General features: G+C 44.0%; 3 protein-coding genes across 4 annotated transcripts in view; all 3 read right to left on the reverse strand.

The window, feature by feature from the left end:
• Positions 1-676: 676 nt before the first annotated feature.
• Positions 677-34,477, reverse strand: ENDOD1 (endonuclease domain containing 1). 2 transcript variants are annotated; one of them, XR_014297131.1, is made up of 3 exons: positions 34,130-34,477; positions 6,622-8,025; positions 677-754 (listed from the first exon to the last, which is right to left on the reverse strand). XR_014297131.1 is itself a non-coding variant. In XM_082661032.1 (2 exons), exons 1-2 carry the CDS (start codon positions 34,427-34,429, stop codon positions 6,823-6,825), a joined length of 1,503 nt encoding a protein of 500 aa, XP_082517158.1. In that variant the 5' UTR covers positions 34,430-34,477; the 3' UTR covers positions 5,727-6,822. The 2 variants fall into 2 exon arrangements, 1 of the variants encoding a protein (XP_082517158.1); XM_082661032.1 differs by lacking the exon at positions 677-754 and having other exon boundaries at positions 5,727-8,025.
• A 3,404-nt stretch (positions 34,478-37,881) lies between these two features.
• Positions 37,882-39,438, reverse strand: LOC309826723 (lysine-specific demethylase 4D-like; the record flags this gene model as incomplete). Its single annotated transcript, XM_082661035.1, has 1 exon — positions 37,882-39,438. The coding sequence occupies one exon, from the start codon at positions 39,436-39,438 to the stop codon at positions 37,882-37,884; it is 1,557 nt and encodes a 518-aa protein (XP_082517161.1).
• A 27,800-nt stretch (positions 39,439-67,238) lies between these two features.
• Positions 67,239-72,089, reverse strand: part of LOC309826077 (lysine-specific demethylase 4D-like) — a gene marked incomplete at both ends in the record, with an annotated part of 7,692 nt that continues 2,841 nt past the window's right edge. Inside the window, one exon of the mRNA XM_082660063.1 lies at positions 67,239-68,106. Coding sequence (XP_082516189.1) covers positions 67,239-68,106 — 868 coding nt within the window. The remainder of the gene's footprint in view (positions 68,107-72,089) is intronic.

Genomic DNA, 72,089 nt, shown 5'->3' on the forward strand with positions numbered 1-72,089 from the left:
TGCTTACCGTCAAAAACCCAATTTTTGGCTAAGCCATGTACACTTTCTAGATAACTGCTTTAATTTTCATTTGTGTCTACTCACCTTTTTTAAAAAAGAACTATGCACTGATTTTTCAGAAAAAAGAACCAAACCTGGAGCCTTCTATAATAATAAATCTTTATATTTCTGTGATCCTTTATAGTTTACAAAGCATATTATCTCATTTGATTCTTCTGATTTTTTTTTTTTTTTTGGCCTCGCCTCGCGGCTTGCAAGGATCTTAGTTCCTGGACCAGGGATTAAATCCCGGCCCTCGGCAGTGAAAGCGCCGAGTCCTAACCCCTGGACCACCAGGGAATTCCCCTCATTTGGTTCTTACATAAACCTTTTGAGGTTGATACTTTTATTATCCACATTTTACAGATAAGGAATTAAATTTCACAGAAGTTTGGAGACTTTCCCAAAAGTGTCGTAGGAGAACTAAAAGTTGAACCCGGGTCTACAGAATCCAGAGTGCAGGCTTACAAACAAACAACAAACAAAACCAACCCCAAGCCCTATACCGTAACTCTTTGTAGAAGCATTGAAGTACAGAATTCAGGGCAAATTTGATCTTGAGCTCCTTGTTTTTCTTCCAAAGATGCCTGAAATCCTGGAAGCTCTTGTTAGGACATGGCCTCTCCTATAACATGGAGTCTTCGGGATGGTTCTAGATAGTGATGTTCCAAATCAGAGTAGCACTGATCCATACAGTACTGGATGGAACTTCTCTCTGCACCCATAAAGTAAAAAGTAAATAAATAAATAAACCTAAAAAACTTTTTTTTTAAACTGAATATTGTTCCATCTTAGCAAGTGTGCCCTTTCCTATCCAAAAGAGAAATACTCCCTAAGGAACTCTAGACTCCTGCTGTCAAAGTCTAGACGACTGTGGGTACACCTGTCAATACTCCAGTGTATGCAATGTTTGGGAATATCAGACGAATCCCTGCAGATGAAAGTACTTCTGAAAACTCTAGGGTTCTATGTAGGTGAGTCTGCCACCTTCACATGAAAAGAAAACCAATAAACTTGTTTAGATGGGCAAGGAGTGTCCAAACTTATACTTGTATTTAGGAAGGACTTATAGACATACATGAGAATCTTAATGAGAGCTGGTTTGAAACATCTCTAGGTATCACCTTATCCCAACCACCACCAAATTATTTTACTCTCAAAGCCCTTTTCATTAAGCATGAATTACATTTTTCTATACTTTTTTTTATTTCTCAAAGCTATTATTTATTCTGTACAAGGTTCCACTATACATCACACATTCTTCTCCTCTTGCTTACAGAGTAAACAAGTGTACACCAGCCCTTTGGATCAGGTTCACAGGTCTTCCCTGGAGAAGGGTGTCAGGCCAGTTCGACTCATGTAAGTTTAGCTCTGGGTTGTTGCATGAGCCAAAGCCCTTTTGTTACCCTCATGAACCTCTCCCACTGCTCAGGAGCCTTCAGGTTGTGTAAGTGCCCATGAGGCAGGACCCCTCCTGGCTAGGGCTGCCCAACTGTCCATCGGAAGGCGCTCTGGTTGGAAAAGTGATCTCTCTGGGGATGTAACTAGATCAAGATCAAATGAAGGAAGACTGGTCCTGAAGGGTCAAATCTTAGAAACTCGGAAGGTACCTAATACGTGCATCAGTTACAGCAGGAGGCGGAGGGATGAAAAGATACCTGGCAAAGTGGTCAAGAAGAGGGGTGGAACTTGCCAGTGAAAAGGGTGGTTCAGGAGCTAAGTCCACAAGCTCTGGGCATCTGCCAGCATGACCCTTCTAATTTTAATGTTTGAACCAGAGTGATCCATTAAGTGGGCCAAGTTAGGACACAGAGAATAAGTAGACCTCTTATAATTTCTTAATTATTTATCAAAATTATCTTTTGGTTCATTTAATTAGTATGGATTCTTCTTTATAAAAATAATCTCAGTTTTGAAAGGTATGCCATCTTCAGAGAGAGCATGCAGTTTTATATCATACTCAAGCCTCCAAAGTACGAACGTGTTGTCAGCATCTGCTTTGGATGGGATGAGATCACCCAAGGATGGCACTGAGGCTGATAGGCAGGGCCTCTTGGAGGCTGTACCTGGCGAGAGCGAGTTGGTGGAGGAAGGAGGGTGGTCATTCTAGTGCAAGGTCTAAGGATGAACTATGAGGGCCCAGAAATTCTATCCAATCAATACTCCAGGATCTACTACTCCAGGATTAGTCTTCAGGCACTAATTCATAATGTCGTAACTCATAAGAGGCTGAAGAATTAGTATTGACTATTTACAGGGAGGGTCATCATCCTTTTCAGCCGCGAATGTGTACATGCTCTCTGTCTAGTTAACTCTCTTCCAAGTAATAGGGTTCTTGGGAAGCTGAGTCTGTCATAAAACTATGGACTTAGCAAGGAAGGGTCTGGAGGGGAAATGCTTCTCTACTCCAGAGACAGACCAGAAATGCTCATGCCTCCCTTCCTGAATAGGTGCTAAAAAACATGCAGAGTTCCTGTTCTCAGAATCTCCTTTCTCTAGACTCTAGGTCCAGCCGTCACCTGTCTCTTCAGGTATCTTGACACCACTGAGGCTCTGGATTCCTTCATTTGCATTCATAACCTCAACTCCCAGACCGTACTTTAACCCTTCCAGCTCTGATCTAGAAACATCCTGAGGTCTAAGGCAATTTCATCATTTCATCCAAGGTGTATGGATATTATGACCAATAGCTGTATCGACAACAGTTAACATTTACTGGGCACTCGCCATGTGACAGGCATGGGGATAAATGTTTTATCTTCATTAACTCATTGAATTTTCATAACAACTCTCTGAGGTAGGTACTAATAATTAGCCCCATTGCATAGACGAGGAAGCTAAAGCTTTGGGTGGTAACTTGCCCAATATCACATGGTTGTTGAGCAGGGAAGCCAGGATTCAAGCCTAAGTCATTTGGACTCCAGAGCCTGCGCTCTTAACCATTAGGCAACACGGCCTCCAGGAGTGACCTTGATCCCCTCCTGAGAGCATCTCTCTGTGAATTCCTAGTCACTGCATACAATCAATGAAGACAAGTGGTCATGAGTGCTTTCTTTGTTGAAATTTAAGCTTAAAAGCAATAGGTTTGGAGTGTAATTATTAGAAATCAAGCCATAATCTGGGAGCAAATAACAACAGAAAGAGACAATGAGAATTCTGTCTTGAGAACCCATTTATAAAGGTCAAGGAGTCCACACTATATGGTTCATAGTGTAACATTTTGAAAAGCTCGTACTGTGATGAGTTTAGGTGAAATGCTGAACAAGACACAGAATCACACATAAGACCCTGCCCACACTGGGAAGGCAGCCAAGAATTCCTGCCACCTCCACCCCAAGGTTGGGTGCCCTAATAAAGGCCACAGAGAGGACCACCTCCCTCCAGAGACTGCTTGTCATTTCTCACACTGGTGGGGCGGGGGGGGGGGGGGTGTTTCCTAATGAATAAACAAATCAGAGTGTTTCTATAACTTGCTATGTGATTCAGAGTCAGTGAAGCAATAAGCCCCGGGTGCTTCAAATATTTCATGTTCCAGATAGTTTTTCAGAGAAACAACATGGAAAAGAAGTTCTAGGGCTTGTTTCACTGATCTAACCTTCTCTGTTTTCTCACATATGATTCAAAATTTAAAAAAAAATCCAGATGGGAGTGGAAACAGCTTGAGTTAATGTTGATCAAGAAGAAAATGGGAAAAAAATTAAAATCACAGATAACCCCCCAAACCTCATTACAGCCATCAGGATTCTCCCCCTTTAGATATCTTCCAGAATGGTTGATGCATGGTCAACAATTACTTTATTGAGCATTGTAAGGTGCACAGCATTGTACATAGCTTTAAAATGTCAAAGTGACTTTTGTCACACCCTCTGTAAAGGATTCCCCAGTGTCCACGGTTTCGTGGTCTTTCCTGCTGTGCTTCAGGTTCATGCTGTTAGTACCATTGCAGGCTTCCCATGATGTGGTACATGGATCAGCTGCACCATGTCCTCACCACTAGATGTGTGAACTCCTCAAACATGGGGTCCATGTATCGTCGACCTCTGCAACTTTGCTGTCCCAATACACGTTTGATGGATGAATGACTGAACGAATGACCAGGGTTTCACTCTAGTTCCTTCTCCTGACACCGTCGTCTGCATTTAGGGGCAAGTGCTGATGCTGAGAAGCAAACGCTCAAAAGGCACAATGGAAAAGAAAAGTGTCCAAAGACATGTCTGATCCAGACTAGAAAATCAGCTCCATAGTGATGAAGAGTTGGCTGACGTCCCCAAAGGCCTGAGAATATAACGGAGCCACAGAAAAATCTTCAAGCCAGAGATGGGGCTCATCAACCCAAACTCCCACCCCAAAGCCCAAAGTAGATCACTGGGAACAGGCCAGCAGTCCAGCCACCTGCTGGAGCCAGTGAACCAGAGGCACAGCCAATACCAGTGGTCCAGAGCAAAGGGTCTCAGCCACCTAAACTTAGGGATATTTTTTCCTTTCCAGATTTCAAAAAAGGCCACACCATAATAAATAAATAAGACGCTAAACAACTGGAACTGAAAAGGAAGACATTTTCAAATGGTTCTCAAGCAGCAGTTCAAATACCTTGCTCCTTCCATGGTGCCAAGGGACTCAAGCTACCATGGATGCCCTCTTTGGGTCTTTCAGTATGCAAATAAGAACTCTGAGGGGATATCGAGTCCATGGGAGGCAGTAAGCATGACGTTATGCATGGATGGCTAGCTGTTTCATCATATAGGCCAAACCCATTTGATCCATCAGAGCCTAGTCTGTTTGACGGATGATGGAGAAAACTCTGCCCTGGCCCAGGCAGGCAGCTGGACCACAGATCTGACAACCCAGGTGTGATGGGACATATGCAGAAGACCTTGGCTCCTGATATGCCATCAGCTAGCATCAGGCCTCAGCTTCCTCATCAAATGAGGCTTTGCTCAGACCATCTCGCTGGTCCCTTCTGAAATTCCCTTTCTTTCATCCAGCAGGATTCCTGACCCATCAGTACCAAGGCAAACCCTTGCTCCTCGTGTACTTTCACGCTGCTAAAACGAAGGAAAGTCCGACTACAGATTTTTATGCTAACAGAAGTGTTGGTAAAATACTGCTTCAGAGTCTTAGGCAATCTGGTGCATAGCTCCCTACGACACGTTCGCAGTCTGGTGTCATACTACCTTACCTTGCATCACAAATTGATCAGGATGGCAGCTTGCTCTTCCACTCTGGGTCCAATTCAATTATTTTTCTACAAAATGTAACTCTCACTGCACTCACATTTCTTGTCCACCGACTTGATGCAAATGGTTGACCCACCCTTCTCTCCTTGTTGCCTTTCTGGACCCCAAGTTTCTGCATCAAACTTTCAGATGCATGGTGGCCTGCAATCCCCAAATCAGTAGTTTACCCTTGGTCCTTTTCTATTATACCCCACGGCAATTCTTTAGAAAACTCAGAAAAATCCAGGTGATTCCATCTCAGCTGTGGAAGGCAGAGCAAAGTCTGGGCGCTTCAGTTTCTTCCCGTCAATCATTTTCAGTGCAAGATTTAAAATGACAAGTGCTTAATCAAAAAATTGGGGATTAGCTCTCACATAGAACTTGAATTAATGGGAGAGATACGTTTTCTAGCCTCAAACACACTAAAAAATAATTTCCTGAGATAATGATTCTGAATCAAGGTTATCCATATGTAAACTTATATATATGTATATGGATTTTTTTTTTCCGAGATGGCCAGAAGAGTTTTTAGTCGGGGGCTCTTTTTTATACCTTTATACCAAAGCAATCATTTAAGGACAGAAGTCAGAGTGTTTTACTACTTTCTACTTCTGGTATTGGGTACTCGTTTGAAGTGTAAGAAAGAATGATCTAGTATGTTGCAGAATACGAATTTTCATATTAGCTTAACATGTAGGTCTTTGAGCTCTGTCTTCTCAGCCAGAGATTTAATATACGTCAAGCTAATCCAAGCTTGGCTAAGGATATCCTCGGACCTACAGCACCTACTCAGAGCAGGGGTCTGACCTATGCACTCCCTTTTTTTTTTACCTGGGAGGGCTGTACTAAAGCATTCAAGGGGCAAACAACCTCAGTCCTTGCATTCAGAATTTGTTATGCCACGTTTGCCATAAAATGCTTATCATTACCTAAAAGAAAAAGTGCAGTGAAATTCAACTTTGAAGGAAAAAAACAAAACAACCTTACAGGTCCTTGGGAGCCATGGAAAGCTAAGAGATATAGCAGATTCTATGTCCTAAGAAAGTTATTTCAACAGGGAAGCATGTCTTTACCTCACCAGGTCAGCTGAGTTGGGGAGAAAAAGAAGCAAAATGATAACAAATTGGCCAGGAATATTTATATCAGTTTTGCCTTAAGTCTCAGAGATTAATAGGAGGAACAAGACTCCTTTCTACTTTTCTTGGAAAGCCTTTGGTTTAAAGTTGTCCTCCTTTCCTGTAATTTTTAATTATCACAGATGAACACCTGAGTCTCTCACATGGTCACCTGTATCAGAGTGAATAACTGAAGGTGATGGCTTAGAAGTTCACCCACATCACAGCAGGTGACCTACACATAATCTCACCTTGAACACTTCTCTTGGGTGAAGTCAAAATTGTATCATCTTCCTTTGCAAAAACAGGCAGACACCCCCCACCAAAGGCCAAAATATTACAATAATTGACAGTGAACAGAAACCCATTATATAGGCAAAATATTCCAGCTTTCTCTATTAAAAAAACAAATCAAATTCACTGTGACTGGGCACTCAGTTTTTTTTTTTTTTCTATAATTCCCCAGGATTGTCAAAAGTAATCTTGTAGCCAATCTGCTTGCCGACAGTAAAAATGACCTGAAATAGGCCACCCATGGTGCCAAAAGCAGTGTCAAAGAACAGAGAGATGATGCCACCAAGGCCCATTGCAATGTCCCTGCACACAATTGGAACTGCGCCTATGGTGTACACAGGAAAAGTGGCCACGTCCACAAGGACTCGGACAGGGATGCCCACGATACGGCAAACAACCTTCAGCAGGCAACAAAGGATCCGGAGAATGGCCCTGGTGATCCTGACCATGACTTTGAGTACCTTCCAGGGAATGCTGGCCAGCTCCTCCCCAATGGTCAAGAAGTAGGAGACGGTGGCTGACCCCAGGCGGTAAAGACAACTTTCTAGACTACAAGTCACCTGTTTGGTGACATACCACAGGAAATACACAAGGTACTTCAGGATTCTGACTGCAAGGAAATAAATTAATTGGCAAAGCTTGATGAATGGGGTGGCAGCGAAGCCCAAGAGTTTTCTCAAAAGGCTACTCCTTTCCCCAGATGCCTCTGGAGGCAGCAGAGTGGAGCTGGTACTCCTCGTGCTGGAGAGGGTCCCAGAGTCCCCTTCAGAGTCTACCCTTCGCTCCTCATCCTGGACTTGGTTGACCATTTCCAGGATTTTTTTCATCTTCTCTGTGTCTTGTTCACTTTCCCCACAGTTGTTCTGGAACAGCTGAGGCGTGAATGGAAGCAGTTTCTCAAGTTCTTTCACCATCACATCTTCTATGACCTCCCGGTCCCCAGTGTGCTTGACAAAGCCCATGGCCCAGCCTCCTCCAGGGACAGCACAACAGGCTGCCAGCCAAACAAACTCTGGGATGGTCACTTTGTCTTTGACCTTGAGGTCTGAAGGCACGGCACCTGCGATGATGTAGAGCTCTTCCCCATCGCCACACTGTGGGCTCAGGGCCCGGTCCATTAGGCTGTTGAGATTCACGTACCACCGTTTCTGGAAGGATGGGGTCATTGGAGCTGCATTTGTGAGAGTGAACGTGGCCGTGTCGGGGTCACTGCTGAGGGAGAACGGGTACAGCTGTCCTGTCTGGTATTCAGAACCCAGGTAATCTGCATGCAAGGCTTGCTTGCTTCCCAGATTGTTCACAGAGCTGATGGCATCAGCCTCGTCCATTACCTCCTCAAGGCTGCTGTTGGGGTCATCAATCTGAAAGAAGAAAGAGAGGTTGAGATGCGTTCCCTGTTCACAGCAGACAGGGTGTCCTTGGATCATTCTGCCAAGACGCGAGCAAAGTTCCTATCACACCAACACTTGCAAGGCTTAGGTTTGGAAGGGTACACACACTTCATTCTAATATCCCACGATCCTGGTGTCTGAAAACATCTTTCAAATGGGCTGTTTCCTATTTCACTCTCTGTGTACACTCCACTCCTGCCCTGCAGTAATACCCCATCACACACTCACAAATACACCATCAGGACATTGGTTTTCAGTCTGCTGTGGTTTTATAAATTTCATAGCCCTTTTTGGGAATATTTTTCCATGAGATTCAAATCGATTTTAAAAATGAAAACAAGGGAAAAAGTAAATCTCAGCAGGCCCATAAAAATCATAACTGTAATTCAGATAGTCAACCACCAATGTTAGCTGCAATTTAAAGAACATATTCTTAAATGAAATTTACATACTTTGAGATATACGAAAAGCATTCAACTCTAATCAGAGCATTTAAATCAAATGCGGTGGTGGTGGGGGGGCTTCCCTGGTGGCGCAGTGGTTAAGAATCTGCCTGCCAATGCAGGGGACACAGGTTCAAGCCTTGGTCCGGAAAGATCCCACATGCTGCGGAGCAGCTAAGCCCGTGCGCCATAACTACTGAGCCTGCGCACTAGAGCCCGTGAGCCACAACTACTGAGCCTGCACACCTAAAGCCTGTGCTCTGGAACAAGAGAAGCCACTGCAATGAGAAGCCCATGTACCGCAATAAAGAGTAGCCCCCGCCCGCCCCGACTAGCGAAAGCCCGCACGCAGCAACAAAGACCCAATGCAGCCAAAAATAAATAAATTTAAAATAAATAAATTTTAAAAATAAATAAATAAATCAAACAGGGAAAAATGTATAGATTATTGTCAGTTATTAGATACTTCCCAGGCCAAGCTAAAATTAGACCAAGTTCTCTTTGAATTTCATCTCCTCATAATATTTGCTATCATTAATGCATTTTCTGTCCAGGCCAATCTAGCTATGTGTTATATATCAATAATGATCAATATATACATCCCTCTTGGTTCTGGTTTGTTTTTCTTTTCTTTTTAAATTCAGCAGTATAATACATACTTTCACTTTGCCAATCTGAAAAGATGAAAGGAAGGAGCTCAGGATTAACCTAGAATTCTGTTTTCTGCTCCCAAACTAGACTGTAAATTCCTTGACACCAGGGACCCTGTATATAGGACGCAGTCAAGGACTGACACCTACTAGAATCTCAAGGCACTCTTGTTCATCCGAGATGGTCATCACAGCAGTATTTATAATAGCAGGAAGTTGAATCAACCTACATTTTCAGAAACTGGGAACAGTTAAATAAATGGTGTTATATCCATTAAAGAAATATCTCAAAGCCATTAAAAAGCACTTGTAATAATGGGGAAATATGTGCTATACTGTTGAAAGGAAAAGGCAGATTATAAAATTAAATGATAACAATTTTTTTAATTCTAAAAATAGGCATGAAAAAACTTTGGAAGGAAACACATGAAAATGTCCACAATGGTTGTTTGACTCCTGAGGGTGAAAGTGATACTTTTTTTTCCCCCTATTTTCTTGTTTCTCTCCCTGTACCTCTCCTACCCACATCAACCCACAAATTATTTATATGTTATTTTCAAAAGGAAAAAAAACAAAAAAAGAAGCTAATTAAAATAAGTGAATTCTTACTAATTGATTCCCTAGGTTTAGACTCGCTAAACCTGTCTCTAAACCTAAGGGAGTCAAGGTCATGTGATCGTTGCACCTCCTGTCAGGAGGGCAACCAACTCTGCATTTCTCCAGCTCTGCAGTGGCAAAGGTAGGCATGCTCATGCATGTCTGTGTAGGGTTAGCAGGGCAACAGATGAGCAAGTTGGTATAAAAGCAGGAATATTCACTGAAGTCTAATGATGAAGTAAGCCAGAGCCTCACCCTTCAAGGTTGTTCTGTCCCTTCCCCCAGTCTTAGAATTAGAAACGCTCCTGGACGGTCTCCACTCCTACCACATCCTCTCAGGACAGAAATAAGAAGCACATTCATTTTGCAGCGCGGCTGCCGCTGCTCTTCTATAGCTGAAAGATACACCCCATGGAAAGATCAACTTCATTCCTGAATCATGAGATCGAGATATGGCAGAGCCAAGATTATGGAGTCTTGGGTGGAAGGTCAGGAATTTTAGGATGCATGCTTCTCCATGGTTACTAGGGAACTGTGTCTGCATTTAGCCTGGGGTAGCTGCTTTATTCCATCTAGCGGAAGTCTGGAGCTGGTTTTTTCATTGGTAGCTGTGTGACAGAGCACAGGTCAACACAGTGGTTCGCCTTCTGCCCGAGAGCCACCCAGGGATGAAATAATGCCTACAAGGACAGAAGCCAGGCTGGAACACGAGAAAAGAGAGATTCTTGGATGAGCAAGGGGAAGGAACAAAAGAGAGTCAGGCAGGAAGAGAAAAGGGGAGGGAAAAAAGACAGGGGGAAGACAAAAAGAAAGAGAGAGAGACTCGTGTGTGTGTGTGTGTGTGTGTGTGTGTGTGTGTGTGTGTAAGAGACAACACAATATCCTGCTCTTAGGCAGAAACCAGGACTGTGGGTTGATTTACTCCCAAACTTCAGAGCACGGTCTCCCAGCTGCCAAGGTCAGAGGAGACTGAGCTGGTTGCTTCTGCGTCTTCTCATGCCACTTGAGTTCAAGGGGCTGCCGTGGTTAAGCCTTTTCTGCCCACAGTTCGCAGGTACACGGGAAATGGGCCAGTATGAACTGAAGTGGTTAGGAAGGCCAGGGCCCAATTCCACAACGGGCCCTGTGCACCTCCCTGCCCTGGGCCTCCCTAGGCAAAGCAGAAACTAAACAATAAGCTCTGGATGTGCAGGCAGAAAAGAGCACATCTCCCCTCCCCTTCCCCTTGCTTTCTTCAGAACCCCGTATCCATGGTCACTGTATTCTTATGAACCCCAAATTTGGCCCTATGGTTTGATGACAAGGTAGACTATAGTGTTTGAAATCAAGACAGAATGCCTGAATTCTGTACCTACATAGTGATATAACAGGAGGTCAAGAACTAATTTTTTTTTTTAACTGCCAAGTAAATGCTTTCAATATAACATTCTACAGAAGGTATTTTTTAGCTGATTCTACAAACGGGGAAACTAAAACACGGAAAGATGAAGTAACTTTTCAAAAGATATCCAATAATTAGCAGGACAGGATCTGAACAGAGGTCAGTCTTTTTATTCCTAAGGTACATGTTCTTTATTACTAAGCCATATTTTCACCCATCTTAAAGAACACTGCTGTACCAGTTTTCTCCACCAGAGAGTAAAAAATAACCACTGAAGTCTCCTTTTCTCTCTGTGTCACAGAATAAATGAAGTTCCTTAAGGTTGCAGGGAGATAAGCTGATGTGTGAGCCCCTGGAATTGCAGTCCCCAGAATGGAGAGAGAGTGGAAAGGAGAAGGTAAAAGGGTACATGTACAGGCTGGCCCTCATGCTTCCTTTCTGCCTTTGCCCAGAGCACATGGAAGCTGAGCCTCTAGCTTCACAGTCTAAGAAATGTGGCAGCACAGGCAGCAGGCAACTGGCCAGAGTAGTTTCCAGAGTACTACTACCCTTAGAGACTGGTCAGCTGGCTGGTTCCCCCAGAAGCACTGTTCCTGTTAGCACCTCACTTGGCTACTTGCTGTTTTTCTCTACATCAGCAGCTGTAACAGAGAACAGTAAACACAGCAAAAGTTCATGGAGGAAGACTGTGTCAGGCATTCTAGGCTTGTCTTGTCTGGCCATAGTTCAATACACTAATGTATATAATGTATATAAATTAGTATGGATGCTACCAGTCAAAATTAAAACATAAAATAAATAATAGAGAAACTTCCCAAGGCTTGCCTAATACAGTCTTAAATCTCTGACAAAAATACCAAAGAAGGTTTTATGAGACCACATATTGATCTTCAATGAACCCTCTATTCTCTCCTTTGAGGATCCAATTACATCAAAGCCTCTCCTTCTATCCTTTTTTGTGATTTATGTTCTTTTTCATACTTTATACCTTACTAACTTTGTATATTGCATTCCAGGTGAGTCCCTAGATCTATCTTCCAATTCACTAAATCTCTCTTTAGCTATGTTTAGTTTACTGCCTACTTTGTTGAGGTGTTTTTGTTTTTCATTTCAATGAATCTTATTTTCTTTTCTAGCATTTCTATTTGGTTCTATTTCATAGTCTCCTTTTTTATTTATTTTTCCTCTCTTGAGGAATTCTTTTTTATCTTTCAATAGTTTAGACATTCTTAAAGTCCCTTTAAGATCTGTCTATTTTATTTGGTTTTTCAGTTTATTTTGTTGCTTCTATTGGTTGACTTCAAGGTGGTATGTATACTTAAGTGCTTAGCAGTTTTTGCTCATAAGCTTGTCTTCATAAGAGGTCCATGATGTTTTGTTGAAAAAAAAAAAGGCAAAAATGAAAACAAAAACAAATCTAATAGGATTGCTTTCACAGTTGCCTCTGCCAGAGCCCTAAAGAGTTCAATGATTCTGGACTAGTTTCTGAGTTATTTTCTCAGTTCAGGGTTTCCACATGGAGAAAACAGTGCACATTTGGACCCATACAAAAGAAAGATGATGGCTTTAAGCTTATTTCTGGAGGGTGACTATTTCCACTAATGACATGATGTGGGCAGCTACTCCCTATAACAACTTGCAGGTAGTTTTCATGCCTGGTTCACCAGTGCAGCAACAGTTTGCCAGCCCCCAGCTTTACCTGGTGAGCCTAGTTCCAGACCCATGTCATGAAGAGGTTATGTAATCTTGATTCCTGTCCCCAGGCAGGTTAGCGCCCTAGTCCCTACCATCCCTGTGGCTTCCCACATATAGCTTTGGCTATTGATTTCTTATATATTTCTGGCACCTGAAAATTCTTCTTACTTTTTTGCTGAAATATGAATTTAATTTAAATACATACATATAATATTTTTTAATACAACATTTCTATGTGTTTGTAGTGGAAGGAGAGGCATTCCACATCTGCCCAGAAACTTGGTTTTTCCCCATCTAAGGTTTATAAAGTTTCTCCTAAAGTATGCCTTGTTTCCTTGTATAACTTATTATGGATTTATCATACCCAAATTTACTTACTTCGCTTAAATCTCCTTTTTTCTATTTAGACCACCTACTGGATACCTGTTTGGTGTAAGTAGAACAGTATCTTCCAACACGTTTACTGATGTGTCAAGAACTTTACAGGCTGAAATCTCTCACTAAGAATAGGATATAGGGACTCCCAGATCTTTGCCAAATCACATCAGCCAGCGTACAAACAATCTGATTCTGTCTGGTTTTTCTTTGTTTATTTTTACCAATTCCTTTGCATTATCTATCACCTATAATTCTCTTGTCTGTTCATGTAGGCATTTCTGTCTTACTGAAATTTATTTCCATTGATTTTGTATTTGCAACTTACAGTCATTAAAAAAATGGATATTCCATTATGAAATCACTTTACCATATAATTTATAAAACATATTAAATCCCAGGCCCTTATAATAGTCTGCTAACTGATCTCCACTGAGAGAAATGCCCATGATGATTTCCACTTCCACCAGTTTTTTAACTTATGACAAAACTTCCTTTTGATCTCAAGATGACTAATGTTCTAATGTCATTTGTTAAAGAGTCATCTGAAAATCTAAATAAAATTGGTATAACAGCTCCCCCTCATCATCATGCTTCCTAACTCTACAAAACAACCATTATGTCTTGGTAGGCTCTCACTTTCTGAAGGAATGGCAAAGTGTGTCTGTAACTAAAATACCTGATTCGTATATGGAACACTGTACTAAAAATAATAAGAATATTTGATTTAAAAGTCTAATATATTCTTTGAGACACTGTCACATAAAGGGCAGGTGTTTTTTTTCCATGCTCTCTGCAGACATAGTTTAAGGATCTGGTTATAGTAATTACAGTAAGTTACCGACAACACTGCTCCCTAAAGACAAAAATACAACTATGATGTAAGATGTAATTTCAGATTACAATTTCTGGGTTGCACTTGCCCTTTTGCAAGCACCACTAATCTTTCTCTTTGGTTTCCCAGCGGAATCGCTGGATGAAGGGACAGGCACAAAGCTCTCTGTGTAATCCACCTCCCTGTGGACCTAGTCCTCCGGGGCTGCCGATATAATCTGATACAGTTCCTGGGTTTAATGGAAAATTTTTTTCCTAATCACAGCATGCTAGGTAGGTTTTAGAAGAATGTGTGCTCCCCAGCCACCAGCATCCTGCCCCATAAATAATCTTATAAAAAAATTCTTCTTCAAATTTAGTACCAAAAAACAAAACAAAACAAAACAAAACTGTTTCTCTCTCTCAACGAGTTGGTCTGTTTCCTTTAACCAGACAGCCAAAGCTATTTAAACCCATGGGATTTCTTTTTTGCTTTGGAATTAAATGAAAGGAGACTTTCAATTTTCCTGCTAATATGCATGTAAGAAAAGTGGACTAATAGAAAATTAAGGAGAGCTGGAGGGAAAGTAGGCATCCATTCAACAATATGTATTAAGCATATTTATGTGTGCTCACTACTGTAGGAGAAAGCAGTAGGACTGGTAATAATAACACCACCAACACTTATCAGGTACTATATGCCAGGCCCTATTCTAAGAATTTCACTTGTACTAAATCAGTAAGTGGCTGCACTAAGTATTCACTCATCTAAACTCATGAAAACTAGGTACTTTTATTATCACATTTGGACAGGTGGAGAAACTGAGGCACGTGAAGATGAAGTAGCTTACTCAAGGTCACACAGTTAGTGAGTGGTGATGTCATGGCATGAACTCAGGAAGTCCATCCCCACAGCTGCTGCTCTTAATCACTGCTTCACATGCCTCAAAATAGGCCTCCACATCAAGAAACTCATGCTCAACTTAAGGAAACAAGATACGGATACATACAAAGTTAAGTAGGAAACCGAGAAAAAACAACAGTGCAACGCAGATAAAGTTAAGTGCCAAATAAACGCGATGAAGAAAAAGAGCAAAATCGGATCCAGAGGAAGGAAGGGCACAATAAATGAGGTCAGAGAAGATATCTTACTTTTTGGAGAAAACAAAAGCTGAGGCAGGGTTAGAAGGATGTGCAAGATTTTGATAAACTTAGAAAAATAGAAAGGTTAGTAAGGCTTCACGAGACGTCTACACAAAGGCTTGAGGGCAGAGATGAGCAGCCTGTGAAAATGCGACTCTGAGTAAGGAAAAGTGAAAGGTTTAATTGGAAGGGATAGCCGGGGGCCAGACTATAAATGATCTGACATAACAGATAACTAATCATAGGATAATTATAACTGCGACTCATAGAGCGCTCTCTATGTAGCAGGCACCATGGTAAGTGTTTTACAGAACATACCTTTTTAAATCCTAACAGGAGCCCTATGACCTCCTTTGTAGAAGATGTAACTGAGGCTCAGTCGTTGAGTAGCGTGAGGATGTCACACTTTCGGTGAGGGAGGGTGAGGTCGCAAACCCACACGGTGTGACCTCAGCGACCTTAACGCACTACTGCTCCATTCTGCTTTCTGTGTGCTTTCAACGCTATGCTTTCAAGTCTAAACTTGACCTGTACACAGGGGACATTCCCTGATGGCTTCTGAGGCTGGAGCGTCATTAGGGATGTATAATTCCAGGGAGATATACACCTGCCGGCACTGGCCAGGAAAGCCTGGACCACAAGGCAGCTGAGGGAATGGATAGGGAAGGACATGTGCGAGATTCTGGAAGGAAGGAGCGTCGGGATGTGAAGGCTGATGCAGGAGAGTCCGTGGAAGGTAAAAGATGATGTCCAAGGCTGGATCCAAGGTCACCCGGAAATGAGGGGCAGTGGAGGGAAACTGGACAGGCTGATCTTTAGAGGAGACTACATTGACAGGCAGAAATATTTGATAGCAGCTGGAGATACAGAACTGGAGCTTGGGCACAAAGGTGAGATTGGCCACAGAGGAGTTACAAAGGCTCAACCTGATGCACACGCTTTCTGGGGTCCAGGCACTGTGGTGTGACTCACATAAGATTTGCACTGTAGGGGACTTCCCTGGTGGTCCAGTGGGTAAGACATGCTCCCAATGCAGGGGGCCTGGGTTCGATCCCTGGTTGGGGAACTAGATCCCACATGACACAACTAAGAGTCCACGTGCCACAACTAAGAAGTCTGCATGCTGCAACTAAAAGATCCCACGTGGGACTTCCCTGGTGGCACAGTGGTTAAGAATCCGCCTGCCCATGCAGGGGACACGGATTCGAACCCAGGTCTGGGAAGATCCCACATGTCGCGGAGCAACCAAGCCCAAGAGCCACAACTACTGAGCCCGTGTGCCACAACTACTGAAGCCCACATGCCTAGAGCCCGAGCATCGCAATGAAGAGTAGCCCCTGCTCACCACAACTAGAGAAAGCCTGCATGTAGCAACGAAGACCCAATGCGGCCAAAAAAAAAAAAAAATCCCGTGTGCCTCAACAAAGATCCCCAACAAAGATCCCGCATGCCACAACTAAGACCTGGCACAGCCAAAATAAATAAATAGATAAAAATAAATAAATCTTAAAAAAAAAAAAAAAGACTTGCACTGCAGTGCATGTAACCCCATGGTGCCTTGTGGACAATGAGAAGTGAACCAATGGATGTTTCTATTGATATTTTAATAGTTATGCATTTATGTTTAACGTGTTCTGGGAAAGATATAACCAGCATTTCCTACACATGACTTCATGGATATGATTATTTAGGATAAGACTAAATTTATTTTCCAATGAGTTGATTTAAAGTCAATGCAAAGACCAAATTTCAAGTAAATGCTAGTATAGGACGACTCTTGTGAAGCAGGTCTGCAAATGACTATCATTTAGAAAACACTGCACTGCTGCATCCCATTGGCTCTTCATACAACCCTACCACGTAAGTATTATCATCATCTCCATTTTACACACGGGAAAATTAAAACTCAGGTAAGTGACAGCTACAAGCTCACCCAATTCATAAGTGGCAGAGCCAAGCCTATGCCCAGCATCATCGCAGAATCAAAAGCTCCTAGCCCTGCCCATGCCTCTAGGTGAAGAAGAGAGGCCAAAAGCCACAGGGAAGCCAGGCTAGAGGATGGGGGGGAGGGGAGGGAGGGGATGAAGGGGCAACTGGGAAACTGATGGAGCCTAGGAGAATTAATCTTCTAGTGTCACATGAAAGTCAAGGGAGGACAAAGCTTCTCCGAGAGGAGGATCAATGTGTGGCACCTGCTCGGAGAGGAAAGGGAAGGATGGAGACAAAGCCTGGGGGCCCTGATGATTAAAGTGTCATTAGTGAGGCTTCAAAGGGCGATTTCCACAGGGGGCTCAGGAAGGAAGACAGGTGGTGGAAGTGACTGGATATGGGCAAGAGGAGGCTGCAGACAGACCTCCGTTTGAGAAGTTTTTACGTGAAGGCAGGAGAGGAACACAGCCTTAGCTGGAGAAGCAGGGCTTACAGGTTTAAGCGAAGATTGTCCTCCAGCCCCCCACCTGCATCCAAGGAAGAGGGGGCATCGGGAGGGTGGGGCTACCTAGGTCTCCGTACAAGGGAGCATCTTGGGGCTTGAGAGCATCTCACAGGGACGATGACAAGGTGACGGGCTGGAGGGGCAGGGGGCCAGTGAACAGAAGCCCCTGTCCCTGAGGGTTCCTGGGCTGCAAAATCCACACACACCTCAGGGACCAATGTCACCTGGTCCAGATTTGCAATGGGGGAATTTGTCACTGGTTGGGGCGGGGGGAAAGGAAGCTGCTGTGGACAGGGGCAGTGCTCTGCAGGACACAAACATGAAGCTTCAGCACTCGTCGGTGTCCGGATGGGACGGGGCCAAGGGTTGCAGGTGACAGCTAATGGCCCTGCTGATGTGAGGGGACCAAGCAAGTGCAGTGAGAAGCAAGTCTGGCTCGGGGAGAAGACTGGGTGCGTTGTGTCAGCAGCTGGCAGGTGCAGGGGTCGAGGGGGGCCCTGCTGCTGATGAGTGGCTGCCAGGAGTGCGAACAGTGCTGAGGAGTGTGGAACATGAGGGAACCATCCTGTTGGGCAGGCTGATCTCCAAAGACAAAGTGGGGAAGGGTCTGCCCTTTATACCAGTGAGCTAATTGCGACACATTGAAAGAATTATCTCCCTTGAGCTCCACAATAACCTACACATGCACATATGATTTCCTCCAATTTGCAGACAAGAAAAGAGGGGCTCCAGAGAAAATGGACTGTCCTCTAGTTCTGCTCCAGGATTTCTCCCTGGGAAAGTTGGTCCTCAAGAAGGATGATCAAAATGGTGGTGAGGGACTTCCCTGGTGGCGCAGTGGTTGAGGGTCTTCCTGCTGATGCAGGGGACATGGGTTCGTGTCCCGGTCCGGGAAGATCCCACATGCCTTGGAGAGGCTGGGCCCGTGAGCCATGGCCGCTGAGCCTGCCCGTCCAGAGCCTGTGCTCCACAACGGGAGAGGCCACAACAGTGAGAGGCCTGCGTACCGCAAAAAAAAAAAAAAAAAAAAATGGTGGTGAAACTTTGCACTGATTCGCCCTGGGAAGGGTGGAGTTTCCTTCCTCAGCAGAATCTTAGGCTGAAGCTAGATAAGCACATGCTGGGAATGATTCAGACAAGACCCTGTGATGGGGGAGACCTAGTGAGCTCCCATCTAACTCTGTGGGGACAGAGAGGCTATTTCCTTTGGGGTCTGTTTTATTTTTCAACCAGAGTTAAATCATTAGACGAGTGGAACAGCGGGTGCTCCAATTTTGTTTCTGCTGTGTGAAACGTGATACACACACACACACAGACATTAAGGAGTTGCTGTCACCCTGTTGCCCATCACCAGGTGGGTCAGAGGGCCCCCCCTTACAAGGAACTAAAACTGCAGCTGAAATCGGAACATCAGATAATCTTATCAGAGCTGGAGCTGGACGCTGCAGACAGGCCCTCTGCACACTCCCACAAGTAAGAATGAACTAGATCTGAGGACCCACCACGAAAAATACCCAGCTTGGGAAAGAGCTGCCTTTCAGAAAAGAAACAAGAGGCCAGAGGGGCCACAAGAGCCGCGGAAGGACGTTTGGGGAGGAATAAACCACCAGGCCTGTCAGCTCTCAGGAAAGAAGTAAGCAGAGTTCCGACCCACCCATTTCAGAAAAAAAAAAAAAAAAAAAAAAATCCTCCCTGCTTGGCATCTAAAATATTCTTTATCCTCTTGGGAACAGAAACAGCTTTAGAAGAATTAGAAGGATGCTTTTTCCTCTTTTTTTTTTTTTAATAAGGAATGAGAAATGCGGGGCTTTCCATTTCCTGAACAGCCTTCCTCCCCCTGAATCACCCTTCCTCTGGGCTCCCCAAGCTGCCCACACACCTCCCTGCCTTTGGGGAGGAGGAAGCGTCTCCAGCTGTCCTTGTGCTGCGCACATCGTAGGCGCGTGGCGCATGTCTGTGTGGGGTGAACCATGCAGAAGGGAGACAAATGGCCTAAGAGTTCTCTCCTCCTAAGTCGGAAGGTGGTGTAACAGAGGAGGGAATGAAAGGATGCTGCACTTCCATTTCAGACCTTCCTCTGTCTTCAGAATTTGAAAAAATAAAAATGAAAGGGGGGAGGTTCAAAAAAAATGCCCCAATCCTAAACTGGCACTGGGTACAGGCAAGGGAGGCCTGAGAAGAGGCCAGGGGGCGGCCTCGAGAGCAAACAAATTCCCGCGGAGCACCTCCAGTTGCTCCTCCCGGGAGCCTGAGAAAGTGCGCGGGCGCCTTTAAGACCTCTCCAGACCTCCGGTACCTTCTCAAGTTACAACACCCCTGGTCATCTTCCTCTTCACTCACTGAAGCCAGTTTTCCATTCTGTGCTCTTGTTTTCTTTTCCAGAGCAATTATTCTTAGCATTTGACAATGTGTTACAGAATTCAAACAAGTCAGTTAAACTGAGACATCTCCACTTCTAATTTTTTCCACCTTCTGTGTTCAGAGATCAGAGGTTCTTAGAATCACCTGGAAGCTTTAAAAAGCTTAAGGTGGGGGGGTAGTGCTTGGAGATCAGCACGATGTGGTTTTTTTTGTTTTTGTTTTTGTTTTTGCGGTACGCAAGCCTCTCACTGTTGTGGCCTCTCCCGTTGCAGAGCACAGGCTCCGGACGCGCAGGCTCAGCGGCCATGGCTCACGGGCCCAGCCGCTCCGCGGCATGTGGGATCTTCCCGGCATGTGGGATCTTCCTGGACCGGGGCAGGAACCCGTGTCCCCTGCATCGGCAGGCGGACTCTCAACCACTGCGCCACCAGGGAAGCCCCACGATGTTTTTTTAAAAGTTTTCCAGGTGATTCTAAATGGAGAACCCCTGGTCTGGATCCCTATCAGATTCTCCTTTGTGTCTGGTGGAATTAAGCCCCTGCCTGGACAGCTATTACAACAAATTAGTGATATTTCCTTAAATCTAGAGTTCTCCAAATTCAATCTGTATTAGAAGCAACTTGGTCCCTGGTCGGAGAACTAAGATCCCTCATGCTGCGCAGCGTGGCCAAAAAATAAAAAATAAATCATTTAAAAACGTAGATTTGTGTACTTCACACCAGAGGTGTATTCTGTAGGCCTGGGGTGGGGCTCAAAAGTGCATTTAAAAAATTTTTTTATTTTTATTTATTTTATTTTTGGCTGTGTTGGGTCTTTGTTGGTGCGCAAGGGCTTTTCTCTGATTGCGGCGAGCGGGGGCTACTCTTCGTTGCGGTGCACGGGCTTCTCACTGCGGTGGCTTCTCTTGTTTCGGAGCACGGGCTCTAGGTACGCAGGCTTCAGTAGTTGTGGCACACAGGCTCAGTAGTTGTGGCTTGCGGGTTCTAGACTGCAGGCTCAGTAGTTGTGGTGCACGGGCTTAGTTGCTACGCGGCATGTGGGATCTTCCCGGACCAGGGCTCGAACCCGTGTCCCCTGCATTGGCACGTGGATTCTTAACCACTGTGCCACCAGGGAAGCCCCAAAAGTGCATTTTTAACCACCACCCCAAGTGATGCTGATGCAGGGGGTCCATGGACAGCAGTGAAACACAATTGCTTACTACATCCTTTCTGGTAGTGGCCCAGCTGGGCTTAATTTATTCACAGGCTATTAATACTTTCCAAGAGGTATTATCCACAAAGCACAAGAGCTGGGATGATAATGCCAAGAAAGAGAATAAAGTACTACAGGGCCATTTGGATCCTCCACCCATCAGAGCAGCTAATATTCTGATCCCCAAGATGGATAACCATGAATTTCCTGCCTTATTCCTATGTGAAGTGAGAAGTCTCTTTTTGCTTATTTATACTTTTCGGGTCATACCTCACTGCTCTTTCTAACATCTTCAGTAGCATCCTATACTTCCGGGTTAAATGACAAACTAGCATAGTCATGACTCCCCCCACCCCCAATGTCTCCAACCTCCTCTCTCAAGTCTTCCCTTACATTCAACCAGAAAAGGACAATCCCTGTCCCCCAGCCGAGTCAGTTACATGGTTGTGATGTAAATGCTGCCCTGCTTCCCTCTGTACTGCTGCCCCTGTCAACGCTGGTGGAGGGGGGCCTTCACCATTCCACTCCGCTACTTATATGCTAGCTGGGTGCCCGGGCCCAGCTCCAACCTCACTGCTCCTGTGTTGGGTGGTCTCCTTTGGCCCCCCAGATCCACTCTCCACTCTCCTGTGCTCTGCTCTGTGTCCCAGGAGGCTGATTTCTCGGGACCACATCATCTGAGCTCTCTGGCCCTCTGGCTTCTGACTGGGGCAGCCCGTGGGAGCGGGGAAGAGAGAGGATGTATTCCCTTGCTCCCTTCCCACCTGGTTGCTGTGGTCCTGGCTCTGGCTGAGTTCCTCTGCAGTCACAGCTCTCCCCAGCTCCCCGCTGACCCCACAGGCCTGGGATGGTGACAGCTTCCCGCGATGGCTAGGCCCTGGGTACTTCACCATATCTTGTCGCCTCCCTTAATTCTCGGCAAATAGTTTCTTCATTCAATTCTGTCAGTTAAACTACTTTGAGAGTTCCACCTGTTTCCTTCCCAGACCCTGGCTGATATAGCCTCAGTAAGAGCCTTCCCAAAACCCCAGCTCACCCAGTCCTAGGAGATCACACCCACCCCGGGGCCTTTCGTAGCATGAATTACACACATGGTTGGTATGCAGAATGGGTTCTGTTGAGTAGTGAGGGTCCCTTGAGTAGTCTAATCTGGCTGCCCACTCTGGGCTCTCCCAGCCAACCACCAGGTATGCCTACCCTGTCAACCAATGCACCACATTCAACCCCTACTTCTAAATTAACCAAGTACTTCTGACACTATCTCTAAAAGAGTGGTATTTCTTAGCACATGACCCTCTCCTACCCACCTCCTTGCCAGGCATAACCAAGGGACAGCCAGCCTGGTAGGGACAGCAGCCTACCAGATGGCTCTCTTGGGTTCTCGATACAAGAAGCTCAAAGCCTGACAACAGTCAGGGTGTGAAGGTTGCTAGATGGACGTTAGGACTGGCAGCCAGCCTGACCCATGGGAAAGCAGAAGAACTCGTTAAGAGAGAAAAGACAGAGGAGGGTGGGAGAAAGATCCTGAAGACTCTGTGGGGCTGTTTGATTTCTAGAAGCTTCCCTGTTCTGGATCCTTTGAGGCCTGTTCCTGTGCCTGTGAATTTACCAGTGATCTCGTACAACGGTCCTGCCCTTCACCCGGATAAGCCTGGGTAAGCTTATGATTCATGGATCAAAAAGCCTGACGGGCTTCCCTGGTGGCGCAGTGGTTGAGAGTCCGCCTGCCGATGCAGGGGACGCGGGTTCGTGCCCCGGTCCAGGAAGATCCCACATGCCGCGGAGCGGCTGGGCCCGTGAGCCATGGCCGCTGAGCCTGCGCGTCCGGAGCCTGTGATCCGCAACGGGAGAGGCCACAACAGTGAGGGGCCCACGTACCGCAAAAAAAAAAAAAAAAAAAAAAAAAAAGCCTGAAACCTCAGGAGTCTTACTCTTATGAGAACCCAAGTGAATCGGGGCAGGGACTTTGCAGGCCAGGAACCGAACCATCTAGACACCTGGATTAAATCTCGGGCACAAAGGAAGAGACACGTGTGCCTTGGTTGCAGAAGATCTGGAACAGATCAGAGGGGCACCCGGGGACTGAGAGAAGGCACTTCTACTAAATTCTTCAACAGAGAGTATCAATGGGAAAAGGAACACAGATGATAGTGCAGGAACAGCTGAACTCAGAAAAAGTGGAGACCTGTCACAGGCAAGGCAGCAATGAAGCAGGAGTACGGGGGAAGTAAGGGCATTTCAGCAATAACACTGGGTCAGACCTAAGGGCACGGTAACCCTCATCCTGGTTGTCTCCAAGGCAGGCGCTGGCTGGGAAGCAAAGGTTACTTATTCATTCCACATGCTTAACATACACGTATTGAGAGTGTAGACACAGCGCAATCATACTGAACCGCCCTAACTCATCCACAGGGTAGGAATGATTTATGAGCTCCAGGCCACAGATGAGGACTGAATCCATGAGATTCAGTAACATTTCCAAGGTCAACCAGCTGGTAACTGACAGAGCTGGGACTCAACCCAGTTTTGTCTCACTATAAAACCAATCTTCTTAACAACTCCATATGCCCAATCCTCGCCCCTTCAGGCCTAAGAGTCTGGTGGGAGAGAGTTCAGTAAACCACTTCTTATGCCTGGTCTGCCTTCCCGACTACGTTAACAAGACACCTGAGGGCAGGGCACATCGTGGGTTCCTATTTCTGGGCTTAGACCCAAGAACTCAATAAATGGTTGTGATGCTGACGACAATAACAACACTGATAAAAGGATCAACAAGCAGCCGAGGTCTGGGGACTCAGCCTTTGCAACGCTAACATTCTCCCCCAGCTGCCCCGGAATGAATAAAGGGATGAACAGATAATAAACAGGGTGAGCTTGTTTCTGCCCCTGAAGATCCCTCTAATTGCATGCCTGCCTCTTAAACCCCAATTCATTGACAGAGAAGAGAACAAATTGATGATGAACTCTTGTTGCTGATTGGCTGTGACCACATTTATGATGTAAATAAGTGAAAGGAAACTCCTAGGCTCTGACTGGCCTGGGGCAGGAAGCCCCAGGAGCAGAAGGGCATCCGATATGGAAGCAGAAAAGCAAGGGCAGTGACAAGCCTGGTCAAAGAGCTCCCTGGGTGCAGAACGGCAGCCTATGAGGTACCACTCACTATCAACTCAGTTATGCATCACCCTCATCTGAAAACTGGGGAAGGCGCATAGCTAATCTCCACACAAGATAGTAACTAACTATAAGACATGGCCCTTCTCCAAAGCCAACAGGCAAAACGTACCCTTCATCTTAAAGATCATTAGAGAAGGGGACTTGATAGCCCTTGGACCCTTTTCCACAGCATCATAGCTCTCATGTCAGGAAATGATTCATTTGCATCCAACCTCAACCCTCCTCAAGCTGTTGCAGCTTAAGACCTCTTGTCTTTAGCACAAAAGAGACAGCATCTGCTTCTCAATGTTGTGTCACATATATCCTCAGAGGCTAGTAAATCTGCCCCCAGGCAAAATCATTTCCATTTCTTTGACCTCTTCTCTTGGGTTTCGTGAGCTTTTCAAGTTCCTCTACAGGTGAGACTACTTGGCAGCAGGGTTTAGTGACCGAACAGAATACCAGATTAGAAATGAGGAGCTCTGTCAGCTCTGTCACTTACTGGCCTTGTGACCTCGGGCAGACCAGTGACTCCCCGGGCCCCTGTCTCTTCTATAAGAGGAGAAGGATAACACCTCCTGTGCTCAGGAATGAGGAGAGGGGGAAGAAAGCAGGATTATTTCAGGCCATCAGTCAGTTGTACATGATACAGACTTGAGAGAAAAAGGTGATGAAATAGACTTTGCATTTCAAGTCCCCAGGCCTTCTATTTCTAGCGAAAGTGCTTAATGAGACAAATTGTTTGTTTCTGTGCAGACTTGCTCATCAAAAAGTGTGCTGTTTGAGAGGCTCATTAGATGTGGCTTCACAGAGTCCAAAAGGGTGCTAAGCCTTGACTAGAATAAAGGATGTGAGAGTGCACGTCTCTCTATATGTAATGGAAATTTCTGGAATGTTACACACACACATACACCCAAACACACAAACTGTGAAGATTGGCTATCTGTGAAAAGCGGATCTTTTTCTTTATATACTTCCAAAATGCTCAGAAGAATCTTTTTACCATAAGCACATATTGCTTTTATAATCCTAAAAAACCCCCTAAATATGATAAAGAACGAGCACCCCAATAAAAAGGTTCAAGGAAACTGTCTGTAGGTCTAGATCTAAGGCTGCCATGCCATGATAGGAATAAGACTGCAAAGCTTTCAAATTTCACCGCTGGTGTTCAACCCATATCTGCTGGATGCTCACAACTCAACAACATTTATTAAGCACTTACTCAGTGCTGGCATCATGCTAGACCAGGAGTTGGCAAACTACAGCCTGTGCACCAAATCCGACTCACCACCTGTTTCATAAATAAAGTTTTCTTGGAACATAGCCACACCTACTCATTTATGCATTGTCTGCAGCTGCTTTTGTGCTAGAACAGCTGGGTTGAATAGTTGCAGAAGAGACCATACGGCCCAAAAGTCTAAACTATTTACTATTTGGCCCTTTACAGAAAAGGTTGCTGGCCAGTGTGTTAAGCAATGAGGATGCGATGGTGAGTATGACAGGCCTGAGCCCTGCACTCATGGAACTTACAGTCTAATCGGGGGCACTCAATCAGTCACGCAACAAATGTATTATCGTACCACACTAGCAAAGAAACGTGTGTTTGGTGCCACTAGAGAGTATTATGGGCAGTTGACCTAGGTGGGAATATCACGGAAGACAAAAAAGCCCAGCGGGTACAAGGGTCCTATGATGGGAGAGAACATAGAAATAAAAAACAACAAAAACAAAATAGAAAGAAGCCAAAGTGGCAGGAGGTTAAGGCCTGGCAAAGTGTGACGCCAGATAAGGCCAGGAGGGGAATGGGAGACCAACCACGCAGGACTCTGGAGACCCTGATAAGGACTTGTCTTTATCTGAAGAGAAATGGGGAGCCCTGAAGCGTTTCCAGTGAGGCCACTGGAGATACAATGAGATGAACGTTTTGAATTTCTCTGGCTTCCAGGTGGAGACCTAGGTGGGATGGGTTAGCCAGTCAGGAAGCTGTTTTGCAGAGGCCTGGATGAAGATGGTCGCAGCTTGGATCTCAGGGTGTAGATGGTAGGGATTAGAGGGGTGAAGTCTGTCCACTGAGGTGCAGAAGCAAGACCATCAACCATCCCGAACGGTCCACTTGGCTGTGAAGGAGGTGTCCAATGTTATCATGGGTTCCATGGTTCCAGATACAACACAAATATCCAAGAATGACAAAAGACCTTTTTCTGGTTCATAAACCCAGCTTTCCTTTCCCTGTGTTTCCGTGTGTCCTGAGACTATGATGGATGCCCAGTCTTTCAGATACATAAACAGTGGCCATTTCCTTACATGGTCCCTGTTCAATCATGCATCCTGGGCAATTCAACCACCGCTGAAATGAAGGTGCAAGTCAACTGGAACATGTAATCTAATTTATGTTTTCAAATCCTATTTCATCCAACTATTTACTCTGCAAAAGGTGAAGTACTCATATTTTCAGTTTTGATTAAAAATATTAAATGCCCTCATTTGACCTCCTTTGAATGAGCCACACGTCTGTCAGGCACTGGGTAAATAAAAGCATGACTGGTATACTAAATGGTGCTTCTATTTTGGGTTCACCCATGAGTTGGTTTCTTTTTTATTTCTCCTTCCTTTCAGTGGCCAAATAGATATGTCAGCAGGCAAGGAATTATTGCTTCCATAGATGTCAAGTTCTACTAACCAAAAGGGTACGTGACCACTCAGGAGACATGATACACAACATGAAGGAAAAACATTTTTGAACTAACAGGAATTCTAGGAGCGAGATCAGATCACTGGCAGTGAAAGCTACTGGCAAACGGGAGGACTTATTTTCTCATATTTCCGCTTGTACAGCTGACAGTTTAAAAGGAAGAGGAATTAAAGCCCAACAAATAAAATCTTTATTCCTCAAGGAATGCTCCATTCAATCACCATGAGTTATAACTGAGATTTCCAGGATGGTGTGTTAGAAGCCAAGCCAGACATCATCCAAAGAACTGGATCAGTTCAGTAAAATAAAAATAAAATAACAGGGCTTCCCTGGTGGCGCAGTGGTTGAGAGTCCGCCTGCCGATGCAGGGGACACGGGTTCGTGCCCGGCTCCGGGAGGATCCCACATGCCACGGAGCGGCTAGGCCCGTGAGCCATGGCCGCTGAGCCTGCGTGTCCGGAGCCTGTGCTCTGCAACGGCAGAGGCCACAACAGTGAGAGGCCCGTGTACCGCAATAAAAAAAAAATAATAATAAAATAAAATAAAATAACAAATCAGTCAATTTGGAATCCGGAGAGAAAATACTGACATTGTCAGTGGAAAGCAGCATGGTAGAGCAGAAAGAGAGCTAAGAGCTCTGGAGTGGGACAGCCATAAGCTCCAATCCAGACTTTGCCATCTAGCAGCTTTGTGACCTTGGATAAGTTATTTAACGACGCTGAACCTCAGTTTCCTAAACTATAAACCATGGGTCATAGGACCTAGAGTTGTTCTGTGAATGAGTTAATTTGTGAAGATCCTTGCACACAGTAAGGGATCAGTAAATGATAGTTCCTTTCCTGGATTGTCCAAATTTAAGTCTGGGCTGAAAGAATGGTGCACAGCTCCATCACCACTAGACTGTTCCAGGACAAAACATCACTAAAATGTTCTGCCGATACAGCGCAAGTACCCTAACTCGCTTCTGAGAATGACCACGAATCAGATGGAAACACTAAATTCAAAGATGAAGAAAAAGCCAGAAAAGGAGAAAAATGGAGTGAAGGGTAGCATGTATGACTGCTGTTTTTACTATCTGCACTCCAGTAAGGAAGAAATTGTGAGCAATTGATTTTGGAACCATCCTTGTGAGCCCGGCGCTTCCTGGCCCTCCTCGGGCTTAGCAGAGTAGGCTGGAATGCAATTGCTCACTGTTCGTCTTATGACAACACACCTCTTGGTTGCTCAGGTCTAGGAGGGTGGAGGTGCCTCTGGCACCTGTTTTGTTTTTGTTTTTCCAATCACCTAAATCCATCTACCCATCCACCTGTCCATTCCATCGTCCATTCATTCAATCTCTCACCATGTACCTTCTGAGCACCTATCATGTGACTGTGGGACATATACCGAGCATTTGAGAAGATACACAGTTGGATGTTTTAGGTTGTTGGCGAGATTTGTGGAATTGCAGGAGTTGCCTATCTAATCCAACATTCCATTCATGTGTGCGTGTTTAACATCTATTAGAGTAAGACCTTAATAGTGTACACATTACTATTTATTAAGACCTCACCATATTACAGGTTCTATGCTGCGTGCTTATATGTGTTATCTCGTTTATGTGTCACGACCACTCTGTGAAGTCAACACTGTTATTATCTTTAATGAACAGATCAGAAAAATAGGACTGGAAGAATTTGATCACACAGATTGTAAGTGGCAGAGCAGGGATCTGAAGTCATGGTTTTTTTCTTTGTTTGTTTTTGTTTTTGTTTTTGTTTTTTTTGCGGTACGCGGGCCTCTCACTGTTGTGGCTTCTCCCGTTGCGGAGCACAGGCTCCGGACGCGCAGGCTCAGCGGCCATGGCTCATGGACCCAGGCGCTACGTGGCATGTGGGATCTTCCCGGAGCCGGGCACGAACCCGTGTTCCCTGCATCGGCAGGTGGACTCTCAACCATTGCGCCACTAGGGAAGCCCCTAAAGTCACGTTTCTTAACGAGGAAGGAAGAATCAGAATTGTCCTGTTTGCTGTGTCCCTTACCCAGAGATGTGTATGATATCTTCTTTATATCTGTTCTCTGACACAATTAAAAGAGGGCTGATGTTAGAACAAATGAAACAGTGTGTCAAACAGTTTCGGGAAGTGCAAGCAAGAAGCCACTGATGGAAATTAAAAATTAAGGACTTAATCGAGGTTCTAGCTGTGACAACTGTTCACATACATTTACTAAGATTTGAAATATGACTTCATTGGGCCCTTTAGGAAAATACTTTTGCCGTTAGCAGGACTATCTGCTTCTCTCCGGAGCCACTGACACCTAAGCAACATTCACGTGGCCAGATATGTGCTCTGACTTGTCCTACGACTGTTGGGAAAGAGAAATGGAGTAGAAATTAAGATTTCCATATAAAAGATGAGAATTGAAGTCCTATGACCATTAATGCAGTGGATCCATGGGAAGTCGAAGATCTCCATGGTTCATCAAAGGAGCTCCGGACTAGGAGCAACTAGTCATGAGTTCAAATCCAAGCTGTGTGGCCTTGGGCACAACAATTAACCTCTCTGAGCCAGTTTCCTCATTTCTACAATGAAGAGAATAAGATCTACCTCACAGTATTTTTGTAAGATTAAAGAAGTATAAGCAGAATATAAAACCAGTTCCTTCCAATATTCACGTTTACAAAATGACAGGGTCTTGAGGACTTCCCTGGCGGTCCAGTGGTTAAGACTCTGCACTCCCCCGGCAGGGGGCACGGGTTTGATCCCTGGTCGGGATACTAAGATCCCACATGCCACATGGCATGGCCCCCCCAAAAAAAAACTTTTTTAAAAATGACAGGGTCTTATACGTTCGCTTCTAGCGTGAACTGACAACATCCTTTGCAAAGGCATCACTAGTACCTTATCCAAAAATTCTTCCATTAAACAGAAATGAGCTGAGCAACTAAAAGGTTTGAGGCTCCCTGTACTAAACCAGAACCCAGTTCTCAATTTTGACTGCAAACCCTCCGGACCATCTCTGTCCTGCTAATAGGGACACACTGTCTCATCTCTTTCTTGCCTTCTCCCCATTCTCAATTTAAAGGTGACCACATTCCACATAAAACCCACAACAGCCCTCTGTCTCCTCTGTTTTCTTTTTTAAAAATTTTTTTTGATGTGGACCATTTTTAAAGTCTTTATTGAATTTGTTACAACAGTGCTTCTGTTTTATGTTTTGGTTTTTTGGTCAGGAGGCATGTGGGATCTCGGCTCCCCGACCAGGGATTGAACCTGCACCCCCCTGCACTGGAAGGCAAAGTCTTAACCACTGGACCTCCAGGGAAGTCCCTCCGCTTCCTTTTAAAGTTCTCATTATGTCCTTCAGAAGGCCCCTCAGATGCGGGATCCTGTCATCTGATGCTAAAGAGATCGAAATCATCTGGGGTAGTTCCAAAGGCTGGAGCTAGAACAGGTGGGGTGGATTTAGAGGAAGGTTCCAGCTCTGCATATGGAATATGTTTGGAACAGTGGCTGCTGGTTAGCTGGGAGGCAAGCTTTTAAAGCAGGCAGCTCTCCACCAAGGAAGCCCAAGCAGAATATCTCACCCACTGCTGCCTGACTGAACCTCCGAACATCAAATGATTTTATTCAACACTTACTGAGTGCTTTCTATGTCCTAGGCACTAGAAATGCAAGCCCTCAGTCTCTCCGCTGGAGAGACGGACCCACAAGCAGGTAGGTATAAAACAGTGTGGTAAGTAAAAAACTAGAGAAATTACAGGGAGCACTGTGGGGTGGACCTAACTCAGGAAGTGGACCTCACTCAGGTGGGCTCTTCCTTCTGGAGGAGGTGACACCTCGGCAGTCTTAAAGGATGGAGTAGGGAGGCAGTGAGGGGCAAGATGGGGGCAGTGTAGAAATGGCATTTGGGGCAAAAGGAATCAGCATGAGCAAAGGAACAAATGTGACCAACAGAATGGTTTATGAGAGGCACTCCAGGCAGCTAGATAATGCTAGAACAGTACATGAGGGTGGGGAGGGGTAGGAGACAGGCTGGAACTACAGACAGGAGCCAGGGCATGGGGCCCCTGTAAACTACATTCTGCAGGGTGGAAGTCTGGGTCCCTGTGTTTTTAAGCACAAGAGTGCTTACAACACCCTAAAGGTTTTACGCACGAGTGACTTCAGTTTCTATCATCTTCGATTCAGGAGGTTTTCGGTTGTTGTTGTTTTTCTCTCCCCAAAGGGAAACTGCAGGACAGCCTTGCAAGCTGCCTTAATTGAGCCTCAGGAGCTTCAGGGTCAGAACAGCCCTACCTGACTAACTACGGAAGGCAAGCACCCAGCTCCTTTGGTCCCCTGCCTCTTCCTCTATCTGCTGGGCCTCTTGGTAACACTAACTTCCTAAAGAGGTGATGTGGGCACAAGGTGACTCAGCATTACAGAGTGCTTGGAAGCAGCCAGAAGTCCACGTTGAGCCCTGAGCATCTTTCTGCAGTGGGCACACTGGCTGGGAGGCAGGCCTCGGGGGGGGGGGGGGGGCAGGTTTGCTGCAGTGTGCTCCAGAGCCTGCCAGCATGGCAATCTGGCGGCTTCTCCCCCCTCTCTCCTTCCTTGCCTCCTTCCTAATAGCCCCTGGCTCCTGGCTGACTTGACTGGACACTGCGGTGGGAAGGGACGGGCAGCACAAAACTGTCTTGCAGAGAAAAGCATCCTTCCAGTTGTGCTCAGCCACTGGGCCCTTCCCACCTCCCCAGTCGGGAACTCTGGTCTCCTGTGCTTTTCTGAACCACTGTACCTCTCACCTCTGGAGCTGCCATTTGGAATTATTCCCTCCCACCCCACCAGCTCCTTCCTCCTTCCGCATCCTATTTTACCTCTCCAGTCCTATCCCTCATTACCAGGGCCCACGGTCTCCACTGCCTATGTGAAGGTTCTGTCCGTTTCCTCTCTGCTGAATGAGTCATGCTCCTTTGGGCTCCTTCAATAACTGCATAAATGGCTCTGCTCCACACCCCGGCCCCAAACCTTCCTTGATCACTCCTTCATACCCGACCCCTCCCTTCCATCACTCCTCTTTATTCTGAGCACTTGAGTCATCTACTCACTGAGTCATCTACTCACTTGTACTGGGTTAGCTGCTCCAACCACTCCCCACACACTAATCCCTGACTCAGCCATGCGTTTCTCACACAGCATGTCCCCTCTGCTGGGAATGTCTTTGTCCTTGTCTCCCTTCTGAACTCCGCCTCATCCTTCCAGGTAAAGCACAAACGTCACCCTGACCCAAAGGCTTACCCCGTCACCTCCAAGACGGATTAAATCTAATAAGACGTCTTCTACCCTTTTAAACTGAGAATGTTTTGCTTATGTCATAATAACAGCTAGGACTGATATACCAGGCACGAGAACCTTATATGGAGTAATTCATTCAATCCTCAAAATCACCCTGTTATTACCTCTAAGTCAACCAGCCCAAGTTTACAGCAAGTCAGTGGAAGAACTGAGGCTTAAACCCATGCAGCGTGGCTCTAATCAGAGGTGTTGCCACCTCGTCACCCAGCAGACCAGGAAGCCTTTGAGTCCCAGAGCTACACTCTGTTCCCCTGGCACCCCAAGTGCCTGGCACACAGTGGGTGATTAGTAAATGTGGTAGTTCTGGATTTAACTGAAATTTGTTCAGCATGCATCCCACGTCTTCCTCACATGTACGTTCTGTCTCCCCAAGCCATCCACGAGACCCTCGGTGAGAAAGGACCAGGTCATCTATTTTCCTCACAGGTCTGCAATCACATGCATACTGGGGAACTGGGGGAAACACAGAGAGCTCTAGGGGTGCAGATGGGGGCAAACTAACTTTAGGTTACTATATGCCTTAAGTGTGTATACTTTACAAAGGCTTTTTCACATGCCTGATCTCAAAGGTTCTGACATCAACAGGCTGTGGAGAAGGTAAAGAGACGGAGGTGCAGATGGCCTGAGAGCTGGTCAAGGTCTTAGAGCCAGAAATAACTGAATGATACTATAGAAATTACAACCCAGGGCTCTGAATAAAACAGCTGAACGCCAGTCCCCTGCTCACAATGCCTAGGCAGCTGTGGCCATCAAGAATGGGCAGGCTGATGTAAGTCAACTATATTTCAATTAAAAAAAGTAAAACAAGAAAAGATCAAGGTCAACCAGTTCTTAAAAAAAAAAGAATGGGTGGGCTGAGTGTTCAGCTCCTCCCCCAGATCGGGTGTCCTTGGTTGCTGGGACAGGGGAGCCTGGCAGGGTGTTCTCCACAGGAGGCTGGCTGCGCAGACCTAGGGCAGGGTGTGTGAAGGCAGCTTCAGCAGGACCTCTGGGAGCCTCTTGGAGTGTCTGCTCACTCTCACCAGACAAAACAGAAAACCCTGAGAGATGACACAATTTCCAAGTGGTCTGATAATATAGATATGAAGAGCCAGGAGAAACAGGTTTGTTCTTCCCATTAGTAGGAGGTAGTCAATGTCCCTACTATTTGTAACTATCCCATCGCATTTCTAAAAATCCATACCTTTATTTCATTGTCCTAACCCAACATTAACTTCAGATCGAATTTACTCAATGTCCTGTGCAGAAGGGAAGGCTTTTCAGGCGCAGGTGGCCTCTGCAGAAGAAAAGCTTTTTCCTAGTAGGAAGGGCAGTGAACTTCTAGCCAAAAGACCTGCCCCATCTTTATGCAAGTCTCATCGCCCCGCTGAGCCTTGATCTCCTCTTCTGTAAAATGGGCATGAAAATGCCCACTCACCCACCCATCCCACAGAATTGTGGCAACGACCTGTGCGCTCCCAGCCTAGGCATCCCGAAGATTTGAGTGGTCTCTTGGGTCTCCGTCTCACTGTCCTCATTATTCAGGAAGTGAATGAGACACTGCAGATGTCTCCTCTGAAGTGCAGAGAGAACCACCTCCCACTGGGGGCCTCGGACCCCTGAGGCTTAAGCCAAGGCTCACAGATCGCCCAGCTCTGGCCGTGGCTTTGACAGGGGACGAGGCAGTCTGTAACTCCGGGGGCGCGGTGGGGCGGGTGGAAACCCGGGTTTCCCGACGCTGGCACCGAAGGCTGGGGCTGCCCTTCCCCGCCCTACCGCTCACGGTGTCTGCAAAGTGCCCTGGGAGGCCAGCCCAACGGCCGGGCTTGGGAAGCGCCTCGCTTACCTGCGGCTCCACTAGCCAGCGCTGCTCGGCTCCCAGGGGCGCGGGGCGCGCGGCGCGGAACGCCGAGTACACAGGGATACGGTCCCAGGTGCTGTACAGGGTGGCGAAGCGCTCGGTGCCCTCGGAGCGCTGACAGATCTTCACGTGGGCAGCGGCCGCCAGCCCCGCGGGCGGGGTCCCGGCATAGAAGAATCGGTCGCATTCGCCGAAGCCGGCTTCCTGCTCGCTCACGAGCCGGCCCTCCAACAGCCCCGCCAGAGCGAGGAGGCCGCCCAGCGCCAAACAGCGCGCGGGGCCCATGGCGCGTCTGCGGGCCGGCCGGGGAGAGCGCGAGGCCGCCGAGCGGGGCCGCGGGGAAGTCGGAAGCCGGGGGCGGCGCGGCTCAGCTAGCGCTCTGCGGGCCGAGCTGGGCGGCCCCGGCGGCAGGGGCGGGTCCGCGTCCCGAGGCCGCGCCTCCCTCTCACCCTCCTCCCTGAAGATGGCTGCGCAGGCCCGGCGCCGGGCGCGGGGATGCACCCGGACTTGCACCGCCTGGTTTCTGCAGTCTGCGCTCGCAGGCTCGGGGACGCGCGCTCCCAAGACTGAAGGGTATGAACCGGGTCCGCTTAATCGGAGGAAACGGGAAGTAACCGTCCCTGGGGCTGGGAGCCTAGAAGCCTCCTGAGCCAGCGCGCCCCAGGGATCCTCAAGGATGCAAAGAGGCGGCAGGAGATGCCCACAGAACTGTGGCTCTTTGGCTCTGATGGGCAGGGACCCCCAGTGACATCCGACGGAAATCAGTCTCCCCCTTCCCAACGAAATGCTCATCCGCCAACACACGGACACAACTTTGATGAAGTTTCAGCAGATCAGAAGCCAGGAGACCCAAGTTAAAAATCCTCTTCTAGGAAATTCCTAACCTAGGGAAATAGGACAGCTCTTATGGTTTACTTGGTGCTGCGAGGCTTAGAATCAAAACCAAGAAAGAAACGAGACCGGCCAACATCACTGGTTGGTAGGTCGGTTGATTCATATTTCTTTCTTGAGTGCCTATGTGCCAACCTGGGTTCAGCGACTGGGTACAGTGGTAAATAAGAATAGGGTCCCTGCGGTCCTGCAGACGAAAACTAGTGGGGAAGCTTGTCGTTAATCAAAGAAACAAGCTATTAAAGGAATAATGACACACACTGAACGTGGAGCTCTGAGAACCTGCCCCTCCGGGGATTCAGGGCGTGTTTGCCTGAAGAGTGTTGTCTGGTCTGAGACCAAGATGTTGACATGAACTAGGCAAAGAGGAAAGCAGCATGGGCTAAGAGGTCTCCCAGCAGAAGGGAACATGATATGTTGGAGGAATTTAAGGAAGTTGGGTGCGGGTAGAGAACAGAGACCTGGGAGAAGGTTATGAGAAATAGGGCTAAAGGAGGCAGGAGACACAGCATTCAGGGGATCATAGGCTAGAGGCCGTCAAACATTTTTCAGCAGGACACGGACCCATATTGAGAAAACAAGCTTCATGTAATAATCCTTATGCTTAAAACTGACATTGCAATCTAGTATTTCTGCTGTGTTCTATTTTGTTCCCCTTTAAAAAACATGCTGCTGGTAACCCACAAAGTTGTTTCTATGACCCACTAATGGCTCATGTCCTGCAGTTTGGAAAGAAATATTATATAAATCATGTTGAGGATTTTAATCTTTCAATGGCGTAGACACAATCACATTTGCTTTCTGGGCAGAAATGGGCAAACTGGAGTGGCCCAGAATGAATGAAGTAAAACATTTATAAAGATCCAGATGAGAGATGGTAGCTTGAACTGGGGTGGTGGTTGAGACAGAAGCAGAGAGCCTACTAGGGTGCCTTCACTCACATCTTATTATTTAATCTTATTTCCTCAGTGTGCCACGTGGGGTACTGGACCAGAGCGTTCAGATGCTTGTCCAAGAGGGCATAATCAGTGAGTCCTGAGCCAGAATTGAACCAGGCCCGTCTGCTTCCTAAGCCTGGCCTTTCCTCTAAGTCACAGCAAATCCATGAGGTGAACCAATAAAATAGGAGAGAAATTGTCAGAAGAGCACATTTTGGAGCTTAAGAACCAGTTCCTTGGAGGCTTCAATACTTGAAAAGTTTGCCTATGTTTGGCCCCTGAAATGAAACCTAAATTTATTTCTTAAAAAAAAAAAGACACATGCAGTGTGATGTCACAGTAACAACTAGACTTGGAGTCACATGTTCCTTCTGCATCCAAACTATCATTTTCAATTTCCAAAATTTATTCTGAGTTTGGCCACTTCTGTGCATTCTCAACACTATGGCCTAAGTCAGTAACCATCGATTCTCACCTGTATTACTTAGATGTTCTACCTACTTCTCCTGCCCCCAAGGGGTCCACAGAACAATTAAGGTGATTAGTTAAATATGCAAATTATATCGTGTCAAGTGCTGTTTTAAACTTCCAATGCCTTCTCATTTCAAGTTGAAAAATCTCAAATATTTAACATGAGCTACAAGATCCTGCCTCTCCCTTCTCTAGCCCCAGATACAAATGAACTTCCTCTCTATACACACAAAAGCACCAAGCTCTATGTTAGGGCTGTTACACTTGTTGTTTTATCCAAGTGGACATCAGCTCTGGACCTTCCTTCTTGTCATTTGGGACTCAGAAAGGTCTCCTGCTTTATGAAGTATCCCCTGACCACCGGAACCACACCGCCCATTCTGCACTATCACCCCATCCCCTTTAATCTTTTCACAGAACATATGCCCACTTGAAATTGTCTTGTTCATTTATTTGTGGATTTGTTTATTGGGATGTATCAATGACTTAACCATGTGAAATGTACGTAGAGCATTGAGAAGGCAGTGGAGACTTGGAGAGAAGATTTTCACATGCTGGCACTTTTTGCCCTGTGTTTGCTCATCTCTCCTAGCAACCTGGATCAGCCAAGTGCCAGGTGATTTCCTCCAAGTCTCCCTTCAGGTAGGGCTGCAAACCAAATCCCCCAACACAGCCAGCCAGCTGGAACCCAACAATCAACCCCAAACTCACTCACCAACATCACACAAGGCAACAACCTCAGAAAAATAAGTTTTGCTTGAAATGTGTTGATATAATTATTAAGAAAAGTGCAAGAAAAGCGACCAACTCTCAGTTGACTGAATGAACAACACAAAATAAAGTCAGATTTTAATATTCCAGTTACCTTTAATATATTTAGTAAAGTCAGATTTTATCATTCTGGTTACCATACTGGCAGAGAACACATTTTAAATACATCAAAGACTCAGAAAGATTATCAATTATTATCTGAGTCTCTACTGACCTAACTGGTCACAAGGGCCTAGTTTGGCAAGAAAAGCGGGAAGGGAAGGGGGAAGAGGAAAAGGAGGGAGACTGGAGGCTAATCAAAGCCCAGGATTCTTTAGAAGTTGAGCAGCATCCAGAGCTGGCCCACGGGATGGGAGTCTGAGGTAGATTGGGCTCTGGCGACCTCAGCAGGACCTAGTTTCCAGAGACACTAGAGTGTCCAGTGCATGAATCCTCAGTTCGTGACACAGGAGTTAGCAGTGTCCAAAGATTCCAGGGTCTGGAAGGAAGAACAAACTTTGGCGAATTTGGTAAGCACCACGGACCCAGCAGGTCCAGCGGCAGCACAGGAGGGACTCTCATGCAAGACTAGTGACGTTCAAATAGCCAAAGCTCTGAAATGTCAATGCGACCAGTCTCAAAGGATCCCCACGCAAGAGCAGTGGGGTAGAAAGGCATCCCCTGGGCTTAGGGGACAGGGCCACAACCACACCCAGAAGCCTTGGCGGGATGCTGGAGCCCTGGGCTCAACGGATCAGCGTTGTCCGGCGACGGTGCATCCACAGGCAGGGGCTGAGCCTCTGGGTCCTGAGCAATGTCCAAGGAAAGCCTCCTCTTAGCCCTGGGGGGAGCAGTTGGCTCCTGAGTCCCCTGTTTCCAAGGACGACGACGAGGGCCACATCTTCCAGCTGGGTGGCGATCCGGGGCAGACGGACCTGGGGTCGGCGGCTGAGTCGGGCCGGGCTCCCCGCAGGTGCAGGTGGCCTCAGCCTCGAACTGGGCGGCCGAGCAAGAACCCCAGGCCGGCGAGGAGCGCCGGGACACAGCACTCACAGGCACTCGGTGGCGGGTCTCACCGTCTGCGGCTACAGGCCTATGGGGGCGCCGAGCGCGGCGTGGCTGGTGGTGCCTCAGGCCCAGAGCGGCTCCCCAGGGCGCGGGGACCTCCTTCCAGGCGTCCAGGCCCTGGCTGCTGGGCTCCGTGGGCTGCGTGTGGTCCACCACGGTCTGGTCCTGCCCGTGTTTCCACAGCTCGTAGCGCTCCGGTTGCAGGATGCGCACGAAGACGTCCATGGAGAAGGCGACACGGCCTTCCCCGCAGCTGCACTGCGACGCCACTTTGCCATAATCGATCCAGCGCGGGGAGGCGAAATTGATGGCTTCGGCGCAGTTGAAGCCATGGTTGAAGCCAGAGTGGTAGCCATAGGGAAACGTCACCATGAACTCTCCAGCCTCCTGAGTGACCCGACCGAAGGGGATGCCGTTGTCCTTGAGGACCGTGGGCGAGATGAGAGCCACCTTGTGCCGCAGGAAGGCCTCACAGTCCCGCGAGCTGCCCGGGAAAAGCTCCCTGGCCAGGAGTTCCAGGCGCCAGCCGTGCTCCGGGGGCACCGCGTACCAAGTCTTGGGCTCCCCGAAATGCAGGTAGTTGATGCTGTAAAGGTCCATGTCCTCCGTGTGCCAGGCGAAGGCGGTCTTCCACATGCCAAAGTAAAGGTAGGGGGTGTTGACGCCTTCGATGACCACTCCGCACTCCTGTTCCAGCAGGTCCTGAATGGTTCCCAGGTGTCCAAGGTTCCACTGCTGCGTGTTTTCATCGAATAAGGAGCCACTGACGTCAGCCCCATATACTGGTGAGCCATAGGGGCGTGTTTTCCAGCATTTTCGCTCCAGGTCCTTAAAATCCAAGTGTGGTGGAGTCCCATATTTTTCAGTCTTTGCTAAGTGGCGGTACTCACCCACGGTCATGGCCTTCTTATTTTTGTGGTATTGAGTAAACACTCCTGTTTGCCCAGAAATCACCTGCTGGAGGGGAGCGGCTATTAAGATGTCATCGATATCATCATAGGTCTCTCTGGCTTTCCAGTCCTTGGGTGGAATTACCTTGGCCAGGCCTGCTCGGTGTGCACCTTGGGATTCCATATAAGCAATGTATGTATCGAAATCATTAAACTCTTCTTTGGTTGGATGAAATACCATTATGCTACAACTTGGGTTCTGGGCCCAGTTGGACTTAGACTTCATAGCTTTTATTAATAAGGAAGAAACTCCCAAGTTTTTACTTATGTTCTGGATAGGTGAGGATGCTGGAAAACACTACTTTTTCAAAAATGGGTTGGAGTATATCAGCAGGAACCCCCAGTAGACTTTAATGCAATGAGTTGATAATATTTCTTAGGCTTGCTGATTCTGCAGGGGACTCCACGCTGGGCAGAAGCCTTGCTCAGGACTGATGCTGGCTGAGCCTGCAAGTCTGTGATGTCCTTGGTCGACACTTGGCTGTGGCCTCTTGAGGTCTAGTGAATCACCCAGCCCTGGGTGGGTATCCCAAATGTCGTGTCTTCAGGTCAGTATTGAAAACAAAACCTAAGAAAAAATACAATAGAGACAGGTTTCAAACTAATGTTTGGAAATAGTTACTAGGGAACTACAAACAAAACACCACCATGGAATATAATTGCATATTCAAAGAAAGGCTAAAATTTCATAAGAGTGACAATACAATAAATGTTGTTGTGAACAGTGGAAATTCTTGTACTCTGGTAAGGAGAATGGAAATCATTACATTCACTTTGAAAAACTATTTAGACAGAATCCACTAAAACTGAACTTACCCACGTGCTTTGATTCATGCCTAGGATATGTATGTGTCTGTGCAATGAAAGTCAAGTCCAAGAATGTTCAGAACAACATTATTTCAGTAGCCAAACACTGGAAACAACTCAAATGCCAGTCAACATTAGAATGGTCAAGTACACTATAGTGTATTCATACAATGGAATACAATACAGCAATGAAGATAAACAAGAACTACATGAAAATATAAGAATAATTCTATAAACAGAATACTGAGCAAAATTATCCAGACCCAAAAGAATACCTATTCTTTGCTTCCATTTATATAAAGAGAAAAAGGAGGCAACGTAATCTATGTTAGAAGTCAGAGTAGTGGTTACTTTTGTGAGAGAGACAGGTTGTGAGTGGGGGGTGTGAGGAAGTCTCTAGAATAATGTGAATATTCTATCCTGAAGGCAGGTGCTGGTTACACAGCCATCAGAATGGCTCACTGTCATAAATCATCAAGTTATGATGATTTTTACAAATTTCTGTGAAATAATTTTTTTAATTTATTTAAATTATTTAAATAAATTTTGAAATATAGTTTAGGGTTAAAAGCATTAAAGGAGACAGATATCTTTCATCATACCAAAAGGAAAAGGAAGGGTGATTGAAAATATATGAACTAAACATTCAATTGAAGAAGCTACAAAATAGAAGAAGAGAAAGAAGAGGTAGGAGTAAAACAATAACAAAGAATAAAGACAAAGTTAATGAAAGAAAACACATACAACACCAAACACTGATGACCAAAATTATTCTTGGAAGAAATTAATGATAGCAGTAAAACAAGGGCATAACTGAGCCTAAGAAAGAAGAGGAAAATAAACCACTAGGAATGAAACAGTGCACGAAAGAATTTTTAAGATCTCAAAAGAGAATCTTAGGAGAAACTTGACAGCAAGATTTTCAAAAGATAAGAGAAAAGAATAATTTTCTGGAGAGGAAACATATCCAAAATGGATCCAAGAAACACCAGAAAGCTTGAATAATACCCCAGTATAAGAAGCTGGTTCAAAGTATGACCCCTGAAAGTCCAGGAGACACATCATTTTATGTGTGAATCTAGAAAAGTTGCAAGAAACAGTTAACTCTTATTGTGCAAATTGTCTCAGAGTATGGAAAAAGTTGGGAAGCTACTCAGATGAGGCTATTCTGATCTCTGATAGCAAAACGAAAAAAGGACAATAAAAAATAAAGCTACAGGCCTTCTTTGTTTATAAGCATAGATGAAAACCAAAAATGGAACGTTTTCCAATGAAATACAGCAATATGATAAAAGAATAATACGTCATGACCAAATAGAATGGAAGCATGATTCAACATTGGAAAATTTACTGATATAATCAGAATATTAACAAAGTAAATGAAAAATGCCATCATCTTATAGGTACCAAAAAAGCATTTGATGAAATGCAAAATCCATTCATGATTTTACAATTCTTACTTGAAAAGCATCAAGAGAAACTTGTTTTGTAAGATAAAGAATTTCAAGGTAAAAAATAGCAAGGATCATTCTTAACAGTGAAACAAAAGTAACATTCGCATTAAAGTTAGGAAAAAGAGATGCATCAACATGGAAAGCTGCTCAACATCACTAATTATTAGAGAAATGCAAATCAAAACTACAATGAGGTATCACCTCACACCAGTTAGAATGGGCATCATCAGAAAATCTACATACAACAAATGCTGGAGAGGGTGTGGAGAAAAGGGAACGCTCTTGCACTGTTGGTTGGAATGTAAGTTGATAGAGCCACTATGGAGAACAGTATGGAGGTTCCTTAAAAAACTAAAAATAGAATTACTATATGACCCAGCAATCCCATGACTGAGCATATACCCAGAGAAAACCATAATTCTAAAAGAACCATGCACCCCAATATTTATGGCAACACTCTTTACAATAAGCAGGTCATGGAAGCAACCTAAATGCCCATTGACAGATGAATGGATAAAAAAGTAGTGGTACACATATACAATGGAATATTACTCATCCATAAAAAGGAACGAAATTGAGTCATTTGTTGAGACGTGGATGGATCTAGAGACTGTCATACAGAATGAAGTTAGTTGAAAGAGAAAAACAAATATCGTATATTGACGCATGCATGTGGAACCTAGAAAAATGGTACAGATGAACCGGTTTGCAGGGCATAAGTTCAGACACAGATGTAGAGAACAAATGTATGGACACCAAGTGAGGAAAACTGCGGTGGGGTGGGGATGGTGGTGTGCTAAATTGGGCAATTGGGATTGACATGTATACAGTGATGTGTATAAAATTGATGACTAATAAGAACACGCAGTATAAACAAACAAAAAAACAGCTAATACTAAACTTTCTTTAGGTTATTTGTATGGAAATACGTTAAAATAAATGTTTCAGACATTACACGAAATTTCTAAAATACTTATATGTTCTGGTATAATGTTATAAGTCATAATACTCGTTATTACTTTAAAATGTATATCTCAGAAATAACTAAATTTCCTTGTCAATTTCATTATTATGAACTTTCATCAAATCTTTAACTGTGGTCATTTTTAAGTCTTTTGTCATTTACAGAGAGTGCTGCGTGTACTCTGATGCTTTTGCAAAAATGTTCCTATGAAAGGGTTTCATCTTCAAGGAATTCATGGAAAACACTCTGACAAGTACAGGTTTTTGGTAACTGACTATACTGTGTAACTGAACGAATAAGCATTTTCAGAACTCTAATGGCAAACTGATGAATTCATAAAAGTGTCTTACAAAACATCAAGAAGAAAAAATAGTTACTTACATGGGAATGAGTGAACTGATGAGGATGATTATAATATTTGTGACTTTCTGTTTGAATTAAAAAAAAAATCCCACAAGAACTCTGAGGCAAAAAATATACAAGTCAATTTTCACTGCAAAGTAAAGGAGCTGTTACAGCGGAAGATTACTGGATTGAATGTCACTATTATGACATAGTATGAGTGTGGTTCGTGTTTGGTTATTGCAATCATTGTTGATTTCTTGTGATCATCCATTTACAATGCTTTGTGTCAGTTTATTTATCACTTGTAAAAATAAAATACAGTGTGTGTGTGTGTGTGTGAAAAAAAACATATTGAAAACAATGTCAAAAATAAATTTCACTATGTATACTCCATGTTCAACTTGAACTCTATGGAGCATATGTAATAGTTATAATTTTAGGACAGAAAATATATGTGTACAAATAAACAAAGAAAAAAAAAACAAAGTAAACTATCTTATTAACCCAATTTCAAGTGCTTCCGTAATACTGTTTCCTAATCCTCTTAAGCTCCCCTCATTTCCACCATTCAAATATTCTCTTTCACTTTGCCCTGTCCTCAAACTTCAGGCACACCTATTCCACCCCACTTAGAATCCTTCAAATATCCTAAAAGACCCTAAGTGATCTGGCCCACCATCACCTCTTGACCTCACCCCTTTCTACCCTGCTCCTTGCTCTCTCCTTCCAAACACATGCCTGCCTGTGTCTCAAAAAAGGCCGGTATACTCTTGTCTGATGATCTTAGCACCCAGGCAACTCTCAAGCCTCAGCCCAAATATCACCTTTTCAGTGAAGTCTCTCTCCTCTGATCCCCTTGCTTTGGATACAAGTAGAGAAAATTTTCCTTCGAAGAAAACAGGTACTCTCTCAGAAAACAGTTTCAAGTGAAACTTGAACTGATGGCCAGTACCCATGTAACTCTTCCAGATTCTACTCAAATCAGCCCCACCCTAACTGCATCATTCCTGATGCCATCACAATTGAATGGAATCAGCTCTTCCAACTGTCTAGTAAAAGGCCTCATTTTTAAAGTTATCAGTGCACAAAACACAGGTATTTTGCCTGAAATTTTTCCTTTAAGATTTCTTACAAGAAAATATATGGCATCTAAAGGTTATACAAATTTCAGGGTCCTTTTAGGTACAGAGGGACTTCCCTGGGAAAGCTGCCAGAATGGGCGGAGCTAGCACAGTGGTCAGGGCATTAAACACCACTAGTATCTGGTCAGCACAAGAACCAGGGAGAGGAGAAGAAAACCACGCTAAAGAAATCAGTGAGGAAGAGCTCAACTGCCTTTAGAGAACAAAGGCATTTAACATTCCTCACCCTGTAGTCTCCCCAATAAGACTAAGATCAGCTGGCCTGCCATTGTTCCAAGTATAAGAAACTCCCCACATCTCCTGTGGTCTGCAAGAGGTGCCAGAGATCCCTATATGTTATCTGGGGTCCATTCAAGACAAGAAGAAGCTGGGGCCCAATCCTCTACCACCTCTCTCCCCAAAGAGGTCACCACTATTTGGCTTAAACATAAAACCTTTATCCTTTGGGTCTGGGATCAGGGACAAAATAATAGCCAAGGAAGGGCTTGCTCTCTGTGATCCCTGCTGGTAGCTTTTGTAAGAGTGCATCAAATGCAAGAGGGAAGAGAGATATGGGAACATATGCATATGTATAACTGATTCACTTTGTTATAAAGCAGAAAGTGGCACACCATTGTAAAGCAATTATACTCCAATAAAGATTAAAAAAAAAAAAGAGTACATAAAACGAATGTTTCCTGCAGACCCGAATACTGATGGCAGGGGCCCTTTGAGTGAGCAGCAGTAGCTCTTTGTACCTCTGCCCTGGAGCCTCATGCACCATGGAATATGCAGAAGGTAGGTAATGGAGGATCAATACTCTCTTCTCCTTTTCTAACTTTAATGTCAACGATAGAAGAAACAATCTCGAGGTCTCTACAGAATGTATTGGTAATAAATGGTGGGGAGGGGAAGTGGTTGACAATCTAGCTCACCCCTGAGGGAGTATGACAAATGCAGTTAACTTAGCCTCTAAAGATTGGGTGGAAGTCAAACAATATCTCTCTTCCTATTCGAGAAACACCTGATGAGCACTCAAGGGTATTGGGGATAGATTGTTATGAAGGAGAAGCATTGTTCATAAATGACCCTAGATGTTCATCCTAAGATGCCTGAACAGTAGGCTAGCCTAGACTCCTTCCATGACTGGACGGCTATAGCATCCAAAAGGGCCCAAAGTCCCCAGGTGCCTCCAAACGAACAGGGCTGCTGGCTTTCCAAGACAGCTCCTGTAAATGGCTGGCATGATATCTAGGCAGCTTAATTCCCCAAGCAGTCTGAAGGTCCCTTTCCTAATAAAGTGGCTGTCATCAAAGCCCTATATGAAGGAAGAGCAATGGGGAAGGGGCTTCCACTAGAACAAAACCCTCCTCCACATGGGATGCCTCTTCACGTAGATGCTGAAGAAATGCAGAGGCTTATGTGTGCCTTGCTCTGGATGTGTTTCCTGAACTCATATTGTATGACTTTGTGGAATTTTCCTCCATGCAGAAGGGGACTCAAAAGATGGGAAGAAAGCAAATAGTAAGGTTTCATCAGGGTTAGGGTTTTCCAGCCATGTGTATCTCAAGGAGAGAGGACCAAGTGTCTTGATGGATTGGATGGAGGGATAAGAGAGTGATTAAAATGATGGGCCAGTAAATTTATCTCGGGTAAAAAAGGAAATGAGAACATAAGGGCAATGATGGAGAATGAAACAGTGTTTGATTCATGGGCTGAATGTCTCCATTAGGTCAAATACTTCTATTAGAACACTGGGAAATGTAAGCTAGAAAGAGAATGGGATGCTTGAAACATAGGTGGTACTCTCATTATTCCCATTTTATGGAGGAAGAAACTGAGGTGTAGAAAAATTTATATTTAAGTTAATAGCTTGTGTTCTCAATCTCTAGAGTTATTTTTGTACTTGACTTATCTTCCATATAAAACTACTTTGAGGGCTTCCCTGGTGGCACCGTGGTTGAGAGTCTGCCTGCCAATGCAGGGGACACGGGTTCGTGCCCCGGTCCGGGAAGATCCCACATGCCGCGGGGCGGCTGGGCCCGTGAGCCATGGGCGCTGAGCCGGCGTGTCCGGAGCCTGTGCTCCGCAACGGGAGAGGCCACAGTGGTGAGAGGCCCGCATACCGCAAAAAAAAAAAAAAACAAAAAACAACAACAACAAAAAAAAACTACTTTGAGAGCACTGTCTAGGAGTTTTTCGTCATCATATTTTCCAAGGGATCTTGGTACTTTATATAGTGCACACTCCAAAAATGTTTTTTAAAAAAATAAATAACTAAAATCATTTGGCGCCCACTGCAATCTCTCTCCTCTTGGTTACACCCCATCTTTCTTCCTACTCTCCTGTCTCAGGAGAAGAGAAGATACTCCCCCTCTCCAGAGCTAATCTTGTCATTTAAACTCCTTAAATTGACACCTCCCATGCATTCCAAAACTATGGTCAATTAAATGATCACTATCAACTCTGTAAAGAGTTGAATCATCAGTCATCAGTCTGTTTCCTGATTTAAGCTGCATCCATTCTCTTTCCTTCATTTCAATACCCAACATGTCAAAACAGAAACAAAAATAATCTACGTTTACAAAAGCATTTCCTCATCTCTCTGGTCTTCTGATTCTGAACCCACTTCTCCACTGAAATTCATCTCTGTAAATCATCACATCGTCTCCCAAGTGCTGCTCCATGGGTTACACTTTATCTCTCTACATCATTGATTCATGGCGCAATTCCTTCCTCCTAAAATGTCTCTGGCCTCCAGGGTACTGATAGTCTTCTCCGGTTCTTTTCTTTCTCCTTCGTTACACTTCTTTTTCTACTATACAAATGCAGTCTTATTTCAAAGCTAATTTCTCATCTCTCTTTGAACTCTTTTTATTTTTCCCCTTAAATTTCCTTTTTATGTTCACGGCATTCTTTAGTATCACACTCTCTCTTTATAGATATTATTTAGTGCCGCAGCTTCCTCGAATACCACTGACTTTCTCCTGCGCTTCTGATTTGCTTTTCCTTCTTGACTGGCCACTGAGCCCCTGAAAATCAACTTGTTTAGTAGAAATTGATCATCTTTCTCCTGAAATTCACTTCCTCCTTTAGAAATCTTTTTTTCTAAGGATGGGAATACAGTATCCCAGTTACCGTTCGTTCTTACATCTCCCTCTCCCTAGTCATATAATCGGTGAGGTCAGGGGATCCCAGGACAGTCTACTGTGAGGCCCCAGCGACATCTGTATACCCCAGGGAGGCTCCCTGTGCTCTCCTTCCTTATATAAGGAGCCAAGGATCCAGCTTGCCTTCCTCTCCTACTTATAGCTGTCACCACTCAAGCCAGACCCTGAGGATCTACAAGTAGCGGTCACCTGTATCATGTGATAATCTGCCCATCTCACCCTCATTTTTAATCTTAAAAATTCTTCTACAATGATTTTATTTAAAAATATAGAGGGCTTCCCTGGTGGCGCAGTGGTTGAGAGTCCGCCTGCCAATGCAGGGGACACGGGTTCGTGCCCCGGTCCGGGAAGATCCCACATGCCGCGGAGCGGCTGGGCCCGTGAGCCATGGCCGCTAGGCCTGCGCGTCTGGAGCCTGTGCTCTGCAACGGGAGAGGCCACAACAGTGAGAGGCCCGCATACCGCAAAAAAAAAAAAAAAAGAAAAGAAAAGAAAAAAAAAAACTATATAAATATATAATGAAATTTTTCATTCTATATGAACACTTCCTCAAAGAAATGAAAAGAGAAGAGTGAAATAATTTAGAAGGAAAGTTAATGTCAAAAATTTAAATACCGTGCTAAGTGTCTTTCCCCTAATACACCATAAAATGCTGATTATGAATATCACAGAGGCCCTTATTTCCCACTGAATTATTAATAGACAACTAAAACAAGGTTAGAGTTGCATATTTGTTTCTGTCTTTGTTTTTGTTAGCTTTGCCACGTGGCATGTGGGATCTTAGTTCCCTGACCAGGGATCAAACCCGTCCCCCTGCAGTGGAAGCAGAGAGTCCTAACCACTGGACTGCCAGGGAAGTCCCCTGTATTTGTTTTATAAACTAAATTATTTCCTTCTTACATTTCTAAGGATCCTAGGAGGAATGAGGCCGGGCTTCCATCTATACAAAATAAATAATCTAGATACACATCAGTCTTCAGATATTGAGCAACCAACTGAAACACTCTGATTTTGTAAGTGTAACTCTGTGCGCAAATCAAAACTTCTCAGAATTTGCCGATTACAGTTACGGTGATCCTTCAGTGCTCCAGACAAATGTCTTCTCTATGGGTCTCAGATGGTTGCTTTTACTGTGAAACCGCCTCCATGAATTCTTTCAATTGGAGCCACAGGTACTAGCTGAGAATAAGTACCCTTTCGTTTCAGTTACTCTTCCATTTTACCCTTATTCATGGTATCCCCAGTAACACAGAAATTTTTCATCTAAGGAAAGTTGACAATTCTGACAATTGAAGAAAAGTATTTTTAGCACAATGATTAGACTTGATGGATTTCCGGAAATTAGGAGTCTTTCAAAAATAATTCTTCCAAGCTTTCCTGGTGTGTGTGTGTGTGTGTGTGTGTGTGTGTGTGTGTGTGTGTGTGTGTGTGTGTGTGTGTGTGTGTGTGTGTGTGTGTGTGTTTTAAACTGGGGAAGGTAAGAAATGAAGTCAGTTTAATAAATCCTCTCACTGTGGCCATTGTCCTGTTTGCTTATTGTACAGATTGCTCAACAATTTCAAGACAGCAGGAAAGCCTTCTTGTCTTTTATGTTCCGTGCATATTTCAAAGCTATTATTTCAAATGAGGATTGTTGACATAATGCCTCAGACGTTAGCCATTGTTTCTGCTGACAGCCAATATCTAAATGCTGTGTTTACTAAATTTTTTCTCAAGTTAGAAAGTCTACTCACTGTTTATTGAAAATAATTATAACCATAATATTTGATGGCTAAATAAATTCTATTTGATGAAGATAAGTGACTCAAAGTTTCCCCTATTACTGGAGAGTCATTTTGTTTTTTACTTTTCCACAAGTATTACTAATCCCTTATAAATATCCTATACTTCAGTAAGGAGATCAGTTTATTTGGTAAAACATTAGTGAAATAATTAAATTCCTTGGATTAGATATCTAGAAATGGAATTACTGCATTGCAAGACTTAAACATTAAAAATACTTATAATGTATCACCAAAACTTTCCAGAAACATATCAGTTTACATCATCACCATTAACTTTACTCTGAAAAACAATCTTTAATAATTTGTTAAGAAAATTATTGTGAAAAATTTTGGTGAAAAACTGTAGCTCAAGTTTTAATTTATACTTCTTAAATTACAACTAAGATTGACTTTTTCTTCTTCAGTGAATCTAGCCGTTTGTATTGGCTCATATCCTTTGCCCATTTTTCTCTAATATTGTTCTAGTGTTATTTCTCATTTACTTACAAGAATATTTTATATATTATGTGAATATTTCGCTTTTTTACACAGTATATGCACATTTTACATATTGCTCATGTGAATACTTTACATGTTAAACCCTTTGTTTAATCTGTTCATAGTTTTTTCCAGTTTGCTCTTTCTTTAATTTATATTTAATTTTAAATGGTTTTGGCATATATTTCATTTTAATATATTAAAATGTTGAGTGGGTCTTTTCCTTTGTAATGCCTTTCATGGCCTTTATGTTTAGAAACTCAGAAAGTTATTTGCCCCTGCAGAGACAGATAAATATTATCTTATGGGGTTTTTCCTTTTTATATGTTAATTGTACTTTTAATTTGGATTTTAGTTATACCTTTAATTCTAACTGGGGTTTGGGGGTTTGTTCTATTAATTTTTTATTGTTTTGCGAGTATGATATGAAGAATAAGGGAGATGTAAGTATGATTCCTAGTCCTAGTTTGTTGTGTTCCTCTCTATTAGTTTATAGGAGCATTTCTTTTTCTCAGTGCTCTTAAGTTTGTTCCGTCTCAAAATTCTGGTTGTTTAGTTTTATGAAAACTTTTTAGTTCCTTCTGTGACAACTTCCTCTAGTTTTTCCCCCTGTACATTATCTCCTGTATTTGGATATCAGACCTCATGGACTGGACCTCCAATTTTTGTGTCTTTTCTTCTTCCGATTTTCTCTCTCTTTATCACTATGCTTTATCTTCTGAAAATTTTTCTCATCCTTATCTTGTAAACCAACTTCTACTGACTTTTTCATTTCTTCTATCAAACTTTTAATATTTAACAGCTCATTTCTGTCCCCTTAGCTTTTTCAAGTGTATTTAGCTTCCTTACCTGCCCCCCACCATTGTCCTATTTTTATTTCACAGGTGCACTTATTTCTTCTCTCAGAAAATACTAAAACCCGGACCCATATTGAGAAAACAAGCTCCATGTAACAATCCTTATGCTTAAAATTAACATTGCAATCTAGTATTTCTGTTGTGTTCTATTGTGTTCCCGTTTAAAAAATATGCTGCTGGTAACCCACAATGTCGTTTCTATGACCCAGTAATGACTCATGTCCTGGAGTTTGGAAAGAAATATTGTAAAAATCATGGTGAGGCTTTTGATCTTTCAATGGCGGAGACACAATCACATTTGTCTTCTGGGAAGAAATGGACAGACTGCAGTGGCCCAGAATAAATGAAGACAAACATTTATAAAGATCCAGATGAGAGATGGTACCTTTACTGCAGTGGTGGTAGAGACAGAAGCAGAGAGCCTACTAGGGTGCATTCACTCACATCTTATTATTTAGTCATATTTCCTCAGCGTGCCACGTGGGGAACTGGACCAGAGCATTCAGATTCTTGTCCAAGATGGCATAATCAGTGAGTCCTGAGCCAGAATTGAGCCAGGCCCGTCTGCTCCCTAAGCCTGGCCTTTCCTCTAAGTCACAGCAAATCCATGAGATGAGCCTATAAAATAGGAGAGAAATTGTCAGAAGAGCACATTTTGGAGCTTAAGAACCAATTCCTTGGAGGCTTCAATACCTGAAAAGTTTGCCTATGTTTGACCCCTGAAATGAAACCTAAATTTATTTCTTAATTAAAAAAAGGCACATACAGTGTGATGTCACAGTAACAACCTGACTTGGAGTCCCCTTTGATCTGGAGTTGATGACCCTGGTCACGTGGTACTTGTCCCTCAGCCAGGTCATCCTTACCCTTGTACACCTCTGCCATGTTCTCCATGCGAGGCTGTGAGGATTAGGGTTTTCATGGGATTGTTTAATATTTATATTACTATCTAGGATTATACATGTTCCCCAAAGTCGATTCATGTTGTCAACTCTAAACACAATTAAACAACTAGAAATCAATCCCTCTCTTTCTCATGTTCTTTATACATGCTCTATTATGCTACTTGTCATGTAAGGGTATTAATCATTCCTCTGTCTGTCTTCTCTAGTAGATCATGTACTTTGGGGGACAGGGTTGTACCTCCTTAGTCTCTGGGTCCCATTGGCTACCACAGATTCTGGAGTAATAGATGTCAAATTTGATAATTATGTTGTTTCAAAAAATGCAGAATATATAAATAAATTTTCAGTTTTTATGACTAAAGCATTTATATGATTTTAATTCACTGTTTTTCAACCTTTCTTGATCCCTGCCCCCCCGCTTTGATAAGCATAACTATCTCTGCCACTACTCCCCCACCGCCTTCGGCAAATTCTACTTTTTCCCAAGACCCCTGTCAGTGACCAACACGCACATAACACAGAACATTTGCACATCCCACAGCCAGGCTGATTTTGCCTACTTTAGTTCCTTTTAGTTTATAGTACAAACAAGAAAGCTTCTTTTTGTTAGCTTGTTTTCCAAAGAGAAGTTATATGATGACATTGAGTTTACTTTTGCAAATTACAGATGTCCTCACCCCAAGATCCTAGAACACAGTATGTCATGGGAGTACCTTGATCTAATTAAAGTTTTACTGACAGCTCATTCTAGGGGAAGCCTGTCTTTCCCAGCATCTTTATGAGCAATAATTGGCTGTCTCCATTTGATCACCTCTGGTCCCTTTTCTTTGCCACTGACTCTCTTCTCCTGGGGACGAGGTTTCAACCCAGATCCTCTTAGGCCTCTGTACTCACACCCATGCCAATCCAACATGTGTCAATAGCTGTCAGCAAAGACCTGAAGGGGAAGAATAATGGCTGATGTGGAATAAAATGACATTCTACTTGGATTTCAGTGGTTTTGTTGATTCTCTTCCAAGCTGTTTGAAGACATGAGTCAAACTGGACCCTTCTCCAGCCCTGCAGTCCTCACCACCTCATCTCTCATACCCAGTTTTGAATCCCTTCATCCCCACCAATCCATTCTGCAGCTGGAGTGACTTCCTAAAATAAATCTGATGACATCATCCTACTCTAACAGCCCGTCAATCGGTCTCCATTTGCCTTAGGATGAAACCCTGCTCCCTACCTGACCCCCAAAACCACTGACATCTGATCCCTTCCTCTTGGGCCTCACCACTGGCCTGTGCCACCTTGCCATCAATGCTCTGAGCCGTACTATTCAACTTCCTGCCGTTTCTACCACAGAGAGTACACTCTCTTGTCCCTGAGACTTTGCATCATAAAATACTACCCTTGGCCTGGAATTCTCACCTTGTATTCCCATCCCTTCATCTCTTTCATTTACTTTTTTTTTTTTAAACACAATCCAGCTAAACATTAGGTCCTCAACCCATCCATCTTCCTAACAAGCATGTCCTCACTCACCCCTTGCCCTCCTCCTGACCTACGTGATGTTAAGGGCCCTTTCTGATTGTGCCTTTTTTTTTTTTTTGCAGCATTTGGGACCTTAGTTCCCTGACCAGGGATCGAACCCAGGCCCCTTCAGTGGAAGCATGGAGTCCTAATCACTGGACCACCAGAGAACTCCCTGATTGATCCCAGTATTTCCCCTGCCTATTGATCCCAGTATTTCCCCTGTATCTAATTGCTACCTTGCCCCTCAGACATAAACATAGTGCCTGCTATACAGTAAGTATTCAATACACTGAGTAAATAAATGAATAAAAGTAAGGGAGAAAGCCCATAAAATTTCATTTGGAGTCTCATGGCTCTAGTTCATTCATTCATTTTCAAAAGGTTTTTAAAACCTCTACCATGAGCACTGGCTAGATGTCCACTATTCAGGGAGGAATGAGGTTTGACTTTGTCCCTGCTCTCATGCCAGCACCTCGCAGGGCTCCATGGGTAACCAGAAAAGAAAGCAGAAGTTAACTGATGCTCTGCCTTAGACAGGGAAGGGCAACGCTGAGGAATTTTCACGTCCCCAGTGAGTTCTCTAACGTGCAGTTTATGCTGTGTCACCTCTAGTCCAGTGCAAGACAGATACAGAACTTTGTACCACAGAACTGAAGTAGGTAGGGAAGACAGACAGACAGACAAGGAGTTCCGATACAGTGTGAGAAGTGCTCTTTAAGAGAGCTATGTGCTATGAGGGCAGAGAAGGGTCGCTGAAGCTAATCTGGGGAGAAGTAGCTCTGGAAAGACAGTAGCAATGGTGTAAAATCATACTTAATGATGAGATATGTTGAAACTGTGGCTTGTAAACTAGAATAATGATTAAATTTCTAGCTCCCTGAAGCTACTTCTTTGTCACTCCTCTCTGTTGATTGTCAAACACTTGTATGAAATTGACAGGTAGTGAGGAAATTAACCACATTTGCATTATGAGGAGAGGCAAGGAGGCTGAGGAGTAGGTGCTATTTGGGTGAGGATGCCTGATTCATTTTCCTCATCATGACTAAACCTAAGAAAGGACACCAGGCTCAACCCTCAAGTGAGAAGCAGAAACCCTCAGAGTCAAAAGTGGTGGCTGACACCCAAGCCAACAGGAGGCTGAATCACGCTCTCCTGAAACTGTGGGCAGAAAGGTCTTCTTTCTGGCAAAGCTAAACCTTGGATGATGTCTAGAAGTAACACTAGACAACCTCAGTCCTCAGAGAAGCAGCCATGTGTCCACATGCACAATCTCACTCCATGACCTTACACTAAAATGGACATATGGTCCATAGAACTCCTGAGCACTTCCGGATTGCTCAGCTTTTGGATATTGATCCAGATGTTAGGGGACAACTGCAGACAGGAATAACTTTGAGTCTCCTCATGCAGAGAAGTATTTAAAATAACTTTTCTGAAACTTTTTTTTTTCCGCTTTCCTTATCTGCAGGGAGAAGAGTGTAGTGGTTATGTCCTGGGCCCTGGAGTTAGACTGTCTGGGTGCAAATGCAGTGTGCTCCTGGGCATATTGTGGAACCTCTCTATGCCTCAGTTTCCTCATCTACAAAATGAGGATAATGATAGAACCTACCTCCTAGAGTTGTTTTAATTATGAAAACATGCATTAATATACCATGTGTCATTGATTCTAGGACATGCATTTTTCACATTTTAACATGTCTGAAATTGAGGTGCAATTTACAGTCAATAGCACAGCAGAGTTTACTTGCCTCAGTGGTAGGAAAAATAATGGTGTAGCTTATAATCAGTGGCATCTTAGATGTGATGAAATTCAGGATACAAGGAGCTTAGAAAAATACATAGCACATAAACAGTACTAAATGAATATTTAATAGATGATACAGATATAAAATATATATAGGTCTTCTAACTTCATCAGAGCCACGCTATATAGCTCATTTTTAAACCAATGTCCAAGATATCAATGGCAAATGATAACATGACTGACCCATTTCCCAGGCAAGAGAGAAGCTGCACTTCATACTTAGCCTGGAGTTTGGGGAAGCATCTGGTACACATCCCTTTATCTTAGCCAGGAACTCAGAAAGGTGATATAACTGAGACCCACTGAGATGTGGATACCTTGGACAGGTAAAAGCTTTATGCCTCTTTAGGTCAACATTCTTTTCCTAATCATTTATTAGAGTGACTGATACTCTGAGACACAGCAGAGAAGTAGGAGCTCTGACAATGAGGCTCAGAAATCCAGCTCTCACCCCAAACCTGCATACAGCAGGGAACAAATCCAAAGCCCTAAGTTAACCAACTTCTCCTCTTAAGAGGATAGTGATCCTTGGACTACCATTCCCCAAGTGACTAATGAAAGTCTTGTTTTCCAATTATAGACCCCGCTATCCCTAAGAGAAGATGCAATAAACACATTTTTTAAATACCAGCAAATTTCCAGTGATGCTCTAGTGCACCTTGGAGACTAGTTCTATAAGCAACTCCTAAGCCTCCCCGACCAACTTTAATTCAGCTCAACTCTGGGCCCCAAAAGGAGTTTATTCAGATGGCAGACACGCAGACATGAGTGAATATTATATATTTAGGCAGGGGATCAAAAGGAGCTTCCCTGGCCTTTTGTTTCTTGCTGATTGCGTGTCCCCTTTAAAATGTATTCGACTGTCAACGGGACAAAGCAGAACATTCTGTTTTAAACTTCCATATTTTAAATTTTCTTCATTTTGAATAATCTGTGTATCTTTCATCTGTATTGTTTTCTTTAACTGGAAAAAACATATTTTGCCTTTGTAGTATGAAAGTTTTTTTAATTGCCAGGAACAAAGGAAAATGAAGTTCTATCAATATGTTTATATTAGAAAGAATAATTAGAAAAGTAGAATAAAAAATATATGCATGGTGTGATCACAGTGTGTGAACATATGCAAAGGATAATAAAAGACTGAGAAAAGCTCAATAACTGGCTTTTCACCATAGGTAAATAAAATTATTTTGTTTTATTTTTGTGTATTTAAAATTTTATATAGAAAAACTTACAAGTGGGAAAATGAAATTCGTTTTCAAAGCAAATAGTATTAAATTCAGTTGAAGTTTGGAAACTACTGTAGGTTCCGTAAATATACATTTTTTAAAAACTCACAGGAGTATTTCATTTTCACTAGTTGTTCATAGATCACCAAGGCCCTGAGTCATTTTATAATACAAACAGGAAATGGAGGTTCTGATGAAGAAAGATGACCAAAATCCACCTTCTCCAGATATGGATAAACTGCTTGGCTTGGCTCTCTTGCCTAACCCCTGTTAATATTATTTAGTATTTTCATGGTCCTTTCAGGATGATATAACAAAATATCATAGTGGCTTACAAACAAGCATTTATTTCTCACTGTTCTGGAGACCGGGAAGTCAAAGATCGAGGGGCCAGCAGAGTCAGTGTCTGGTGAGAACCAACTTCCTGGTTCATAGATGGCCGTCTTTTTGCTATATACACACATGGCAGAAGGGGCAAACAAGCTCTCTGTGGTCTCTTTCTAGAGGCACTAATCCCTTTCATGAGGGCTCTCCTCTCATGACCTAATCAGCTCCCCAAAGCTCCACTTCCAAATACCATCACTTAAGTTTCAACGCATGAACTTTGGAGGGAGACAAACACTCAGTCTATGGCAGTAATGTTGAAGACAACAGTCTGTTCAGTGGGTGAAGGAGGACCATTTGACTTAAGTAGATGGTCTCTTTTTTTCCAAATATTGATGTGGATACAGGAGACACTTATTTATTCATTCAGCAGACACTGAGTGCCTTCCTCCCCAATGTGGGCTAGGCTCAGGGCTAATTGCAGGAGACAAAGAGTGTATAAAACATGGTCTCTGCTGTCCTGGAACTCACAATCTCAGCTTTCTACCAGGTCATCTTGATTTTCAACATGGAACTTTAAACACTTATTTCAGAAATCTATTTGCCTAAGTATCCCATTATAACTATTTATGAATTTAAATAATTGCTGTTTATTTTTAACACTGCAAAAAATATTAAGGCAAACATTCAGTCCTATCTCTGTCTATATGTGTCTGTCTTAGTCTGAATATAACAGCATCTGGCAATTGCAAAAGGACTCCAGAAGTGCAGATAAATGGGAAAAGCAAAGGTCTGGCTATCAGGAGACTTTCATTTAAATCTAAGCTCTGCCATTTATAAGCTTTTTGAGCTCTCTGAGCCTTAAGTCCCTCATTTGTAAAATTGGAATTATAATACCTACGTGATATTTTGGACATGAGAATGAAATGAACTAAACAATGTGAAACACTTAAACTATAGCAAAACTGAGTAAACGCTAGTTTGTTCCTTCCATATAGTTTCACTGTAGGTAGGTGGCCAGTCTTTCACTTAGGGGGAAAAAAATGCAATTATAAAAATCTGGATTTTACAAGACAGGTATTTTTAGGGCTCTTGTTTTCTTTTCAGAAAGATTAAACTCAGATTATAAACAGGTTAGCTGCAGGATTCACCTTGACAATTCAATTCCAAATCAAGAGAGCACAGAACCTTTGCAGCACAACCCTCCAGAGGCCGAAAAACCCTTGATCCACTGGCCCTGACCAAGTCTCAGGTAGCCTTCCGGGGCACTAGCGCTGGGATCACTGTGGGCAGGAAGTGCTCATTAGGACAATGCCTGCTAGTGTGTGGGCCCGTGTAGCAGGCGAGACAATGAGACGCGCTCTCCACCTCGCTGTGCAACAGTAATTTTGCCAAGGTTCACGCAACTAAAAAAAAATCGGAAAAAAAAAAAAAAAAACCACGTTCAGCAGATATTGAAAAACACAACACAGGGTGAGGACGGGGAGTGTGGGATTAGCAGCTGCTAACTATTTTGTATAGAATGGATCACAACAAGAGCCTACTGTAGAGCACAGGGAAGTATGTGCAATATCCTGGGATACAACATAATGGACAAAATATGAAAAAGAATCTATATATATATATAACTGAATCTCCTTTCTGTACAGAAGAAATTAAAGCAACATTGTAGAGATAAATCTACTATACTATAATAAAATAAAGATAAAACACAAATTATCTTGCAATAAGAAGATGAGGGAAGGGCAAGAAAAGTCCCAGTGGTCCATGCTAAGATCCAGGAGGTACATGGTAGGTGACCACCCTCCTCTGATCTGTCTTAAAAGGCTTTATTGAGAAAAATGGAAAGCAGCAAAAAGAACCACGAGATTGGCCATGTTCACTGAACTATCTACTGTCTCCCTAGACTTATTACCTGGTTCCCCTGTCTCCTAATTTTGTCCACCAGTGGTGACTAGATGACCTGTCATTTTAACCACATTACTCTTTGTCTCCACATGCGGATGCCTCTTCTTGATGCTTTATGCTCCCTGCCCGTTTACCCCAAGAGCTCTGTCTACAATTCCAATGGCATTTAGACTGTGGTCACAATTCCTGTTCTCTCACAGGCCTGTCCGATCACCGTGCCGAACACAGTGTAAGGCCCCAGTCCCTTGCGGCAAATTCTGCTCTAAAAGTCACTGAGTATTTGAGGCCTTTGTCTCTGCATTATTAATCTGCTCCACATGGACCGAGGGCCCAACAATGGGGGCATCTGTTACAGATATAATTTTAGCAACAAACACAAGTCACATCATCTTGTATAAAGACAATACTGAGGGAGAAACATTCGGTCACTAGCAGAGACGTGGCAGCGTTAAACAAGGGGCTCTGTCAAATGCTGGGGCTGTCTGTCATTCAGGGAGGGCAGAAAAGAGGGGAGGGAGAAGATTGGAGAGTGTAACCCGTCCTTTCTTTCGTTCCATTCTGCTGTCCTAGGGAAATACAACTGCCCTGCACAACTCCTACCATATCTGGCCTCAGGTCAGGCAGAGAGGTCCCCTGTCCCCCTAGGAGGACATACAGAGGTCTTAGATGTGAGTGTGAGAAACAGCCATGCTTAGGCCTAAGGAAGACGTGCCTTCAGCAGAGGGGCTACCAAACTAACAAGTCAATGGATTAAAAACCCTTGATCACGTGGCTTAGGGCATTCCGGGTGTCTCCCCTTTTCTAGCAGCTCCAAAGGACCAGCGAGATCATCTGGATTAGACTCTATGATTTGTGGAGTCTTTGCAATCCAAATGGGCTGTTTAGAACAGGGGGCAAGTCTGAGCTCCGGAAATGTTTTGTTTGGCTATCAGGACTTGGAAGTTTTTTTTTAACTAGCTGTCAACATTTACATGATTTTTTTCATAAAATCCCAAGTTGTTAGCTTCTCTGGAAAATTCAGAAAATGACACCCCCATGACCCTCATTCCCACAAAACAATAGTAGACTGGCCCCCAGGAGAGTCCTTGGCTTTACGATGGGGCATGAGCAGCCCTCCTCACAGCAACAGTCACTGAGATAACTGGCCTGAGCCGGGTGGCAATGGGAATTTTCTACCAGGGGTCAAGGGTCTCACAGGAAAGGTCTGCAGGCTCTGGGTGTTCTGAGCAGTTGGCAGGAGTGGATGAAGGAAGGAGATGAACCCATTTCAAGGAAATACGAACTCTCACCACCGAAAAGCCAAGCCCCAGGTACACGGGCCTGACAGATAGACTGCCAGCCAGCAGAGCTGGACACTGTGAACAGCAACCAGAGAAACAGAAACATTGGCCAAGAAGCCTGCACAGAGCCTTGTCACGTGTCCATAGTTGGAATGAAGACGGGGAACGGCGGGGGCGGGAGAGAAGAATGTGTTCTCTCCGTGTCCCTCCATCCTTCCACTGGGCATTTCGAGAAAAAAACAAACAAACCCTCTCACTGGCACTTGCTGAAGAAACTAAACTCCCATCGACCCCTGCAGCCTAACTGCCCATGGACCAAAAGATAGATGGGTGGGTGTCAAGCATGACTGCACAGCAGTTCTAACATTTGTACTGCAGCCAATGGAGCTGGAATTTTGGGGTGGTGAGAGGATGGGGGGAGGATCTAGACATCAGTGTGTTTCCAGCACACCGGAGCAGTGCCTCTCCACCTTGAACATGCCCCTGACTCACCTGGGATCTAGTTTAACATGCAGACTCTGAGTCGTAGGTCTGCGGCCGAAGTCTGAGCTCCTGAACTTCACCGAAGTCAAAGGCGATGTCCGTGCTGTGAATCCTGGCCACGCTTTGATTGATAAGAAGCTACAGCCTTTGCCAAGAGGCACAGGAAAAGATGTTCAACATCGCTAATTATTAGAGAAATGCAAATCAAAACTACAGTGAGATATCACATCACACCAGTCAGAAAGGCTATCATCAAAAAATCCACACTTAATAAATGCTAGAGAGGGTGTGGAGAAAAGGGAACTCTCCTACACCGTTGGTGGGAAAGTAAATTGATATAGCCACTGTGGAGAACAGTATGGACGTTCCTTAAAAAACTATAACTAGGGGGCTTCCCTGGTGGCGCAGTGGTTGAGAGTCCACCTGCCAACTCAGGGGACACAGGATCGTGCCCCAGACCGGGAGGATCCCACATGCCACAGAGCGGATGGCCCCGTGAGCCATGGCCACTGAGCCTGCGCGTCCAGAGCCTGTGCTCTGCAACGGGAGAGGCCACAAGAGTGAGAGGCCCGCGTACCACAAGAAAAAAAAACTATAAATACAGCAACCATATGATCCCACAATCACAGTACTGGGCATATATCCGGAGAAAAACATGGTCTGAAAGGATACATGCACCCTAATATTCACTGCAACACTTTACAATAGCCAAGACATGGAAGCAACCTAAATGTCCAACGACAGGGGAATGGATAAAGAAGATGTGGGACATATATACAATGGAATATTACTCAGCCATTAAAAAGAATGAAATAATGTCATTTGCAGCAACATGGATGGACCTAGAGATTGTCATAATGACTGAAGTAAGTCAGACAAAGACAAGTATTGTATGATATCGCTTATATGTGGAATCTAAAAAAAATGATACATATGAACATATTTACAAAACAGAAACAGACTTAGAGAACAAACTTACAGTTACTGGGGGGAATGTGGGAAGGGATAGTTAGGGAGTTTGGGATTAACACGTACACATTGCTATATTTAAAATGGATAACCAACAAGGACCTACTGCATAGCACAGGGAACTCTGTTCAATATTATCTAGCAACCTAAATGGGAAAAGAATTTGAAAACGAATAGATACATGTATATGCATAACTGAAACACTTTGCTGTGCACCTGGAACCAACACAACATTGTTGATCACCTATACTCCAATATAAAATAAAGAGTTAATAAAAAGGAAGAAGAAGCTATAGTCTTTTCCTTTGTCATTCTCCTTTCAAGTACTTTAGCAGGGACAACCCCACGTCTGTCACCTCTAAGTCTGAAACTAATAATAGTAATGAATAATATTATTAAAGTAATACAAAATAAGTAATAATAATAACTTCAATAATGGCTGGACTTTGTTGTGTGCTTCTTGTCAAACACTGTGCTGAAATCACACTTTTAAAAAAAAATATCTTCAACTAGATGTGAAATAATAGCTTGTTTTTCCTCAAGCTAGTTACTACTCTAAGTCTCTTACTTATATTAAGTCAGTTGAGCTTCACAACCTTACTATTGTTGTGAGTTCTGTTATTATCATGTCCAGAAGCAGCCCACCGAGGTCACACGGTTTTATGAGCGCAGCCCTTGTGTTTGGACACAGGGTGTGTGCTGGGCCCCGCTGGCTCTCCCAGGAGCAGGGGCCTCGGAGTGCTGAGTCACTTGCCAGTCACCCTAGCAAAAGGCAGAGCTGGGCTTCCAATCTCCATCTGCCTGACTCTACAGACTGAGCTTCTGGAAAGAAAAGTGCACGATGTATACAAATTGGAAGTCAGGTTCTTGGCACATTGTAGACCCTCATAATATGGTAACCACGTTTCCTGTCTCTAGCCTACTTGTTTTTACCTTTCTCCTAGCGTAGCCAGTGTGAACTGTAGACAAGCAGTTACGGGAGTGTCTTTATCCATTTGGGTTGCTATCACAAGATACCATAAAGTGGGGGGATTGAGCACCATTTTCTTTTCACAGTTCTGGAGGCAGGAAGTCCAAGACTAGGGTGCCAGCATGGTCAGGTTCTTGGTGGGGGTTCTCTTCCTGGTTTACAGACAGCCACCTTCTTGCTGCATCCTCACATGCTGAAGAGGATAATCTTCTCTCTTTTTAGAAGGGCATTAATCTCATTCATGAGGGCTCCACCCTCATGATCTAATTACTTCCCAATGGCCCCACCTGCAAATCCCTAACTGGAGATTAAGGTGTCAACATATGAATTTAAGGAGGACACATTCGGTCCACAGCAAGGGGGGAGATGGTGGGAAAACGGAATGGAACACCGGAAATGGCATTGAAATGACCAGGCTCCCTAAAGGAGCCAAGGAATATCAATGTCATGAGTGGAGGAAGGGAGGGATTTGACAGTAAGCCACACTCACTTCCTAGAGTGAAGCAGCCAGTGGGAGCATTCAAAGCCAGTCCCATCCCCCTGCACACCTGGTGAGAAAGGAATGCCCGGAGCAGCCATCATTCTCCCAAAAGGTGACCTGTGCCCATTTGTCAGGTACGATTGAGAAAAGTGAACAAGAGAGCTGCCATGAGCCCGACAACAGACTGAAACAGCTCTGAGAGCCCCAAGAGGCTTTGGCCCTAAACTTGAGGCTGACTGTTCCCAGTAAAAGATACCTTTCTTCAGAGGCTCTAAAACCAGCAGTTTGGGGGAGAGCCTGGCTATGGTTATGGTAGCTGGGAAGAAGCTGTGGCGTGGTGAAACTGCCTAACTGCCTGTCTGTCTCCAAGCAGATCATAAACGTCATACTATGTTTCCTTAGCATGTAGGACTAGCCTGGCACGGTGAGGGTGCTTAATATTTGTGGAGTCAATGAATGAAGGTCTCATATTGGAATAAGACAAACAGAGTTTATTCTCTGGCTCTGTAAATTATTTCAATCCCTAGCTGAGAAAGGGATATCTTATTTTAAAAGACAAATAACATGAAAGCAATTATGCTGTAAGAGGAATTATTTATTTATTTTAGGTGTTTCTTATGATACTAGCTCTTTTTTTCATTTCTATTGGTGGTTTCAAGTCATTCACTCAATAGACAATATTCATTGAGTCCTCACTAAACAGAGAAAGCCAAGAAAGATAATTATCTACTGTTTTAATCTGGTTCAATCCATGAGCTAAACCATATGGTAATAAAGTACTCAGGGTCCTAGAGGGTCGTGTGTAAGTACAGTCAAGGTGATATACCACGAGAGAGCTGAGGTTAGGTCACCTAGTTACTAAGGAGTTTCTAAGGAAAAAGAAACTTATGCAATAGACCCTTGACATACCCAGGGAAAGGATCCTAAGCTCTTTCTTTGCAAATTCTTAATCCTAGCTCTTTCCTAAAAATTATCTGTCTCTGGCGCCAGGATTTCCCATGCATAGCCTCAAATTCTAAATCTATATGCCGTTCAACTCTCACACCTGATCTCTCCCCTGGTAGCTGGTTTTCCAGAGGATTTCTCCTGAAGTCTCCTGAGGAGATTCCTTCACTGCCCTCCACATTATGTGAATATGGGCCTCAGCACAATTCCAAAATACTGACTGCATTGATTTGCTGTTGCTCATACATAGCTGAGATGGCTGTTGTCAACTTAGTGAATGTCAGTGATCTCCTGGCTCTGTTAAAGTCCCACCTAATGCAACACAAGTCAGAAACGTGACATGTCAGCTGGTACAGCAGGAAACGAGAACATACAGACATTCTGCTCTCGGGATTTGCATCTGGTAGGAACGATAGAGCCATTTCCAGGAATGGCTGTGAATTATCCGTGCTTTCAAAGACTCTGTGATCCCCAAATTTCTCCATGCCCAGGGCACCTAAAACACCAATGGTCCCAATCACTCAGTGGGAGGAGTCTGCATTCACTGAGTCATGACATTTTATGCCTTCCCCCCACCTCAGCTCCTGCCGCCTCTCTCCTGCTCTCCAGCCACTTTGCTAATCTGTGAGCACCTTAAGGGTGCCCCCACCGCAGGTATTTGCATGTGTTGTCCCTCTGCCTAGAATGATGCTCTCACTCCCTTGTCCACAGTGCTCATTCGAAGACCACACTCCCAAGAGGCCACCCTCTCCAACATAGCAGTCCTGTCACTCTCTAACCCCTTACTCTGCTTTATTTTTTCTCCTAGCCCTTATGACTGTTATGTCTCTCTTTATACTTGTTATGTCTCTCTTTATAATGAGAATATAAGCTCCAGGAGAACTGAAACTTTGCCTTTTTCACTGTTGTGTCCCCAATTCCACAAACAGTGCCTGGTACACGGTAAGTGCTTAGCAAACATGTGCTGAATGAATGAATTAAATAATAAGAGAGTGAGTGAATGAGCACTGAAATATATAGACACCATGTGAAGCTTTTGAGAAGAGACTCTCTGAGGGATGGGACAAAGAAAAGATGCTTCTGAGGTCTACAGGCCTGGACGTAGCTCTTTTTTAGGTAGAGGGGCCTGAACATTTAGGGCACGAGGATACTGGATGCCAGGATCCTAGAAAAATCCAGAAACCCGGCCACACAAATGTTGCATTTTCATTGAGTGGCACCTCCAACATGTTACCCATGCCCAACAGGGCTCAGTTCTGCCCTTCCTCTGTCCTCCCTGAAACTGCTTATCCCCCTAACACCCACCACTTGCTGAGGAACCGTGAGAAGGGTCTCACTATTCCCCTGTAATCACTGCAGGTCAATGACAAGGAGCTTGGGAGGCATTTCAGTTTGAGCGGCTGGTGAGCAGAGCGGGATGGGCAAGGGCTGCTCCTCACCAGGATCTGTTCAACTCAGATCAGTGTCCATTCCACTTATCTCGGTAGCCAATTCCTACCAACTGTTTGTGCTTTCCTATTTAAAGTGATGAAAGGTAACACAAACATTGGGGCAAAAAGCGACTTCAAGACCCATATATGGTCACAATCTAACGACATAAATATCATGGTGAAGTTATTTCCAAATATCTGGAAAGGAATCCTTACACACACGGAAACTGAATTGGTGTAATGGTTAATGTCTACGAATAATTCACTGTGGCCAGGTAGTCAGACAGATCCATAACTGACCTTTTATACAAATCTTACAGGAGTCCCAAGACCCGAACTCCAACCTCTATGGGATACGTTTAAGTACAGGTTTTAATGTCCATCTTACAACTTTGGGCTCCTAAGTAATAGTGATAATAGGTAATATTTATTTAGCACAAATTATGTTTGCCCTGATCTGAACTTGTTATGTGCAAACTCTAACAGAGGTGCAATGTGGCTAAGAGCTCATTTTGCCTAAACTGGCAAGTGGAGAGCCATCGAAACCTGATTTGTTGAAAGACTACTAAACAAGCCGGTGTAGGAGTCTGAATAAAGGCTGGGTCCTCTGGCTCTTGACTCTTTGTGAAATCTTTACCTAGCCTTTGTAACACTGCAACAAGGACAAATATGACAAGGAGTGGAATTTGTAAATGGGTATGTGTGACCTTTTGTGCAAACATGCGGTAGATCATGAGCAAAAAAAAAAAAAACAAACCATCAGTTTCTACCAGTAAAAAGCATTGGCAGGGCTTCCCTGGTGGCGCAGTGGTTGAGAGTCCGCCTGCCGATGCAGGGGACACAGGTTCGTGCCCCGGTCCGGGAAGATCCCACATGCCGCGGAATGGCTGGGCCCATGAGCCATGGCCGCTGAGCCTGCGCGTCCGGAGCCTGTGCTCCGCAACGGGAGAGGCCAAAGCAGTGAGAGGCCCGCGAACCGCAAAAAAAAAAAAAAAATAGCAGTTTCTTCCAAAAGTAAGTATAGTCTCACCATACAATCCAGCAGTCGCACTCTTTGGTATTTCCTCAGATGAGCTGAAAACTTACATCCACACCAAAACCTGCACACAAAGGTTTATAGTAGTTGTATTTGTAATTGCAGAAAAAATTGGAAGCAACCAAGATGTCCTTCAGCACGTGAGTGGATAAATAAAGGGTCATACATCATACAATGGAATATTATTCACCAATACAAGGAAATGAGCTATAAAACCACTAAACGTGGAGGAAACTTAAAGGCATATTACTACGAGAAAGAAGTCATCTGGAAAAGACAAAACTATGGAAGCGGTAAAATGATCAGTGGTTGTCGGGTGGGAGGGGGGATGATTAGGCAGAGCACAGAGGATTTTTAGGCAATGAAACTATTCTGTATGGTATTATAAGTGTAGATACATGTCATTATACATTGGTCAAATCCATAGACCGTACACCACCAAGAGTGAATAAATTAAACTAAGGACTCTGGGTGATAATGAGGTGTCAGTGCAGGTTCTTCGATTGTAACAAATGTTCCTTTCTGGTGTGGATGCTGGTGGAGGAGCCTGGGAACGAGTATGTTGGAATCCTCTGTATTTTCCATTTAGTTTTTTTGCAAAGTACTCTGCAAAATTAAAGTCTATTAATGAAAAGAAAAGTAACGTGTAAGTCTGGGGGTGTGGTGAGGTAAACAACAGTAGAACTGAGCATCAGAGAAAGAATACGAGCGGATGTCCTAGGCATTGGGCTGGCCCTAGAGGCCAGGAGAGTGTACGGATGCACATCAAATTAACTGAGCACCTCTTACATGCCTGTCATATTTACATCCCCAGTATCTTCACAAAATTCTCGCACTGTAATTCTGGCTCAGAGAATATCAATGAATTTTTTTGCTGAAGGTCCCACGACTAGAAAGTAGCAAAGTGCAGGTTTGAATGCCATTTCTGCTGACTCTAAGTCCAGTTCTCCCCTCTAAGTAACTGCTGGAAAGCTCAAAGCAGTGACTACCGAAAAGTTTGCTTTACAAAAGACATCACGCTTCAGGTTCAACTTTGCACATACGCATACAGAGGGGGTCCATGGATGGACTGACTTTGTGGATGGAGGGACAACACAAAACCACATCAACAGCATCACATTTATTTACTTCACCATTAAAAGAAAAATAAGAGGCTGCAGGGAAGGTGATAGGGAAGGAGAACTGAATAGAGAATTGTTATTACTATCCAGAGTAATAGCCTTTCTGGAATTTCCCATACCAAGGACAAAGCTTCCCCTGGGGGTCACCCTCTCTGCCATGATGAGGAAGGAAAGCTTCTGCAGCTCTGGAGAGGGGCCAGGGAAGGGGGCCTCACAGTCTGTGACAATGCCGACCTCCCCAAGTCTCCTTTCTTCTCTACAGTGCATGCCAGGGACACGGCCCATCTTCCTCACCTCTTCATGGCCACACTCATCTTATTGTTCCACCTCCAAGCCTGGCTGGAAAGGAAGATAAAGCCTCCCCACCTTCCTATTTCCGTGCTGCTCCAAGAAAACAAAGTCTGCATTCCATATTGCTTCAGGAAAACAGAAGACACACACACACACACACACACACACAATTTCAGTACCTTACAAAGCTCTGGTGTTAATGTTACTATTCTAACATCCAACACCCTTTGCAGGTGGTAATTATAGGTCCCTTTTAGAGTCCCCACCCAACCACCCATTTTTAATATCCTAAGGGTGCTCACCTGAAATCTCCCTTATTCTGATGAAGATCTTTCCAAAGGCCATGGAGAGCCCTATTCCCAGGCCACTTTGCCATAATCGATCCAGCGCTGGGTGGCAAAATTGATGGCTTCCGCGCAGTTGAAGCCAGAGTGGTAGCCATAGGGAAACGTCACCATGAACTCTGCAGCCTCCTGAGTGACCCGACCGAAGGGGATGCCGTTGTCCTTGAGGACGGTGGGCGAGATGAGAGCCACCTTGTGCCGTAGGAAGGCCTCACAGCCCCGCAAGCTGCCTGGGAAAAGCTCCCTGGCCAGGCGTTCCAGGCGCCGGCCGTGCTCCAGCGGCACCGCGTACCAAGTCTTGGGCTCCCCGAAGTGCAGGTAGCTGATGCTGTAAAGGTCCATGTCCTCCGTGTGCCAGGCGAAGGCGGTCTTCCACATGCCAAAGTAAAGGTAGGGGGTGTTGATGCCTTCGATGACCACTCCGCACTCCTGTTCCAGCAGGTCCTGAATGGTTCCCAGGTGTCCAAGGTTCCATTGCTTGGGGTTTTTATCGAATAAGGAGCCACTGACGTCCGCACCATATACTGGTGAATCATAGGGGCGTGGTTTCCAATATTTTCGCTCCAGATCCTCAAAATCAGAGTAAAATGGAGTCTGGTGTCCTTCACTGTTTGTTAAGCGGCGATACTCGCTCATGGTCATGGCTTTCTTCTTTTTGTGGGGCTGAGTAAACACACCTGCCTGCCCAGTGGTCACCTGCTGGAGGGGAGCGGCTATTAAGATGTCATCGATATCACTGTACGTCTGTCTGGCTTTCCATCCTTTCGGTGGAATCACCTTGGTTAGGCCAGCTCGGTGTGCACCTTGCCACTCCACGTAAACAATATATTTGCTGAAATCGTCAAATTCTACCAAATGAGGTGGTACCTTCTCTAGGCTTGTCAAACCACCAGAAGGACTCCACTCTTGTCAGCATTGTGGAGTCAAAGGAAATCCAGTATTTCCCAGAGGAGATGGCTCTCTGAGCCAAGTCCTGCCTCAGCCTGCAGCTCTGTGAGTTTCCTCTGTTGGGGGTATAAGTGCCTGAGACCTCTCCAGATTCCCAGGCTTGAGCGCATGGGTGGCTTCTCACCTCACTGTAGCAGAAAGTCTCTTCATGGAAGTTTCCAAGCCAAACCTAAAGAAAGTACAAAATATTGAAAATAAGTGGATGACAAAACAAACTGATTTAACATCAAGTAAAAGAAAATTGTATAGCAATCTTAATCTCAAAGTTTGAATTTAAGGGCAAAAAGTACACTCTTTTGGTAGGCACGTAAACTGGTACAGCTATGGTGCATACTATGGAAAACCGTATGGAGGCTCCTCAAAAATTATAAATAGAACCACCATATGATGTTGCAGTCTCACTTCTGGGTATATAGCTAAAGGAAATAAAAACAGAATATCAAGGAGATCTCTGCCCTCCCACATTCACATTGGATAAGATATGGAAACAACCACCATGTCAGGCGATGGTTGAATGGATACAGAAGATGTGGTACATAGATACAATGGAATACTACTCAGCCATAAAAAGAATGAAATTTTGTCATTCACAACAATATGGTTGGTCTTGGAGGGTATTATGTCCAGTAAAATAAGACAGAGAAAGACAAATATGGCATGGTATCACTTTTATGTGGAATGTTAAAAAAAGAAAAAAGAGTAAAACTTACAGAACCAGAGTAGAAAAGTGGTTGCGGGGGAGGGCAGGGAAGGGAGGGTAAAAGGGTACACGTGAATAAAGTCTCAGGAGCTAATGTTAGCCATGGTGATTATAGTTGATAACAATGTGATGTATAGTTGAAATTTTCCAGAAGAGTAGGATTTAAATGTTCTTACCAAAGAAAGTAAATATATGAAGGAAATGTGTTAATTAACTAGATGGGGGGAATCCTTTCACAATGTATATCAAATCACCACAAAGTTGACTGAATATTTTACAATTTTAAAAGTCAATTATACAGCAATCAAGCTGAAATTTAAAAATAAAGAATTAGGACAAATCATAAGACAGAAAAAGAGGAATATCTAACTGAACAGTAAGGACATTAAGCAAGCTTGAAAAGAAAGGACTTAAGCACTCAACTCAAGAAATTGGATGGCTTAACCCAAAAGATAAATTAGGGAACGGAAAACAATGATATAAGCTGAAACAATTACAAAAGAAAACATAACACCCAATAGAAATGATGACTGAAACCAAAATGCAATTTGTAGACCATTAAAAGTGTAAAAACATAAGCATAAAAGAAAAGAGAGAAAAGCACAAGCATATCACGTTATAATAAAACAGGGGACACAGATAAAAATCTACCACTATAGAAAGAGTGCCTATGTAAACAAAAGCAGGAAAAAAGTACACAACACAAATAGACACATCCTTAACAAGCATTATCCTTAATGTGTAAATACTTGAAACATTCTAATTAAAATCGAATCACTAATTTGCATTGATAGACAAATTATTAGAAATATAGGGTTCACTCAAAATGGGAGAAAATATTTGCAAATGAAGCAACTGACAAAGGATTGATCTCCAAAATTTACAAGCAGCTCATGCAGCCCAACATTATAAAAACAAACAACCCACTCCAAAAATGGGGAGAAGACCTAAATAGACATTTCTCCAAAGAAGATATACAGATTGCCAGCAGAAACATGAAAGAATATTCAACATCGTTTATCATTAGAGAAATGCCGATCAAAGCTACACTGAGATATCATCCCACACCGGTCAGAATGGCCATCATCAAAAAATCTACAAACAGTAAATGCTGGAGAGGGTGTAGAGAAAAGGGAACCCTCTTGTACTCTTGGTGAGAATGTAAATTGATACAGCCACTATGGAGAACAGTATGGACGTTCCTTAAAAAACTACAAATAGAACTACCATACGACCCAGCAATCCCACTACTAGGCATATACCCTGAGAAAACCATAATTCAAAAAGAGTCATGTACCAAAATGTTCATTGCATCTATATTTACAATAGCCAGGACATGGAAGCAACCTAAGTGTCCATCAACAGGATGAATGGATAAAGAAGATTTGGCACATATATACAATGGAATATTATTCAGCCATTGAAAGGAATGAAACTGAGTTATTTGTAGTGAAGTGGACGGACCTAGAGCCTGTCATATAGAGTGAAGTAAGTCAGAAAGAGAAAAACAAATACCGTATGCTAACACATATATATGGAATCTAAAAAAAAAAAATTGTCATGAAGCACCTAGGGGCAAGATGGGAATAAAGATGCAGACCTACTACAGAATGGACTTGAGGATACGGGAGGGGGAAGGGTAACCTGGGACAAAGTGAGAGAGTGGCACGGACATATATACGCTCCCAAATGTAAAATAGATAGCTAGTGGGCACCAGCCACATAGCACAGGGAGATCAGCTCGGTGCTTTTTCACTACGTAGAGGGGCAGCATAGGGAGGGTGGGAGGGAGGCAGTTGCAAGAGGGAATAGATAGGGGCACATATGTATAACTGATTCACTTTGTTATAAAGCAGAAACTAACACACCATTCTAAAGCAATTATATTCCAAGAAAGATGTTAAAAGAAAAAAAAGAAATATAGGGTTCAACCAAGTTTCTAGACACTGATTAGCAAACAAAATCTATAGATCCCATACACCAGTTAACAATCAATTATAAAGTGAAAGAGTAAAATGGTTTTAATCCCTGTGCTAACAGAAATACATGGCCCCAATGAAGAAATCTAAAAATGATATGCATGCAATGCTTGTACTTTAAATGCATAAATAAATGTGAATTTTACCAGGGGAAAAAAGTTGCTTTCTCGTATGAAGTGTCATCCTTTTCATCTTTATGCTTTAAAAAAAAAAAAAAAGGCCAAAAAAGTGCTTGCCTTCTGCCAGTCTAAAATCTTAATTCCAAATGATGATACACAGGACCCAGAAAATGGTTTCCTTGAAGGATTCAGCCTCTGAATGAAACAGGCTGTGTCAAAGGCTGGCTATATATGTCCTACACCAATCTCAATTCAATCAGTACCACCCCAAATCTAATACCCTCATATGCAATCAAAATCTCTAATTTGATCCCACGTATTTTACAAGTCCCTTCCAATGGACACACTCCTTACCCACTTCTAGAAACCTTCTCATTCCCATTAGATCGCAGTTCACTAAATGAGGTGTTTTTTCCTGAAAATCTTTGTGATTTTTACCAAGAAAATATTAAGAAAACAATTAACTTCACAAGTTGGAAAACAGTTTAAAAATAAAAACTCAAAAAAGGATATCCAAATGTATAGTTCGCTCTCTCTCTCTATATGCATAAATAGTTTCATTTTTTAAAACTTCTGGTAGGAAAATAACTTTTGCTCATAAGCACAAATTACAGAAATAAAGTGACCTATCTTCTACCAACAAAATCCTGATTCCAGTTGGAGATATTCAAGGACCCAGAGAGAGAGACAGTGTTCTCTGGGCAGCTGGCCTCCAAATGCAGACCCATGTCCTGATGGCTCTGGCTTTCTACCTGGGCAAAGGTATAATTTGATCAGCACCAGTCAACGGTAATTGCTCTCGTTGGTCAGCCCACTTTGTCTGCGCACTTTTGATTTTTTAAACCAATCTTACAGCGAACTAAGAGGTTGAAAATAAAAGGAGTGCGAAAGTCAAACCAAGCAAATATTAAACAAAAGAAACCTGGTCTAGCAGCAATTAATATCGAATGTATTTATAAGGTAAAAGAAGGGCACCTTATAGTTATGAAACAGAAAAACTCGTGGGAAAGATTACAATGATGCACTTTACACACCTAGACACATAGCACTGAGACATAGAACACAAAGACTGAGAATTATAAGGTAAAACTGACATATTTGCAATGATGGTGTG

Source organism: Grampus griseus, assembly GCF_964374135.1.
Source record: "Grampus griseus genome assembly, chromosome: 8".
NCBI classification, from domain to species: domain Eukaryota; kingdom Metazoa; phylum Chordata; class Mammalia; order Artiodactyla; family Delphinidae; genus Grampus; species Grampus griseus.

Coding starts and splice junctions, on each gene's coding strand:
- ENDOD1 (XM_082661032.1), bottom strand. CDS start 34,429: ATGGGCCCCGCGCGCTGTTTGGCGCTGGGCGGCCTCCTCGCTCTGGCG. Junction 8,026..34,129: donor GCTGGCTAGTGGAGCCGCAG/GTAAGCGAGGCG, acceptor TTCTTCTTTCAG/ATTGATGACCCCAACAGCAG.